Source organism: Botryllus schlosseri, chromosome 11 (assembly GCF_051294905.1).
Source record: "Botryllus schlosseri isolate E-star chromosome 11, Bs_hap1, whole genome shotgun sequence".
Lineage (NCBI taxonomy): Eukaryota > Metazoa > Chordata > Ascidiacea > Stolidobranchia > Styelidae > Botryllus > Botryllus schlosseri.
In genome coordinates this window covers 3,251,877-3,315,263 of record NC_137246.1, presented here as the reverse complement: position 1 = coordinate 3,315,263, position 63,387 = coordinate 3,251,877, and the positions used below count along the sequence as shown (strand labels likewise).

General features: G+C 40.2%; 1 protein-coding gene and 1 long non-coding RNA gene across 2 annotated transcripts; one reads left to right on the top strand and one right to left on the bottom strand.

Moving 5' to 3' along the window:
• Window positions 1-3,069: 3,069 nt before the first annotated feature.
• Window positions 3,070-15,509, top strand: LOC145450329 (ATP-dependent RNA helicase DDX1-like). Its single transcript, XM_080328841.1, has 14 exons — window positions 3,070-3,329; window positions 3,439-3,582; window positions 3,771-3,921; window positions 4,560-4,698; window positions 5,893-6,202; window positions 7,795-8,034; window positions 8,493-8,597; window positions 8,655-8,827; window positions 9,692-9,825; window positions 10,794-11,008; window positions 11,671-11,853; window positions 12,642-12,724; window positions 12,791-12,896; window positions 15,149-15,509. Exons 1-14 carry the CDS (start codon window positions 3,141-3,143, stop codon window positions 15,308-15,310), a joined length of 2,334 nt encoding a protein of 777 aa, XP_080184967.1. The 5' UTR covers window positions 3,070-3,140; the 3' UTR covers window positions 15,311-15,509.
• Window positions 15,510-34,456: 18,947 nt separating this feature from the next.
• On the bottom strand, window positions 34,457-35,609 carry LOC145450844 (uncharacterized). Its single transcript, XR_013918606.1, has 2 exons — window positions 34,791-35,609; window positions 34,457-34,693 (listed from the first exon to the last, which is right to left on the bottom strand). It is a non-coding gene; the product is annotated as an uncharacterized LOC145450844 (long non-coding RNA).
• Between the last annotated feature and the right edge of the window lie 27,778 nt (window positions 35,610-63,387).

Sequence of the window (63,387 nt, the reverse complement as noted above, 5' to 3'; positions counted from 1 at the left end):
CCCGAAATAGATTGCTCCGGAATTGATCAAAAAATGCCGTACCGAACCCTGCAGAATATATAGTAGCAATACATCGAATGATTACGCTACCGCTACATATTACTTATCGGATATTATCATTGCCAATTGTACACCCCGCTGAAATGTATCTACTATAATATAAATCGCATCTCATGCACCCCATTTTTACCCACGACGCTGGAGCCCCTCCCCCCAATATCATCTTCACTCTCGATTCAGCATTTCGGCGCGCTCTCCAACGTCCCCAGTGTTTGAGAATATTCTTCGTCAGCATCCATTCAAGCGTAACGGTTTACAGCAACAGCTGGGGCTCAAATGTTGAACATTGAATGAACATTGCAAACGCAGTTGCAGTTGCATTGCGTGCAGTTACAGTCAGCATGTCTTGTCGCGGGCGCGTTCATTGGTGTGCGTATTCCACTGTTTGGCGCGGTGTTTTCACGAATTTATCATCACCTTCGTTTGTTTTTGTCCTATAATAACAACATGAACATGATAGATAGTGAGATTTTTTGTATGGTTCCATACTGGTCGCACGATATTCCTGTCAAAAATATATTGTTTCCTTGGAGCTGTTTTTTGCCAACATTACATGCGCACTTTTACTTTGATTAGATACTGCGGTAATCTTGAACATCACTAATCACTCTACCAATACCGCATATTATAGGAATACTAGGATGTTTAGTATTTTTGTCCTTGATATTTCTGCAACTTATACACAGACTCGTGGTACACATGCACACGATCTGTGCATATGCACACCATGACTGCATTACAATTTGCATGTATACCCCACTGGGTGTTGGAAAGGAAGGCACATAAATAGATGTAAGGCTCTCAAGTATATTGAACCACACCTCAATGCTATACCAGAAATGCTAGCGGGAAGCCAAGTATACCCTCTTTACTAATCAGGTCTTTGGTGCAACCTATATACCAATATCAAGAAGCCAGAAGATCCACCATTACTTTACCTTGTTGGTATCAGCTAAAGGCTAAAACTGAAATAAATGTGCCAATCAAAACAAGAGATTGGATACATAAAAGACATTATATTAACGGAACTGAAGATGAGAAAAAGATCTTCAAACGATATGCCAACAAGGTAACAAAAATGAAAGAAAAGGCCAAAAGAGCATTCTACATGAACCGGTTCGAGCAGAGTTTCAAGGATCAAAAGCAAACCTGGAGACATTCGTGAAATTGTGAACGCTTCCAATAACAAAAAAGAAACACAATTGCAGAACATTGAAATAGCATGTGGTAATACGGTCATTAAAGATCCTGATGTTGTAGCAGAAAAGTTCAACCAGCACTTTTGCCAGATTGGTCCAGAGCTAGCATCTTCTATACCTCAAAGCCCGCATGATATCCTATCATTCATGAAGCCTCGCTCCATCAACTCCATCTTTATGGAGCCGACCGACGTAGGAGAGGTAGCAACGATATTATCTGGAATGAAGGACACAAAAGCAGTAGGACCTGACTCAATACCAATCTACTTCATAAAACTAGTATTTAATATTATAGGAGATACAATTTGTACGTTGTTCAATGGCTCCATGAACTTGGGTATTTTTCCTAGTGCTCTAAAAACTGCCAGGGTTATTCCAGTTCATAAAAAAGGCTGCAAAAATTCAATGTCTAATTACCGTCCCATATCTATTCTGTCAAACCTTTCCACTCTATATGAGAAATTGCTAGATTATAGACTCAAGAAATTTTTTGAATTGCAAGCGGTATTCACTCAATTCCAATTTGGCTTTAGATCGGGTCATAACAATAACCATGCCACCCTATCAATTGTGACAAATTACTACAAAATTATTAAAGATAAAAGAGTTGGCTGTAGTATCTTTATTGATCTTCGGAAAGCTTTTGATACTGTGAACCACGAGATACTGATACGAAAACTAGAGCATTAGAGGGATTGCCAAGTCCCTGCTCACGAACTACCTTGCAGACCGTAAGCAGTTTGTGAAATTGGGTCTGTCAAAATCGGTAGAAATGGATGTAGAGTGTGGAGTGCCTCAGGGCTCAGTTTTAGGACCGACCCTATTTTTGATCTACATCAATGATATTATTAACTGTTCCTCCTTTTATACTACACTGTTTGCCGATGATACCCATCTTTTTCTTTCATCCGATACTATAAGCAACCTACAAAGTTCTGTGCAGAGTGAACTTACAAAAGTCTCTCAATGGCTTGCGGCTAACAAACTAAGTTTAAATACCGATAAAACTGTGATCTGTGAATCTAAATAATAACTGTATCTCACTGTGTGACTCAGCAAAATATCTTGGAATCATCATTGACTCTATATTGTCATGGAAACCGCATATTGCTCATACCATAACACAGCTTTCTAGATGTGTAGGTGTAATGACAAAACTCGAGCACATAGTTCCTAGATCTGTGCTTAGGACAATTTACTTTTCGCTTTTTTACTCGTATCTACAGTATGGCATAATTGTATGGGGGAATGCTTGTACTTAACATTGTTCTAAAATTCGTACCCAGCAAAACCGAGCCATGCGTTTGATGGCTGGCTTGCCCCATCGAACAAGATTATCCCAGTACTACCGCAAATACAAAATTCTAAAATTTGACGATATTTTTACATTTGAAGTAGCTAAATTTATGCATCAATATTTTTCAAATGAATTGCCTCCTGTGTTTAATGATTTCTTCGTCCTTGCTCAAACTGTTCACTCACACAATACCAGATTTTCTTCCCAGGGCAACATCTATTTTCATCGACCCACCAGTAACCTCACAAAGAAATCGATCGACTATGCCAGTCCTGTCATATGGAATGCTATACCCTCATCAATACGGGACCTCCCATACCACTCCTTCAAAAAGGAATTATTCAGTCACCTCGTCTCCCATTACTAATGATCCGCTTTTCTCACACCAAATTTGTAGTTTCTTTAGTATTTTATTTTTATGCTGAGCTGAATTGATTGATCCCAACCAACGCATCCAAATTTATGACACAATATCTGTATTTGTTAATGCAGGGTGTGATCAGACTAGTTTACCCTACCCAGAGTCACATCGGTCACACCCTGTCCTATACCGTTAAGTTCATTTATTGTTGTTTCATGTGCCAATGATGTTTTCTTTACGGTTGGACAAATCAATAAATCTCTCTCTCTCTCTCTCCCTGTTATCTGTAGTGACAGTTCTACCGGTATTTAAAACACTTGGAAGTATGACTGCATTTGAGGAGCTTGGCGTTATGCCCGAAATTGGAAAGGCCGTCGATGAAATGGGATGGATGCTTCCAACTGATATCCAGGTCCGTATAGATACGTTTTCAAATGTTTCTATATATAATTTATTCAATATGAAAGAGATATATAATAATTATATCTCTTGGCATTACTAAGATTTTACAATCTTCACAGGCAGAGTCAATTCCACTTATTCTTGGAGGGGGAGATGTGCTGATGGCTGCTGAGACCGGCTCGGGAAAGACTGGTGCCTTCAGTATTCCTGTCATTCAGATTGTTCACGAGTCCAAGTGCGAGACTGGCAATGGCTCTTCAAAGGTGTGATTATAGACAGAAGACAAACACTTTTGTTACTATAACACCAGATCTTTGCTTTCTAACTTGACTTATGAATGCCAACCATGTATACCCTTGATGATTTCTGATCCCTTTACAAATATGTATTATAGGATTTGCTCTTCCTACATTTTGATTGGGTGGAAAAAATATAATCTCTCTTATTACAGAGCGCATCGGGCAACCCGCTAGCGAATAAATGGCAAATGAACCCGCATGACCGTGGAAAATCTTTTGCCATAAGCTCCGACGGGCTGCTTTGCCAGTGTCGCGAGTTTAAAGAATGGCAAGGCTGTCGTTCGACCAGGGCTGTCACTGAAGGTGAGATAAACTTGGCTGGACTTTTGCTAGATTACTGGCCATTTCAACAAATCCCTTAGGACAGAGGCTGGCAAACTACGGCCCACGACACATGTAAGCCTCGAAAAAAATAGAAATCTGGATGAAATCTTGTAAAAGTATCGGTTGCTAAACACCCCAGAAAGTCAAAGCAGAAATGATGAAATTCGCAGTACGGTTTTTGATTGGTAAATCCAGCAAGTTTATTATTTTCATTGCTGTACTTGAAAAAAACGATTAGTGCGTCTGCTGGGTACATTCGTCATTACCTCATCGACAAGTTAGGTTACAACTCATTCATAAGGAATTCAAAACAGTCTAGAAACCAAAAACTTCAAGATGAATACTGGATTACAGTAAAGAGTTGGCTCGATCACTATTCAAACAGAATGTTGCGTTTTTGGCCTATAATCCCAATTTTATTGTAGTACGGCCCATAAATTCAGATGTCGAATGCTGCCCTTGATCTACAATGTTTAGTTGCTTACCCACCCCTGCCTTATCAATATCGACCATAATTATTTGAAATCTAACACTAGACTGCTAAGGCTTCGATTTTTGGCCCGTATCGGCGTATTCTTATTCGTATATTCATATACTCATCATTATGACATGCTCAGGAAAATATTACTACGAAGTAACTTGCAAAGACGAAGGACTGTGCCGGATGGGATGGTCCACACTGGACGCGGACTTGAATCTGGGTACAGACAAGTACGGTTTTGGATTTGGTGGAACGGGAAAAAAATCTTTCAACCGGTAAGACTAATCCTCTCGACTAGGGCTGGGGGCAATGATTCGAGTACTCCAATCTGGATCGACTATCAATAGTACTGATTAGAGTCGAACAGTGTGAGATGACTTTTTCAAGTACTGAAATTATACGCTCCTTGCTGCTGAGAGTTAATTTATCCCGATGTTAATTTTCAGGGTTGTAACCAAGTCGCAAGGCTACGAGTCACAAGTCAATCTCACCTTTATAGATTTGACTCGGTCAAGTCGAGTCATTTCCAATCCATCACCGAGTCAAGTCTGAGTCCAAGTCATTGTGTTGACTGCTCAGTTTCCAGTTACAGTCTTGTTAAACCCACTTTTTAAAACTCTGTTTGGTGATATCGAACTGGTTCGCATATATAACATACTAATTTTCCTCACTTTTAGCAGTTTCTGGTTGCATTTTCAAGTACCAGTACCAATAGACGAAATCCCAATAGTGTGGTTACTTTACTATTCTTCAAAATTACAATGAAATGTCGGTCTTCTGTGAGTCTCGAGTTCTAACTTGGTTCGAGTCATGTGCAATGACTCAAGTCCAAGTCAAGTCAGTACACAGACAGACTGACTCGAGTCGAGTCGTTTCCGTATTTTGAGAAAATGACTCGAGTCATTTCAACCGTGCGCTGCACACCAACTTTTGCTCAATTCCTACCGGTAGAAGCGATTTTCTTGCAGTAGAAAGCTTTAAATTGGATGCACACCAAATTTGGCTCAATTCCAACCACTAGAAGCGAAGTTATTGCAGTAGAAAATTTTCAACTCCATGATTTTATAATAAAAATTGAAGAGTTAGCCACTGTAAATAATATTTTATTTTAATCCAAATTTTTCTACTGCAATAACTTTGCTTCTAGTGGTTGGAATTGAGCCAAATTTGGTGTGCATCATCTCTACTGACAGCCTGACAATTTTATGGGGTTGACAAAAAAAATTTGAAAATTCATTTTTGTTTTTTAATGATAAATTCAAAGCTTTCTACTGCAGTAGAATCGCTTCTACTGATTGGAATTGAGCCAAAGGTGGCGTGTAGCGTTGTATTCACCAACCTAACAATTTAATAAAGTAGCCAGTGAAATCTGAAGAACGAGTTTTTTTAACAGCTCTAATGTACACGTTTTGCCCAACCCTACTCTCAACGTGCTCTAGAAATGCAATCGTTCCTATTTGCAATCACAGCCAGTTTGACACTTACGGGGAACCGTTCACAATGCACGATGTCATCGGCTGTTACATCGACGTCACGCAAGGCATGATAAAGTTCTCTAAAAACGGAACGGACCTCGGACACGCTTTTGATATTCCCGGCCACTTGAGACAACATCCGTTCTATGCAACGTGCGTCGTCAAAAACGCTGAACTCCTGTTCAATTTCGGCGATTCTCCGTTCAAATACCCTCCTACCGCGGGATATGTCGGATTGTCCAAGGCGGCTCAAACTCAATCCATACCGTCACGTAAATCTGGTTCTGCCGGCGCTTCAAGACAAGTAAGCCTCTCTCTATTTTGTGTTCTTTTCAGCCTTCCACTGTGTCACTTCATAAACTTACAATTGGATAGTATATCCATATTGAAATGAATCCGAATATTTTCGGCTGACACTCGTCATGGGTATTCTTCGGCAACTAGTAGAGAATTGGAAAAACATTTTATGTCAACAATCTTATCACTAGAACGATTTTATGTTACTTGAAAAAACGGAAGATTTTGACCTAAAAAATTCAAACTTATACGTTTTTTGACCTTAAAAATCTTGAATTTGACCAAATGTATGTAAATTAGGTGTCTTCCCACATAATGTTAGAATTGTACTACTTATCTTCATTTCTGGTTGGAACAGTCATTCCTTACGAAGTAGTTTGGCTTGAAAAAAAAATTTCGCCTAAAAACTGACCAATTTTTACATGAAAAAACTTTGTTTTAACAAAATATGGCCCTATGAAGAATTCCAATACCGTAAACTTTGGACTGAAGGGTAACTTTGTACACTAAGCAGTAAAAGATTTAAACGTTTATTGATAAAAAAGGGTTGCCGCTGGATGTCCAATTCTTTTTCATGAGGCAACAGTACCACAAGTAGTCTCAATAAAAGGTGGATTCATTTCACTACCAGATAAACTTGACCCAATATTGATGAATTAAGTAGGCTACAAGCTGTAAAATGTCAAATGTTTAGTTCACCGACACTGCAAAATCTACCATACAAACGAAATGCAGGTTGCAAAAAAGTTTTAACTTTTTAAACAATTTTGACATTTTTGACCTAATTTTGACTTTTTTTGACGTGTCAGAAAAAATCTCCCTACTTATCACCAAATATGACGTCACATGCATGAAATATTGAATAATGTTTGCAAAGAGAGTGCTTAAGCTCAGGGGACTATTTTTAGATAGTACACGAACTCCTGTAGGCACACGCATGCAGACTATGAAGAGGCTCTTGGAGATTCGGAACTTAAATATACAACTGAATAATATATTCATATTGAGTTAAAACCAAATATTTTCGGCTCAGACTTTGACAAATTTATAATTCTAGTGTAATATATGAAATGTTTCTTCTCTCTTATTCTAATCTCATTTTCGGAATACTTCCCTTCTCTAATTTTAATTCTAATCTAGTTTCTGGTTTTCCTGAAAATACTACTACAGGAGAACTCTATAGGGTGAAACGAGCCAAGCTTGCTACAGACATCTGCTAAACTGGACTTCATTCAATGATCAGGTTTTCACGAGTTCAATAATTCTAATCTAATTTGGAAATACACTGTGTACTATAATTTCAATCTAATTTTGAAAAATCAAACGTGTAGTTGTAATTCTAATGTTGGTATAAATGGGAAAAGCTAAAATTTTTTTAGTTGTCCCAATCTGCATTTTATGTCAACAAGTATTTGTCAGACGAGTTTCGGCCGAAAATATTTGGGTGTATTTCAATATGAATATGTATTATTCAGTTGTAGGCCTATAGGCCCACCTTATTGGTTATTGTTGTAAAATTTGTGTTTCAGTAGCATTACAGATTAAAGTACAGGTTCATCTTACCAGACTGTAGTTACTGATGAATAATTTTGCTTTCAGAATAAAAGAAAAGCCAACAATGCTCCTTACGCAATCATAATCGAGCCGTCGCGAGAGCTCGCCGAACAGACCTACAATAACGTGGTGAGCTTTAAAAAACACGTGAAAAATCCCGGCATCTCCGAAGTGCTAATCATCGGCGGTGTGAGTCCGAGCGATCAACTCAAGTGTATCGAAAACGGAGTCGACATCGTCGTCGCCACGCCCGGACGGATCGATGACTTTATTTCTTCTGGTAAGGTGAGATGTGTAAACCAAACGTATTTGTTGTCGTTAACGAATGGTGCTTTTTTTAAGTTCTCGAGTATGTCTCGATACTTGCACTACGTCTTCATGGGGTTTTGAAACATACTTAGAACAGTTTTTAGATTTTTATGCAAAAACTGGGCGTAGAATACATGCTTTTTTATTTACTTGGATATCGCTACTTCTGCTTGAGCTACAACGCCTGTGAACTGTAAGAAATTTCGGTTGACAACCTAACAATTACATGGGGTGAACAGAAAATCTTGAATTTTTTATTTATTTATTTTTATATAATAAATAGAAACTTTCTTCTCCTGTAGCAATGCGGCTACTGGCTGGAATTGCACCAAATTTGGTGTATAGGCGTAAATTCGGTAACCTAACAATTTTATCAAGTAGCCAGTACAATTTGAGAAAAATAGTCATTTTTGAACACCCCTATCATTTTTCAGCTCAGCCTGGACCAAGTCAGGTTCATGGTTCTCGACGAATGCGACGGCTTACTGTCGGCCGGTAACGAGGCAATGATAAAAAGAATGCACTCCAAAATGTCGCAGGTTTGTCAGGGACTCTCAATTCTACGATTGTTCAATAACGCAAACACCAAATGCCAGGTTACGGCCGACGGCAAAAGGTTACAAGTCATCGTGTGCTCCGCTACGTTACACAGCTTCGACGTGAAGAAATTGGCGGAGAAAATCATGCGTTTTCCGACGTGGGTCGATCTCAAAGGAGAGGACTCGGTGCCGGAAACCGTGCATCATGTTGTTGTTCCTGTCAATCCAAAGTAAAGCTCGATTATAATTAGGGCTGGGCAAAGTCGAGTAACAGAGTGTTTTGATTCTGAATCAAGATACTGTAGTCAAGTGTTGGAGTATCACTCATTGATTATGGTGTCACAATACTATGAATGATGCAGAGAGTGTAAATAGCAAATTGGCCTCGATGCCAACTCGTGGAAGCAAAGTTATTGGAGAAGAAAGTTTGGGATTTAAAAATTTAGTATTTACGGGGCTATAATTAATGATGGGACAGTTTCCGGTCGTAAATACTGTTTTTTAATCCGAAAAGTTATTGCAGAAGAAAATTTTTGATTTGAAAAAATAGTAGTTACAGTGCTATCATTAATAATGGGAGAGTTTCCGGCCGTAAATACTATATTTTTTATCCAAAAAGTTGTTAATGTAGAAAATTTTGGATTTGAAAAAATAGTATTTACAGTGCTATAATTAATGATGGGATAATTTCCTACCGTAAATACTTTTTTCAAATCCAAAATTTTCCATTCCAATTCTTGTTGGAATTGAACCAAATTTGTTTTCCCACATTTTTCAACAAAAATTCTTTTTATTTGTAATAAATTGAAAATTTTCTGCTGTCGCAGCAATGCTTCTATAGGTCGGAATTGTGCCGTGTTGTTTTAGGCACCCTAACAATTTTATCAAGTAGCCAGTAAAATTTGGAAAAAAATTTCTACAAAGTCCTGACGTGTAATTTCAGTACCAGTACGCTAAAATATCATCTCTCACTGCTCGACTAGAATCATTAGAATTGATACTCATTTCAGATTCGAGTACTCGAATCATTGAGCCCACTCCCGATAGCAATCCATAATGATGCCGCATGTGAACTGATCGTGCCTGTAATTTAGAAAAGACAGAAGCTATGAAATGCTGAGACCGGAAGCGAGAATACCGACGGACGGCGTGCATCAGCGCGACAGAGTGGGACAGCGAGACAAGCCTTCCGACGAAAAATTTTCGGAGGCGGTGAAGATTTTGAAAGGTTACGTGATAATTCGATTACGATGCGCTAAGTCGATGGGAGGGGGGTACAAACTTTTTGAAATTTGGTTCAATTCCAACCCGATGAAGTGAATGTTATTGGAGTTGAAAATTTTGGATATGAATCGAATAGCTTAGATTTAACAGGTTGGAAATTAGCCAAATTTGGTGTACAGCGTTTTTTAGGCAACCTAACAATTTTTTAGTTATTTTTAAAGGGGACTAGCAAGTCAAAAACCTAACTTTCAGATGGCTAACCCCATCACCATGAAATTTTCGCAGTCGCTAGAAGTCGCTATGCTATATGCAAAAAAACAAAAAAATTTGTTCCACCCTGCTGATTGTTGATTTGAGAGAGAAAAAATGCGCCAACACGGGGAATGCAAAATCTCAAACTTTTGAAGCCCTTTTTCCAATCTAACGCCTTCTTTTGTGTTATGCTAAAATTTGAAGGAATATGTGCAACCCCTCTTGGAGAAATTTCATTTTAAAATTTAAAATTTCAGGTCATTTTTTCAAAAAGTTTGCTGTGAAGCTATGTAATTCAGAGCAAGGTAGAACTAGACCAAACGACTCTTAGCATAACATAGGTCTCGATGTTAGCTTTTCAGAAAACCCCGAGTGAATACTATATGACATTACGTCATACAGATTTTTGGTTTACCATGAAGCTGTTAAACAAAATTTTACAATTGAGAAAAACTTTATTCAACATTTTACCAGCAATAAAAGATACTAAACCGGTGCTGACGAAGTTTTTAGTTATGTTTTGGGTAAGATAAGGCCATGAGGTAAGAGTTTAGGAACTATGGTGATATTTCAAGCCAAGAAAAAAAAATTGAAAATTTTGATATTTTTTCTACTCTTAGACTTGCTAGTCCCCTTAACAACCCTACTGTGCATTCTCTTCTATTTGCTTTATCATCGTGAGTACTACCAACTTGGATTGTGTTACCTCTTTCATTTCAGGCGAATATTGCATCAAAGCGATCAAAAAACATAACATGGACCAATGCATCATCTTTTGCCGCACCAAGCTCGATTGCGATAACATGGAGCGGTATTTTACGATGCAAAACGGCGGCCCCAAAGCGAAGGGTCATCTGTACTCTTGCGTGTGTCTCCACAGCGACCGGAGGCCCCCGGAAAGGAGGGAGAATCTCGAAAAGTTCAAAAAAGGAGAGGTTAGGACTCGTGTTATCTTGTGTTGTCGCTGCGTTTTTCACCTTCTCCAATCGGGCTTCTGAGCACACATTTGGTCGGGAATTTACATTGAGTTTATATTATGCCAGGGTTTTGACGACTCAAGTCGCACTGTACTTGACTTGTTTTAGAGAATGACTCGACTCTACTTCAGTCACTTTGTGTGTTGACTCTATTTGTACTCTAGTCATTTCTGACGACTCGAGACTCATACGGCCAATACAGGCATTTCATTGTGACTAATATTAAACTTGACCAATTTGCACCGTCGGGGTTTTCCGAAAAATTTTGCTTCACTTTTCAAAACTGTAAAACACGACCTTAATGGGATACGAAACCAACGTAAGTAAGATATCAATGGATTCAGAATTTCAACGCCTAACCAACTACGCAACGAAGCGAGACTAGAGCAGTTCGACCGAGCGTTGTATATAATCAAGAAGCCGAGACAACCTCATTGTGAAAATGTACATATTTTGGTTACTTCCTTCTGGAGCCCACAGCGTATACCTAGTGCGAATAAGTACATGCTGTTCACTGCAAATAACATCTTTCAAACAAGCCATGAGTGACCGTTACTATCAAAACACTGTAAACTACGGTATCGCACCTGTCATAAACAAGCCTCGCTTTCTCCGAACAGGTACGGCACTTGATCTGCACTGACGTCGCCGCCCGTGGTTTAGACGTCAAAGGAATTCCGTTTGTGATCAACGTCACTCTTCCCGACGAGAAACAAAATTACGTTCATCGCATCGGCAGAGTGGGCAGAGCGGAAAGAATGGGGCTCGCGATATCTCTCGTATCTGTAGAGCACAGGGAAAAGGTGATTGTGAACGGTGCCCTTGTTCGAAAATTTTGTACAATGTAGATCAGGCCTGAGCATTTTATGGCTCGCGAATAGTTCCTTTGACTTTAAAACATAAAACCTACTTCTGGATGTAATGCGTGGACTGTATGAACTTAACCAAACATGTGTTCCTTTTGTTGCCTGTTTATTTATATACCTTGATCACTTCGGTTGTTCAAAAATAGCTTCATTCTTCAAATTTTACTGTCAACCCCGTGAAATTGTTAAGTTGTCTTAAAATATGATGTATAACAAATTTGTCTCTATTCCAACCAGCGGACGAGAATTCACAAAATTTTGGATTTAAAAGAGGTAGTATTTACTGTGAGAAATTCATTAATTATGAATGGTAGAACTATCCACCGTAAATACTATTACTACAAATCCAAAATTTTGAACACCGAAAGTTGGAATTGATTTAAATTTGATGTCTAACAGTAAGATTTGAAAAAAAAGAGTTATTTATGAGCAACCATAGCGATCAAGTAGCCTACGTATGTCGTATGCATAATCCAGATTCAAAACACAGCCAATATAACAAAGTTTGTCGCAACAAATAAAGTCACATTTACCATACAGTATATTTCAGTTTTTCATTCAGTTTAAACTGCTTGCAATCTAGAAATAAAATTTATTCGCCCCAGAATATAGTTTAATCTTTCGGCTCAGCCCGCCTACATATATTCTCTGCTCTCTCATTTGGCCTGTCGGGATAAATAATAGCCCACCGCTTATGAAGAAGTAAGATTAATTTGTTATTACAGGTATGGTATCACAGCAATTGCAACAACAGAGGTAAAGGATGTTATAACACAAATCTAACTGATAGGGGCGGGTGCTGTATCTGGTGAGATATTCCTAGCGTATTGTAGACGAAACATACACACATTTGCTTATCTGCATTTCGCTGTAGGTATGACGAGGGCTCTCTGCTCGCGGACGTGGAAGAGCATCTGAAAATCACTATCGATCAAGTCTCGCCCGATCTTGAGATCCCGGTGAACGAGTTTGATGGAAAGGTGAGCCTGATTATGGTGTAGAATTTTATATTTTAGTTCTCTGTTTTCAGATCTTGCATTCACACTTTCCTATGGATTTGATATTCTGGCCGTTCATTGGTATTCTGTTTTGGTGTAGTGCTAAGGTCTAGGCCAGTAGTTCTCAACCGGGGGTCCGTGAAGCGGCTGAATTTACAACATGGTTGATAACGTAAGAAAAATAACGGGGCAGTTTCGCTTCATTACTAGTGAAACTCCAGAACTCACATCAACAGATTGACCGTCTGAGATAAATATTCTGCTGTGCAGACTCATTTCAATTACGAAATTGCCAATAAAGCCATATATAAGTTGGGTTAGCAGAGTTATTTGAGTTTTTAGATGATAATTCTTGAATTATCCACCAATCAAGGATAATCCCAGAATTATCAAAGAAAAACTATAGTAACTCCGCTTCTACGGGTTGGAATTGAGTCAAATTTGTTTTGCGTCGTGTTTGAAGACAGCTCAACAATTTCATGGGGTTTTTAGTAAATTCAAAATTTTTAAACTAAGAAATCCGCGATTACCGGTTGGAATGAATTCGAATTTAAGGTAACCTGACGGTTTAGTCACCCAGTCAGCAAGATTTAGGAAAAAAAGTTTTTTTGAACAGCCTTCTAAATCCATGTCTGTATTATTCCAGTTCACCATCTACGCAGCAACTCATTTGTTGAACGAACCCTTTGAAGTTATGTAATCACAACATTTATAACAATAGGTGGTCAAAGTAGCAGGGCTGTAATGACTCGTCGCATTTTTTTCAAATGTGTAAAATGACCCGACTCAATTTTTGTATTGACTCGACTTGTACTCAGGTCATTGTGCATGACTCGACACTAGGACCCCAATACAGACATTTCATTGCAACTTCCTAAAATAGTTTAGTTACCATGTTATTGGTATTTCGTCTATCAGTCCAGAGTCAGGTCTCCTGATACTTGGAAAATAGGGCCAGATAGAGGAAAATAACTATATTCTGAAGGCAAGCAATTTTATATCACTCGATCAGAGTTGAAAAGAGTGGGTTGAACCGGATTGAACTGAAACTGAACTGTGGACATAATGGCTTGGACTAGGATTCGAGTCAAAACGCTATGACTCGGACTCAACTCTAACTGACTTGGACTTGGTGGTGAAGTGAAAATGATGCGACTTGACTCAAGTCAAAACTATAAAATTGAGATTGACTTGTGACTAGGAACTTTGTGACTTGGTTACAACCCTGCAAAATGGCCACCCGATTAGAAGTAATACCGTAAACTTTTACTCAATTGCGAGGAAAAGCAGCTATTTTCAGAGCAGGCCATTACTATTTCAAGTAAAAATAGAATATACGACGGGTATGAGAAGTACTCGATTAGTATTTGGAAGTGGATGGACAAGGCGTGGCGAGCTTTGTTTGTCAATCGATGGCGTCTGTGTTCAAAATTACAGGATGCATCTGCACTTTCCATGCAAACTTACTAATGGCGATGTAAATAGGTGCAATTCCCGAAATTTCAATCTGCAGCCGTCACGCAGGGCTTGTATGACCCAGCTGTCACGCCGAATTTGCTCATGTAAATGATGCGAATATACCCGTAGTCCGCTTTCCAATTGAAAAAATATCAAAATAAGAAAGTAGGTTCGTTTTATAACTTGCAGTAAAAATGGAAATAGTCTGAAACTTCACCACACGATTAGGAGGTGAAAATGAACCCAACCCACTTTTAGTTCTTCAAAATAAGTATAAGAACTTCGTTACTGACCAGATCTGTTTGAAGCGGGGTTGTAATCAAGTCGCAAGGTTCCGAGTCACAAGTCAATCTTACTTTCATAGTTTTGACTCGACTCGAGTCAAGTCGCGTCATTTTCAATTCACCACTGAGTCAAGTCCAAGTCAGTATGAAGAGGGTCGAGTCCCAGTCACGGTGTTTTGACTCGATTCCTGGTCCAAGTCATTAAGTTCAGTTTCAGTTCAACCCCCTTTTTTCAACTCTAGTCGAGTGATATAGAATGGGTCCTAGTCTCGAGTCATATGACTAGGTTCGGGTCATGCACAATGACTCTAGTACAAGTTGAGTCAATACAAAAATTGAGTCGAGTAAGTCATTTTATGCATTTGAATAAATGACTCGAGTCACCAAAGAATCTCGAGTCGAGTCATCACTCGAGTCATTACAACCCTAGTTTGAAGTATATTGATTTTGTATCAAGTGGGTACCATATTTTGATCATTATGTTTTCTCTAGGTTGTTTATGGAAAGAAGCGTACAACCCACAACCAGTCATCATACAAAGGCCATGCCGACTCTTTGGCGCCTGCCGTGAAAGACTTGCAAGCTCTGGAAAAAGCTGCTCAGACTTCATTCCTTCAGTTGGCGATGGATAATTTCTCATCGAGACATACTTGATAGATGATAATGTGATTTATCAATGTGCTGGTCTGTACTCGATTGCTGCTAACTGATGTTTTTGAATTTGGAATCTAGATTGGTGGTGCAATATTCTGATTGGATATAGTCGACTTCTCTCCGGTAATATTGTCGTAGTAGTTTCAATGTATCTTGTCAGAATGTTATTGTGAAAGTAAAACTCTTTTCTCACTGAAAATTGCTGGAGTGTTTTTCAACACAAAGAAATGGAACATCAGCTTCGTAGGTGACTAGATCGTGTTATTGATGAAAAGACAAGGTATCCCTACTCGTTCTTTCATATATTTCACCACTGAGTTAGCTCTATAAGTCGGTTGTATGTTGAGACTGCTTAGTATCAAGTGAAGATTAATTGGATTGGCAGCGGGACTTTGCAGCAGGCGTAAATTTCAATTTGATCCAGCTACGGATAGCACTGTTCAAGCTCTGTCTCCAGTAAATAATGACTTAGTGATACTATCATACGAGTCAGTACCATCGGTTGCAGCCATGATCGTTCGACTGCTCTGCTGTCAAGCAGTGGTGGCCGGGGCCCCCTATAAGTATGTAATCGCAGCTTATGGGGGCTCCATCCAGTGTTACCACCTTAATATTGGTACATCATGTGGAAAACGGGATTATGTCATGTGTATATGACGGTTGCCCGACATTTGACCCCATGCTCATGAGTCACCATGCGCATGAGTCCCTATGCTCAGCCGTCGTCATGACTAAAAGTCGCCGTGTGTAAGTGTCGCATGCCCATGTGTGCCTACGCTCAGAAGTCTCCATGCTGATGTGTCCCCATGCTACTGTGTCTCTAACTCTACGCTCACGCGCCGCCATTACAAAAAGTTGCCATGCGTAACTGTCGCATACTCAAGTGTCGCTTGCTTTTATGTCGCATGCGCATTTGTCCACGGACCGTATATGACACTGTGGCACGGCTTTGAAGCAGCCCAAAATGTTGAATTGATCTAGCACCTGAGCCCTATGCTTTTATCACACATTGTCAAATTATAAAAGAAGCGAACCAGTTACCTATAGCTCATGCCTTCAAGTTGAAGATGTATGGCTTGTAACGCGAAATAATAGAATAGAGACACAACTTCTGCAGGCTCAATAGACATATGCCCACACTAATCTGGAAAGCTATCGGCTCACATTAGTAATGAGCCAGCACACCACGTCAAGGTTTGAGCCAGGCGCTGGATTAGGTCACAACTATTATTGCATGGTTGCAAGGATAGACTATATCAAAACTAAGTACCTCTACCGCATGCAGAGACTTGATGATTCGGAATATGGGACTTGTATAACAAATGCAGAGATTTGATGATTGTCAAAAGAGGGGACCTTCGACCAGGGGGGAAGGCCGGGCGACCGCCCACCTCGCCGTTTGAGTGATTTTTATTCAAGTATGTACATAAATAATCAATAATTTCATAAACAAAATCTTTCCCCTTCATCGGGTCATCTCGTCTCAGCCGTCACCGAAGTTTGATTTGTAGTCGATGTCTATTTGTAGTCGCGGTCTTAGTAGGAACCGCCGGTAGCTGGCGCTAGTTTGCGTGTGTTTCTGTAGTCATTGGTGTATGGTTTGGGTTGTGTGTTGAATATTCGGGGCGGAGTGGTGGAGGGTTAGATGGGTTGGGGAAGGGTTTAGGGGGTGGGGTAGAGTGGGATTGTATGGGAGGTTAGGATGATTGGGATATGTTGTGGGTGAGTTGGTTGGGTTTTGTGGGTCCATAAATACGATACGATTTATCTCGTCTTATCGGAGCGTTCAGTGGGCTCACTTAAATTTTTCGGTATATTTTGCTTCTTATATCGTTGATGCGTTGGTCAATATTTTGGGCGCATTCATTTTGGATGTCAAGTGCATTTTTCCATTCCCGCACAAGGGTTTTCACGTTCATAAATGCTTTTATAATGGTCGGAGCTTGCGGTCCGTCGTATACGTTGCGCATGATCTCGTCGGGTGTAGCATCGATAGTCGTTTGCAAGTCGTTCTCGAGATCCTGTATTACAAGAGAGAACAGTTTTTTGTAAGTTGCATGTTGCACACTCGGCGAAGGTATGGCGCAGAGTATCTTCGGCGTGTTGGCAGAATTTGCATTTGTTTTTCAAGTAGGCGTCTTTTCTTCGTATCCAACCCGCGTCGGTTTTTCTGGAGCCTGTAAAGTCTCAGTGTTAATGCGATACGAGATCTCACGTTGCTTGTTGTCAATGTGATCTTTGATATTGGGTTGGTATAGCCATATCTGTTTCCAGTCCGAAATGCGGGTTCCTCCTTGCTGCGTCTTCTTTTCAACAAGGATCTGGTACATTTCTTTCTGGCTTAGTTCTTGTACATCTTGTGATTAGCTTTTGATTACGTCGAAGATTTCCTTTTCCTTCTTCCATTCCTTCGTCAAGGTGTTTATGTGAGGGTAGAGGTTGTTGTCAGGACCGTAACTGCCGCACCCAAACCCCCCAATTAGCATAAATTATAGAGTATTTTTTGAAAATTTGTGCAGCTTTTTCAATAAAATTTCGCGCTAGGCGCGATTTCTGGTTGCCAGCTTGATTATTGGGTACTCTTCACCCACGAAAAAATACGCAATATTTATAAAAATGGGCATATCGGCGTTGGCCATTACCGTGCCACGTCACACCGAGATATAAAGTTTTGGGTCATATAACATGCGACTCCAAGAGGTGTGCCAGAACGATCGGAAGCGAGAAAACCTTAGCCGAAAAGTACTGCGCTTATGCCGATACATATAAGTTTAGTTATCCATAGGCGCCTAAATGACTGGCGCCGAATGTTCCTGTCTTGGAAATCTGAATCTCACAAGACAAATACCATCCCGCACGGAAAAATGATATGCCAGTGAAGAAATACCAATTCAAAATCGTGTGTGTGCTATAGTTTAGTACGTTTATGCGATTCTACATTTTTTGATATTGCGGAGGTCACGAAATAACATCATGTAAGGAAGTCATACCACCGGGTCCGCCCGCCCGAAGATGTTTAATTATTATTTACGGGCCTTACAGTTTCCAAGACACCTCACTCAGCTCTACCAGTAAATCTGATTACGCGAGCAGAGAGGACAAGAAATTGATAGCAATATATATGCAATTCTCGATCTTATTGACCGATTTTATTGTGGATCATGGAAAATTTTCGCGCATGGCGCGTGCTCACTAAATAGTACTACTAATTACGTGGTAAAAGCGAACAACGTGATGGACGGGCGAGAGTCGGTTTATCACCGTATGGGAGCCCAAGACCCAAGTTCTTTTGGGGCCTTATGAAGTGCTGTTTCGTTCCTTCCTTCAGGTATACGCCCGGATATGTTTAATTATTATTATTGAGTATATTATAGTCCTATATAGCTTTTGAAACCCACCTCATTCCGCTCCACCGGTAAATCTTAATACGTGAGCAGAGACAGGATAAAAATTGATAGCAATATATATGCAATTCTCGATCATATTGACCGATTCAATCATTAATTATACAAAGTTTTCGCGCTTCGCGCGGATAGACTAGTCAATGTTACTCACACTTAAACTAGATGATAAGTAGCCGAAATTGCGTCGAGCCTGAGGGGGGTCTGGGGGACGGAGCCCCCAAGAAGTCCGGTTTATCACCCTATGGGGGCCCAAGACCAACGTTTTGGGGGGCTGACGAAGTGCTGTTACGGCCCTGGTTGTTGTAAAAATTGCAATTTATATCGCTCACCTTCGTTGTCAGATTGTATATCGCTTCAGCGTGGGCCAGATATCAATCGGGCTCTCAAGTCGGCTTAGTTGTTGTAGCCTTTTTGCTCTCTTTGCTTGTGTTGCAGATTCAATATATCTGGCATATCAATCCCTCCTTCTGGCTTGGGTCTGACCAGTTGCATCCCGCTTTTTTGTTCGGGTTTCTCAGGGCTCCACAGTAGGCCGAAGACGAGGCGTTCAAGTTGCTTGAGATTGTCGTTTGGAATCTGCTTGTTGGCATATGTATAGTATACGTTATTTTGCTAATTATGTATGCTTTAGTGGCCTTTATTTTACCAATCCAAGAAAGCCGTTTTGATTTATTATGCCTTACGCTTTTCACGACTCCTTGCCAGAGTCTGTCGAAGTTCATTTGCAGTTCGCTTTCTCCGTGGTATAAGCTCAGTATCCTAATTACTGGCTTTAGCATATGTGCTTTGTGCGTGCGTAGTCTTTTGCAGTCTGATACGTGATTTTCCGTTCAGCGTAGGATTTCCGTCTTGTCTGTGTTGATATCTTGACCTGTCACTCTATGCAAACTTTGATATTCGTTAAGGACTGTGGTAGTCAGTTGTTCTTAGATACAGCGTGACGTCATCAGCAAAATGGTCTAATTTTTGCTCTATCCCACCGATTCGGATACCTTTGATGTCGTCATTAGTGCATAATTTGTGGGCTAGCGCAGTGGTTCCCAACTGGGGAGGAAATACCCCCTTCGGGGGAATTTTGTAATTTCTAGGGAGCTATTCCACTTTAGAATTGTAACGGATTTCCCAAATTGTTCATGTCCGAACAATCATGTAGTCAACCAGTTATATTCGAACGTATGCTCCTTATGGCTGTTTTTGTTTGCTGAAAGTATGTTCAAATGCTGTTTGAAATCTCTTTTTCACATACAAGTCCCCCCCCCCCTTTTTTTTAAAACTAGTTCAGATGTGCTGCAGTTCGCAAGACAAGTTTGTAGGCCAGCGACGGCCTCTTAATCAAATATAAGCGAGCAAATGTCGAGCCGAATCTATCGCAACAAAGCCTCTAGTGCAGTGGTTCTCAACCGGGGGTCCGCGGACCCCTGGGGGTCCGTGAAGCATTTTCAGGGGGTCCGCGAAGCCTCTATAAGTTTGCAACATGATTGATTACCTAATTTTTTAAGCTACGAAGTTCATGAGGCAGATTGGCTTCGTACCTGCTAAACCTTCAGGACTTCCATAAACAGAATGGTCGTCTCAAATGAAATATTCACGCTAGTGGTTCTTAACCGGGGGTTCGCGAGACCTCTAAATTTGCAAAATGACTTATTACCAATTTGTAACTTTTTTAAAATTAGGGAAATGACGAGGCAGTTTCGCTTCAAAACTACTAAGGCTTCAGGACTCACATAAATAGAATGACACTATATGATATGAATTATCCGACCATGCAAACTAACTTTTATTATCAATAGCATAGGCCTACTTATGCAAGCATATTGTAGTTTAGAGATGTTTTGTTTAGGTTTGGTGAAAATTATTTTTTCCTAAAAAGGGGTTAGATCCACATCATGGAATCCATTTTCTCCTGTGTTATAGCCTACATATGTGGCAGCCCTGCTCTATAATACTGCCCCTTATATCAGTTGTATAATAATTGCGTCGTGGTTTCACTTGCTCTTTTGTATCCAGCCGCTTCGGCGGTAGGACACTTGATAAAGTCTCTCCAGCAGTTGCTGAATCGTGTGTGATTACCTCAGGTCTTTTACACATATAACCACTATATATTCCAGAATATCTTGAAGATGAGCTGCAGACAGAAACGACTAGTATGGACGTGATAACTTCATTGAAATCTATTTCTCAATTTGGGTGTCAAATAATATGTTTCGATGACACACGAAGGTGTCGTCAGAAGAGTCAGGTGGCAATGTTACATTCGCCTCCACCTTTACCATTTTGGAAATGGATTTTCGGCACTTGTTCATATCACATCGAAATGCGTGAATTTTCAAGACACGACCACATAATTTAAGAAATGCAGCTGCAGAATACACTTCGGAATAATAAAATTCCAGCCAATTTCTACATATAGTATGATTTTATTGTCAGGAACGGTCATTATGTCGCTGTTTATCACAAGCCTATAGTTGATACATGCAAATGACAGATGCCAGTGGCAAGAGAATTGAGCTAAATTTGAACTAAAACTTAGGGGGTCCGCGGGGTCCGTGACGGTTCAAAAGGGGTCCGCGAAGACAAAAAGGTTGAGAACCACTGCTCTTGTGAAACGTAATTTTCCATATATAATGCGCAAAATTTTCCTGATTTTTTTTTGTCCTATTGCGTATTATGTATGGGTACAAAAAGCCTTGAAAATAATCTCTCTCGGAATACAACTTGAAATCACACCTTTCTTTATGTTTGTTTTAATCGCGCATCACATTCAGCCATCATGCCCCGTAATTCGTATTATCAGTGTTACGCGCTGCCAATTAGCGAGAAGCGTGTTACCAATTAGCGTCTGCGCTGCACAACGACAAGCGATCTCCTGCTGAGTTGGTTTGCCGTTTGTGCGCAATTAGGTCATTGATTGCTGCTCGCGCACGACGCAATTCTCGCTAATTTATCGCGCCAACGACATGCCTGAACAATGGCATATAGGCAGGCCGTGTTATTTTTGGCATATGCCAAAACTGCCAAAAATAGCTTATTTTTGGCATTTTTCAATTTTTATATTTGGCAGTTTTGGCATCGACCTCTAAATAGATATTTTCAGACTCAAATAAGTCATAAAAACGCTTTATTTGGGTCAGTTTATCAATAGAGACCAAAAAATGTGCAGCATCCACTTATAATCAGTACCAACAAACATTAGATAGAAGAAAAAACCTAGCGATTACATAGGTTAATAATATCAAACGAAACCACAAAATGGGCAGTATCCATTCGGAATCGGTGCCAATAGGCAAAAAGAATGAGAAGCCTAACAAACACGCTCAACAACTGATTGTTACAGCTTTTGAATAGACTTAAATTGTTTGCACTGTAACAGTGCTTCCAAACTCAGGTCAGCAAAGTTTCTCCTGAATTAATTTTTCGCCCATCGAATCTGGGAAATATCGGCTTCAACAGTAGCCGTTGAGGGAAAGAATGTTGCCAGTCCTCCACAAAAGGTTTTCAGAGCTTCAAAATTTCGGAGGGCAGAACCGCCTTCCAAGAATCATGAAAACAAATCACTGCGCTAGTGCCATCGATCTCATCGCGAAAAGAATTTTCTTCCCGATACTTTTCCAGGAGTTCCCTGCAGACAACACATGTGTTGTCCCTCAACACATTCTATTTTGTAGCGCGACCATCCCATCTCCATCAGTCTACCGATATATTTTAGGAGGACTTTTTGTCACGTCAGATGGCTTTAATATTACCAACTCACATGGAAGAGTCCTGGGAAGGTTAGCTTGTTTAAGAACATTAACGCAACAAGACTGTCTGGCAAAACGAGGCTGCAGCTCAGAAATAGCCGGACTGTTTGTTGTGGCACTATGTTCAACTCGATCACAATGCAAAAATCGTGGTTGAATTTGGGGGTTCCAGATCCATGAGCAGAATACAATTTATATTTTAGTAATCAATACAGCAGCAGCTTTCCATTGATACCCGTTGTATCAAATTTAGCGCTCGGCAAGCCGGATAAAAATGGCCATAAAATTGCCTTTGGACCAATGGAAAGTACGACGTAAACCAAATGCAGTCAGCCGTTCAATCTCGCTGTGCAAACACCATTTAGGACACCATGCTTTCTCCCCTAATTGGTGGGCTGGACCCATAGAGTAAGAAACCTGCCCTTCACACACGCTCTTCTCGCTTGTAATGCGGTCCTGTTAACACAACACCATCAAAGAAATACACTATTAGCAGGCCGTGTTATTTTTGGCATATGCCAAAAATTAGTTATTTTTGGCATTTTCAAATTTTTATTTTTGGCAGTTTTGGCATCTGGCTCCTGAAATGCCAAAAATAACACGGCCTGCATATAGGCTACAACACGCCATGTGCGCAAGATAAAATCGCAGGCCTAAACACTAAAGTCGCATCTCCAACAGGCCTGGTGCGCACGACATAATAGTTGAAATTAATAGTTTGAAAATTTTCTGTTCAACCCATGAAAGTGTTAGGCTGTCTATAGAAACGATGCTCACCAAATTTGGTTCATTTCCAACCAGTGGAAGCGGAGTTATTGCCATCGAAAAAATTTGGATTTTAATAAAATAGTATTTACGGTGACCGATTCTTTGTTTATTTATTATAGTTGTGCTCACCGTAAATACTATTTTATTAAATTCCAAATTTTTCGGGAGCAATAACTCCGCTTCCACTGGCTGGAATTGAACCAAATTTGGTGAGCATCGTTTCTATAGACAGCCTAACACTTTCATGGGGTGAACAGTAAATTTTCAAATTTTTTAATATTTATTTTTATATAATAAATAGAAACTTTCTTCACCTGTAGCAAAGCGGTTACTGGCTGGAATTGAACCAAATTTTGTGTGTAGGCTTAGATTAGGTAACCTAACAATTTTATCAAGTAGCCAGTACGATTTGAGAAAAAAAGTCATTTTTGAAGAGCCCTAGGCCTGAGCAATCGCATCTGTAATAGGCCTCGTGCGCAAGATGTCGCCGGCCTGAACTATCGTGTCGCGGGTCTCACAGGCTTTGGCTGTTACCTACTATCGTTTTTGGAGACAATGGCGTGAAGTGTATATAATGATTAGGGATCGACGATGGTTATGTCATGAGTGTTCAACAGTGAAATCGAAAAACAGAATGACATGGAGTACTAAAACAATACTGTTTATGTACTGCGAATGCAGGGTGTGTACTATACATGGGTACAGGCTTTTTCCCAGAATTTACACGCCATTTTCAGGATGCATATTATACATGGGGACGTACTATATTCGGAAAATTACGGTATTTATCTTATATTTTCAAGTCAACATTTTCAGACAGTTACCAAATATTCCAACGTCATCGATTCAAGTCAAAGAGATCGCTAGCCTTGCTTTATTTTCAGTGAACACTCAGCTACCCGATCGAGAAAAGACATTTTAAACTTGGTGCAATGTTGCCGAAACGTGTTAGATGTCCTAAATTTCAACGAGCTCCAGCAGGGAATCTGATCAAGGGTATGTTATATATCAAGGCTGTAACCAAGTCACGAGGCTCCGAGTCACAAGTCAATCTCACTTTCATAGTTTTGACTTGAGTCAAGTCGAGTCATTTTCAATTCACCATTGAGTCAGGTCCTAGTCCAAGTCACCGACCAAAGGGTCAAGTCCGAGTCATGGTATTACGACTCGAGTCCGAGTCCAAGTCACACTCAAGGCAACACTGTTTGGTGATATTGAATGATTTGTATTTATGATATACCTAATTTTCCTCACTTTGAGCAGTTTCTTGTCGCATTGTCAAGTACCAGGACCAATATAGACGAAATTCCAATAGGGTGGTCACTTTATTGTTCTTCGAAAGTACAATGAAAGGTCGGTCTTGGCCGTCTTATAGTCTTGAGTCATATGGCTTGGTATGAGTCATGCAAAATGACTCGAGTCCAAGTCGAGTCAATACCCAGATTGTCTCGAGTCGAGTCGTTTCCGTATTTTGAGAAAATGACTTGAGTCATCAGAAAATGGTGACTCGAGTCTGGTCAACCCTGCTTTATATGAAAGTACTGCAGCAATTATAGCTTAATGTCTCTGGTGATCTGTATTAGAAGTGTTGCTAACCAAATATCCTGGGATTCGGCTATACTTGAATACTTAACTCGAGAAGCCTGTTGCCTTGTGGTGGAGTTCTTCGTAGCAGATATATGCTCAATACAATGATTTATTCAGACGTTTGCAGTAGTTGCGTAGAGAGTCTCATAATCAATAATAGTCCTAAACACGTGTTACCTACACTGATATAGAGTCTCAAGACAACACAACAAGAAGTAGTTTCTTATGCGAGACATATCGGAATATCATGGACGAGTGATCGGGATAGCTGCAGTACCAATATTATTGGCCAAATGCATACGCAAGCTTGAGGGAAAAAATCGCTAGACCGGTCAATTTATGCATTCTGATTTTTCACAGCAGTTATATTAGCGATTGGTGCATGGTAAGCCGAAAACACAAATGAAAGTGTGGGCGTGGGGGTCTGTTAATGTCAAGCCTTCCAGAATTTGTCCGATTGGGACCAAGACTATTGTTTTTGGAGGTCTGCAAAGTGTTGTTACAGCACTGCTAGAAACAAACTCTCTCTCGGTACCGCCCGTCATATTCCTAAGGGAGGAATTGTGGCTTAAATTTCGGCCAAGGGGGGCACGAGATGAAAAAGGTTGGGAACCACTGGGCTAGCGGATCCGCGCTAATCGCGTATAGTGTCATACTTAAGGGACATCCTTGTCTAATACCCCTTGTACAATTTACATTGGCTGCTTCGAGGCCGTTAACCTCGAAGGTCGCAATAGGATTATCAAGCGTTCCTCCCGTGACGGGCAATTTGCCAAGCACTTTGAAAAGCATTTGGTGGTCGACCTTATCAAAGGCTTTCCTTGCATCTACAGTCATTATGTAACCTTCCAAGGGCTTTTCTTGGTGATAATTAACAATTGCAATCACGTTGTGATGTATCGCGTCCATTTGTCTCCCGGGAATTCCCGCTTCCTGTGACTTGTTAATGTGGCTCGAGATTTCCTCAACCATGCAGTTTGTTGTTGAGAATTTTCGCCATCACTTTGTGGTCCGTGCTTAGCAGCGAGATGGGTCGCCAGTTCGCTAAATTCTTTTCGTCTTTTCCCTTGTGAATCAAGATAATTTTAGCGCGTTTCCAGCTATGCGGTATGTTTCCGAATACTAGCGCGTTGTTTATAATTTCTGTTAATCTCGTACCAATGCTTTGCCACATAGCGAGGTAGAGTTCCACTGTTGGGCCGTCGAAGCCCGGTGACCTCTCTCTGTTCATTGCTTTCAGTATCTGTAATATTTCACTAGATTGTATTAGCGATATTTGTTCATTGTCTCTCCCGTGCATGCCGTCGTGCTGATACGATGATAGATATTCGTCTTGATCTGACGGATTAATGCCATCATGTCGGGTCCACAATTCTGTGTAAAATTGCTCAATCTGGTGAGCAATAATATTACGGTCAGTCGTCAACGTTCCATCTCTGAGCTGGAGTTCTTTAAGCTCGGTCTTGCGCCGTCTGACCTTCAATTGTTGCCAAAATTGTCTCATCGTGCTAGGTTCACCTTTGCAATGGTCAATTTTGGTCAGCATTTGCAATTTTCCTTTTACCCTCTGATACGTTATCTGGGGGTCACAGGTTTTATATTTGTCTATTAACTCTATTTCATGTCGCTTGCTTACGTTGGCAATTCTTGGCAATCTTTTAGTCTGTCCCACCATTGTTGAATTCCTTGGCAGTGTTGAATGTTATTTTCCTCTATGCTTATGAGATTAGATATTATATCTCGGAAGCAGGGCATGGTATGGTAGCCTATGGTATGGAAGTATGGTATGGTATGGATAGATATTTTGGTATGGAATATGGAACAATGCAAGTATGGTACGGAATGGAAGATTTTAATCTATGGTATGGAACGACATTTCCATACTTCCATACTTTGGTGTTTTATACATTTTATCGTGATCTGTGCAAGCTTCATGAAGCATACGTTGTTCGTTGTTCACTGAATACGATCGCTTTTGTTATGTGTGAACGTGAACAATTGAACTCTGTGTGGGAACAAATACGCGCTTGTGCAACGGTTTTATGAGCACTTGGAATGACATGATTTTGTGATGTAATAATGACAATAGTAATGTTGATCCGATATTCTCTCGAGTCAAGACACGTCGTCTCCGAGCATAGTCTATCATGTGACGCAATAATTGGTAATGTAGGCTACTCCAACTACCTCATTCCTTGAGTGACGACACGGAGCCTACGATATTCGTAGGCCCCGGACGACAGCTTACAAGCAATCATGATTCAACGAAGTAAATGCTCAATGTGATTGATAATTACATTTCTTCCGAAACATTGTCCCCACATCTATACTATTTACATACCGAGATATGTTATTGGTCATATTTCAAACGATCTCGCATTAGGATTATAGATCAGGGAGTGGGGTAGATGTAAGTTTGGAATTCTTGCCACGCTAACCCCAACCAAATACTGTACTAACAATGACGCAGATCGCCTGCAGCTGGGATATTTTATGGGTGCGCCTATATAATAAATTATTTTGCGAGTATTTACTTCTCATGCCAATGTACCGGAAATGAGATGATATCCTTATGGAACAGGGGCGGGCAACTTCTCCAGTCGGCGGGCCGGAATGCTGAATGGATAAATTATTCGCCCGTGTATGCAAGGAATAAATCGCATTTAAAGAATGTATTTTATCGACAGCAATGTCACTTCAAAGCCATTTCTCGCCGATAATGACTATACAAGGTTGATTTGTGAATAGCATTGTCATACAGGCGCCGCCGTGTCTGCTTCTTTCTGATCAAATAACTCACGGTGCAATCCTTAATTAAGATTTCAAATCGTTTGATAAGCCCGGTACCCAAAATTTACCAAGAATCAATTCATTAGGGTTCAGCACATCGTAAATGCCGATAATGCGAGTCTTCTCGCTTCGACGAACTTACGCGTAAGCTCCACTCTCGCATGCTGCACAGTGCGCACACCTATATAATAACATACAGTCATTAAAATTTGAAGTTTAGGCAAGTAGGGGGAATCTTGGCAGACTGGGGCCGCGGGCCACATTATTATGTAAGACAGGAAACTGTCAGCGGGCCGGAAAAAATCTTGTTGCGGGCAGCATCCGGCCCGCGGACCGTATGTTGCCAGTCCCTTTTATGGACAGTACTAGATAACAATCTGCTCACTATCTCATTTTGCTCGCGGAAGCTGTAGAGTAGACGTACACGGCACCTCACCACCGTGAACTAAACCTCACCAAAACAGACTGTAAAACTATTACCAGTAATTAGATTCGCATTAGATTCGCTAGTTTAAGCAATATTGACATCCGAAATATCAATAATATAGGTGCTATAAAAGGTACTATATAACTATACTTATGATATTGAAGTATTTGAAAGTATGGAATATGTATCAAGTATGGTATGGAACAATGTTGGTATGGTATGGAAAATTGCAAGTATGGTATGGAGAGAGTAAGGCAAGTATGGAGTATGGAAGATTCTCGTTCCATACCATGCCATACCATGCTTTGCTCGGAAGTCGGTACACGTCATCTCGCAAAATGTCATTATTACACTTCCAATTTTTTCTTCCCGATAGAGTGCTTGGTTCTATTGCAAGTGTTATTGTCGGACTTATGTGGTCAGCCACGTGGTTATTTTCATGGCCTGCGTTCTGGACATGGTCCATGAGTTCACGAGTTGCGTCGAACCAATCGAGTCTCCTCGCGTTTTTCCAGTGACGTAAGTGAAGTGGATGAATACTTCGGCACTAGCATGTTTATTGTTTACTCCTAAACACGTCAATCAGTTCCGCGTCGTTAGTTAGCTTTTCAAAGTGCCTCTCGGCGCTTCCAACATGGACGTTAGTAGTATATAGGATCGGTCGCGAATCGCCATTGGTTCTTATGGGCGGGGTGGCATGGTGCCGAGAAACCGGGGGTGACATGGTGACCCTTATGTCTTATGGCGGGGGTGGCATGGTGCCATTGTGTATTATGGCGGGGGTGGCATGGTTACCTTTTCGGGTATAGGCTGCGGCGGCATGGTGCCGAGAAACCGGGGGTGGCATGCGGCTATTTCGTCTTATGGCGGGGGTGGCATGGTGCTATTGTGTCTTATGGCGGGGGTGGCATGGTTACCTTTTCGGGTATAGGCTGCGGCGGCATGGTGCCGTGAAACTCGTGGTGACATGGTGACCCTTATAACTATAGGCTGCGGCCGCATGGTGCCACTGTGTCTTATGGGTGCGGCGACATGGTTACCTTTTCGGGTATAGGCTGCGGCATGCTAACGTGAAACTCGTGGTGACATGCTAATGTTTTTTGGTATACGTGCAGCGACATGCTAACGACGATAAATGTGTCTGTCATGTATTCTTACGGGCTCAGTGATGAGTCGCCATGTGTTCTTATGGGTGCGGTCGTGATTCGTACTTTCAGGCATCTCTCGCGCGGTGTTGAATAGTCACCAACAATAACCGCACAAACGGAAACGTGGCTTGCAAGAGGATTAAGCAGTGCGTGCGACCTATATTTAGAATGACCTGCGTGCGGAATTGTTTCACGGTCAACCGCGCACTATCGTATCGATTATTACACTAATCCAGTCAGCACTATTACATTCAGGAGTATTCAGTATTCAGCAGTGACACAAAAAGCAACCAGCAAATAACCACACTCGTAAATTAACACTTCAAAAAGTGTAAAATAGATTGCAAATCCCGCGATCGCTAACAAGATAATGTCTCGGGTATAACCATTTTAGTGACTTGGTGTTAAAGACATACCGATCGCTCACAAGGTAATATTTCGGTACTTAGTTTATCACAGAGCCGTCGCAGACGGTGATTCGAAAACCAACAATTTGACACTTTCTGGTGGTCGCTATATGTTTTGACACTTCGAACAGTGGCTGACTTTAGTTGCGCGATAAGAATTATGAGAATATTCAACCAATGTATCAATTTGCCAACTCGAAATGAAACTTACTACACAAACCGAGTTGATTCGTATCTGAATGTGTTAATTCGGTACCATTCTAATTATTTTGAGAAATCTTTTCGTGATCTTTTGATTCGACCATAACCCGAATATTACTGACGCCGACTTTCAGCTACATCGAATTATTCGCACATTCCACGCCGCTGTTTTCACACTTATAGAATCAATACCAACTCTCTACAAGAATCAAGAATCACAAGTATGTGTATTATACAGTTATTGTCTTTATTAACTTGAAATCAAACTCTTAACAAAAACACACATCTTATCACTCGTCAACTCTATCATGAAAATCATCGAGTCCTTATCATCAAAAATGTTATAGCGCGGCGTCGGAATCCATTCGCGGGTGTACTAAAGTTAAATCCAGATAATCCAAAATGAAATATTTGGACTTTGACAAACATGACTATTGACTACCAACTTTGATCCAGCCACATTTCAAGATTATACTTTGAAACAAGTAATGTAACATTACAACTCTATTCACGATCCTGCTTTCCGTTTGTCAAAGAGATATTTTAACATCTTACCATACTCAAAAGAATTATTCACAACATTAACAATTGTTAAAAATCTAGTTTTCACTTACTTGATTATATCACTGCATTAATATTTTGGTAATTAATTGAACACAGAGTCAGAGTAGACGGTGATTCGAAAACCAACAATAACCGTGCAGACGGAAACATGGCTTGTTGCGAGGGGATTACGCAGTGTGCGTGCGACCTATATTTCGAATGACCTGCGCGCTGAATTGTTTCCGTGCAGTCGCACCATCTTACCATATTCAAAGAGTCAACCACGAAAACATTGTCAAGTAAATCCGTTTGTAACTTACCCGACCAACTCAAACAGTATCAGTATGAAAAACAGCCAAACATACACGAATCCATACAATCACTAAAACCTAAAATTCATAACAAGCTTGGTTGTATTCATATCCATACACATCTTTTTTTTTATTAAACTTGAAAAGTCGTTACTATTCTGTAAGATAGAGGAATTACTACGCGGTATATTCTGCAAGACAAACTAATTACTACTCGGTATATTTTGTAAGACAAAAGTAATTACTTTTCAGTGTCGGCGACTTGAGATTAACATAATATGTTTGAGTATACGAGATTTGAAAGTCCGTCCAACGTAGTTGAGAATTCATTTCTTACAATCGAACGATGGTGTTATATTCAAAGTTATCATGCTGGGAACATAAGGATTGACACATTGATTTGACATATGAGATTTTGTAATAGTTGATCATTACTTTATTATTAAATTATTTGCGTTAATTAGACCCGGCGTTGTGGTAAATGTTATGACAGCAACAAACTTTTCAGTACCAATGTTATCAACATATTAAGCTGTAAAACTATGTGTGTCTGAAATGTTCTTGATAGGAAAATTACTCCACCTTGGTAAAAATCACTCTGCGTATCGCGGATATCAGAAAATATTTCCAGTAACCAAGACTAAAGATGAAACGACAATATCGGTATTATTACATTCAACAATCAGTGGAATTATTAAAATCTATCGTTTGCGGTAAACAGCACTAAAGATGTAATAATTCCAGTATTCATACATTAAACCTCCGATACAAAATGCTTTATTATCCCGATTCCCAACGGGTAATTGAACGACTAAGTGTAGAATCAGTATATCACAGTATCGTTACTATTGAATCCAACGATTTATTGTCGGGATTTGTGACAGAGAATTGAAACATATGCACTTTACAGAGTGTGAAAATATCACTTTGAGTATCGAGTACCGTTCGAAGCTAGCGATCAATTCTTAATCATTTCAGTAACTCCCCATTGTGCGTGCTAAATGTAAAATATCGCGAGGTTATACACTCTAAGACTTTGATTATTGCAAAAGTAAATTGTGATATGTTTGTTAGATGCATCCAATTCAGTTAGAAATGTCTGGTGCACAACAATCGTAATATCAAAAAAAAAGTACTTGCTACACTGTTATTTGCTAAACGTGTTTTGCATTGTTGTTCATTTGTAGTATTGATTGAAATTGTTCTTGAACCCTCAAATAATAATTCCCGACATGAAACCAAGCCGCTGAAAGTCGTTACCATCACGAAGATACAATGTGTACGATGTTTGTCAAATGTGTCCTACCTGGCCAACAGAAAACAATTTTCACTCACTCGAAATGAAACCAATGTGATGGTCTCCATTCGATATTTTGTTTGTGTCAAATACTTTGCAATGAACACATTTGCGTGGTTGAGCTTTACATCATCAAGCTGTTATTTGTAAATCAAGATTTCAGTAAACTTGTAAATGTATCGTTTAACTAACCGACATTTAGTGATTGAGGAACATACCACTTCGAAATACTGCGTTGATCTCAATTCCCTTTGTCGTGATAACCGAAGTACATTTGTTTCGAATTCGTAACAGCCGACTTTTCTATGACACGATAAATTTTGACAAGTTACGCTTAGAAGATTGGTTGCATATCGCGAAAAATAACATACTGCTCATATTGATACTGTTATTCGGTATTTTCACGCGAGTCGATTTTCAAATGAGTAAAATTTATTACATGAGTTTCTCCGCTTAATGTAAATGAAAACTCAGTCGTCTTTTAACATCACAAAGACATTGATAAAAAGTAAGCAATCAAACACAACACTTTGTACGACACTAATTATTGCTCCACACATCTCATTTCATACTAAGTGTATACGAAAGATATTCATGTTACACGAAAATATTCGCTCATGCTACAAACCTGTACAATGATTGGTGGTGTAAGGCCAGCACAATTGTGGTATCCATACGAGTTTAGTTAACACAATTTACGACACCGAGGTCGCCCCATCTTTCGTAAGACAACAAACCAAGGCTTCAGGATATGTCCATGTCATAACAATAAATCAGCTACTCCAACAACAGAGTACATATGTTTTCTAGCACGGTGCTTACATCTTACACACAAATCAACCCACTTTGCTAACGAAAAGTGCTGAGTCATCACAACAATACAACTAAAACATACTATCATACAAAATGGCCGTTATAGTTTGCACACCAACGATACATCGTACAAGTAGCAAGTCTCGAGAATCCAGTCATTCAAAAAACGTGAAAGTATTTCTACGCCAAGTCGTTATGTTGACGAAAGCGTATATTGTAATATCATGATCAATTTGCATTCGTTGGTCACAAAATGTCACTACTCTAAATAATTATTTTTCACTCAAAACCTACTTGTCACCATTCGTTTCATCAAGCACGAGTTCAAGAAACCTGCTACGACATGAATTGTTATTTTTATGTTGTGTAAATAGGTAATAATTAATTTTAGTAACACTATATCAACATCATCGAGTTGCGCGAATAGATTTACATGTGGTGGTGTGGTTTTAATCGAAGTATACAGCACGGTCTAATGTAGAGTCATCTCTACTGTACAGCAACTCGGTAATCGAAATGCATTAAAATTTAAACAACGATCTTGTTTCGTCGCACCAAAAATATGTTTACTATCGCGATACTCTGCACAGGTCGTGTAAATCCTTTTCACACTCGTAATAGTATACCAACAGCTACCGGTGACAACGTTTAACAATACCAACGACACTAAAAAAAAAAAAAACGATACCTACCCAAATAAAATTACCATTTTCACCTGGAGGTCGGTCGTTACCCGAGTAGAAATACCATTGTCCTTTGGAGATTTATCGTTTACCCAGTGTAACAAACCCCTTATCCTTTGGAAATCTATTTTTTCTCTGGGTAACAAACCTTTTTCACTTGGAAATATATTTTTTCTCTGGGTAACAAACCTTTTTCACTTGGAAATATATTTTTTCTCTGGTTAACAAACCTTTTTCACTTGGAAATATATTTTTTCTCTGGGTAACAAACCTTTTTCACTTGGAAATATATTTTTTCTCTGGGTAACAAACCTTTTTCACTTGGAAATATATTTTTTCCCCGGGTAACAAACCTTTTTCCCTGAGCAACAAACCATTTTCACTTGGTGGTCCATCGTTTACCCGAGTAAAAATATCATTTTCTTAGGAGACCCAGCGTTTACCCAGTGTAACAATACATTTTCACTTGGAAAAATACTTTTACCTAGAGTAACTAATCATTTTCTCCTGGGTAACAAACCTTTTTCGTCTGGAAACTATCATTTACCTGAGTACCAATACAGTTTTCACTTGGAAATCTACCTTCTCCCTGGGTAACAATATCATTTTCGTTTTGAAAACTGACAACCACACCGGACAATTTGATATTTTTGTATATTGTTACAACGGGCAGCGACAAAATATACACCAACAACGACTCCGATACATTTGTGTAATCGCATACTCACTTGTTCTGGTGCATCCCATCAAAATCGACGGTTAGCCACACACACACACACACACACACAATAACAATGCGCTATCTCGATATGACTGCGATGTCCCGGTTCGTGCTTTAGATTTTCCAGAATCAATCCGTCTAAAGTTGTAATCCTGCGACTTTGTTAACTGATTGATACACGGATAACAATCTTCGGAAAATGTAGGAACGCATGCTACCCATCGTGCGCGCGATTCTCGGTTACTTGTGATTAATTTCCTTGCTCACACTATACAGATTATACATACACGTGAATGGTTGGATCAATTCCGTCATTTGTTATTTATTGAAAACTCGATAAAGTGTATGTGTTTATATATCAACAAGGTTGGGAATATCCACTGTTGTAGTCATCTTGTTCTAGTGGAATATATAATCCCAGTAGAGTTCGATTTAACAATTTTCCGCGGGTTATGAAATCTTCATCTGTTCCTCGTAATTTCGTCATTGGGAGTTGTAGTGTCACGAACGCTTTATTCAAGTCGTCAAGCAGCTGATCCCAATCTGTAAAATATTAAATCACATAAGAGGATTCATAACACGAGAGGATTCATAGCGCTTTAAACTCTAACGGTGTTACTATAACAACTATAGACCTCACCCTTGGAACACACTTTTAAATCTTTATGTTGTCTCGAAACGCGTTGTTCGTATAATTCATGCGATATCTCTTGATTCATATACAGCTCCACGAAGTGTACATGATCGCGGCGTTGTACAAGTGTCTTTTCGTGTAACCGAGTCAGGCCTGCTTGTTCCAGAACAGATATTATGTAATCACTAGCCATCTGTAAAACAAGACACAGATTTCAGGAAATATTATTACTAAAACGTTTTAGTTACAAGTTGACATTCCGAAAACACCCACAGATTGTAAACAAAGTTTCACCTAAAACTATCAGTGTTCACCACAAGATTATGTTCACAATGACCAAGGGAATCACGTTTGCAAAAATCATCGGTTGTAGCATCGCTACTTTCAGAGTCAGAACGAGATCGTTTCAAACTGTTTGCGATTCGATGTTGATCAAGGAAAAATTGGAATTTTCGATGTCGCTTGCGGGTTCTCAAGTAGGCTTGTCTCTCTTCGTAACCGAAAAGCGGTATCCACGAACAATTTTTTCCCAAGACCACATAATTTGTCAGCTTTGCTCTGTTGAATAGGATGTGGTTATCACTCGGCGTCTTTCGATCAGAAAATTGTAGTTGAAGTAGCGCTTCTATGCAGACACTTCGGACGCGGATCCATTTCTCGTCTAGTTCCTGCCGGCGCGCCTTGGATCGATCGGGTATCGTGCGGTCTTGTGAGTTGTCGTCGGTACCGTGAATCGAGAGCTGTGTTAATTCCTGCTCCAGTTCAAGCGTCTCTTTGTGCAAACTATTTAAATCTAATTCTGACATTACTGACTCGATATATGAAATAGCGTTATCCATCTGGAAAAACAAATGACACGTTACCACACACAAGTAAATCAAACATATAAACAAGTGATAAACAAATGAATCAAAATAAAATCAAACACACACACAGAATATACAAATAAAATAACACACAAAATATACAATTACACATTTAATGGTAGGGTTGACACACCATCCTCAAGTACCCGACGTTTGGCGTAGAAATAGGAAAATGTTTTACGCTGTTGTTTGTACGTATAGACACCCCCATCTCTACACCGAAACCCCTTGTTCACTCCCCCGACAGATTGCCTAGATGTCAAGACACCCAGAAAAGTTTCGAAATCGACTGGGTTGGATTTCTGGAGACCTTTGGAAGCCAGTTTTTTATTTGGGCCATCGCAAAAGTAATTTTTGGATTGGAGCCCACAAAAGGATGTACCACCTTCATACTCCACTTTCATCAAACCCGGTTGACGAAGGTAATACGCATACGTGTCTTTACAACACTGTTTCGATCGGTCAAAAGAAACCGGGTCAGTCAGAAACTCAGTTCGGTGCTCATCGCAAAAATAGCGTGGAAACCAGTTCTCGTATTCCACATAAAATTCATCTCTTTTCTCGGGGATAAGGATATCATCGAATGAGGCTGAATGCGATAGATAGAGGGAGTCTGTGTCCATCATTAATAGCATGAAGCACTCGTCACGGAAATATTTACACAAGCAGTCATAAAAAAACGACAACATCTTGAGCTTAGCATTGTTATACACCCAGAATCCCACTTGAATACAGTTACCCCACTTGATCGTTTTAGGTCGCTTCGTTATTTCAAATAGATCAGCGTTCAATTCGTCACATTTCACAAAAAAACGATCCTTCACATTGGCGCCCAATTCGCTTTTATCACAGTAGGAGGTTCGTTTGAATTTACGTGGGTTCATCAAGACGCGGCCATAGCTGCTATTTCCGGCTAATTTTTGCGTTAGGGCAATGATCTCTAGGCTAGGGTCGCGGTCTCCAGCTCGTCGACAGTCTGAGACATTTTTCGCAAAGTTGTCAAAACAGGTCTTTTTTGTGAATTCGACCGCCTCATGAATTTTGGATATAACCAACCCGTGCTCTACATACCACTTGATCAAGTCGGAGGTCAACAAGATTTTCTTGCCCCAGTATGAAGCAACTAACATGCGCGTGGGTTTGGTGAGCAATTTACGATCAATGGCAAACTGTTTCATGTGACCTGACAAATGCTCGCGAGACACCATCGTATTTTTGAATATCGGACATAGTTCAACAAACTTCCTTTGCAAATGTTTTGGTGTAAAAATATCAACTGATAAACATCCGAAGAATGTACCAGTCATTACCATCTCCATCAATTTTTGTGCGGTGACAGACTTGGTTCGAGTCAATTGTGGTTGAATACCATTAAGATATCGCACAATATCAGGATTTTCCTGTTTCTCCGTGCGCCAGTCGCATTCCCATTTACATATGACTTGGTAATTGAGGCTTTTGTAATAATCATGAACACGTTTAGTCCGTTCTCGACGTTCCAAATCATCACAGCCAAATCTGCACTGATGTGCATGGAAATGACATCCAAGAAAAGACAAGATTACCCCTTGACCAGCAGAATTACGATAGAACCCATCAGCAGGATAATTACGAGCTCCTACGCGGATTTCAGACCCATTAAAAGCATGGTGGACATGTACATTATTAATATACGAATACCAGTTTAACCATTGAGCTGCTGTCTCCCCCCATTTCGGTGCGGTCTTTACAGGTTTGAATTTAGTACACTCAGCATCGAGTGGTTGCCAATGTACCGGGAAACCGGTTGGACTAGGTTCACTCAAAGCAAAAAGGTATAACGAGTTGCTGTCCAGCCCTGTTACATGTTGGGTAATCTGAGCGTTTTCCTTATAAAAAAATTCTTTGATTCGAGTTTCACCCTGTTTTTGATATCGATGGAAAATGACCGATGGTCCACCCACTAAATTGGCTCTGAATAGCGAAACCAGATCCTGGTGTTTATCGTTGAACAAGGTGAAATCACGCGGAATGCTATTAAAAAGATGTCTTGATACAACCCCAGGTAGGGAGACAGCTTCCTTGAATATATCCACACTGAACTGACTTTTGAAAGATTGAAATTGTTTTTCTTACCCCTCAATGAAGTAGTGAGTATCGATTGCATTGTACCATTTGAGATAATCACGTAAAGTAGTCATTTTGTTGTCGTTCCAAACCTTCAAACAGTTTTCATATTCAGCTGTGGATATATTACGACCTTTTAGCGAGCTGTAAAACTCATCGTGGCTAGGAAGACTCGGATAATCTAACTTTTCCAAACTAGTCAGAAACTCGTACGGAAAATGACCCTTAGCGGCGCTACATTTGAAGGCTTTCAAATAAGCATCGTACGAGAACCCGGGTGCCAAGTAATTTACAATGTCCAAAAATTTGAGTCTGTTGGTTGTCAACGAGAGGAAGTTGTTACCGCGCTTCAATACACTCAGATTTTCATCAACGAGTAAACCCATCAAGTACTCTTTGAGACAGTTCAAGTCATACCGACCACCATTGAACGACAAAACAGGGATTTGTTTTAAATATCGCGTAAACTCCTCTTGTAAACGTTCAAGAGGTATTTTTTTCTCGGAAGGATCGAGTGCTTTCATTTCGGTAATTTTAGTTTCGAGCATGTCCAAATAGTGTTGATATTCCATCTGTAACAACCTAAATGACTCACTTTGAATATCATGAAAATGATCAACCATTTCCGCACACAAGTCGTTTGGGTCACCGTTCGAGACAATTACATACGGTTCCAAGAACCCTTTCACATTAGAAGATATGCTAACAGAAATGGGAATATGTTTGCACTCCCATGAAGTTTTGGAGGAATCTGGAATATCACACTTCTCAAACATACTCTCGATATCAAACGCGATACGGTATTTGAAATAACGAAGCTGATGAGGAACAAACACCCCTTCTAGATCAAGTTTTTCAAATATGTTCAGAGGAGGTGTATACACGCCACCGGGAAACACTTCATCAGGTTCCGTTGTACATTTGTGTCTGGTCAATTCATACTGCTCATAAAAAAATCTTTGACAAACATCACATCGATAGCTCTCCATATATCGCCTCATGTCAGTAATTAAACAGAAATGTCGATCTTCTAAATGTAAGTACACAGGTTTCGCTTCAGACGTACTACGACGGAGAGCGCTGGCTTTACCCTCGGTCTTGGTGTATACGAATATGGCAACATTAAACAAGTCCTCGATATTGTCCAACATGTCAAGAGTCACACCAGATTCTACATTGATACCATATACCGAAGTGAATTGTTGGGCCATTGCTTTTGTATCTTTTCCTAGCGAGTGAGCGATACAGCGAAAAGCACACAGATTGTCATTGAACCGATGTCGATTTTTTTGATGGGTAAATGCCATGATACATCTCGCCCTCGCAAGCCACATCGGTAGCTTAATACCAGCACAACCAATCAGTAAACGACGCGTAGGGTATACATAGAACTGTGGATTGATCAGGCTCAACGATTGACCAGCTTGGAAAACACCTACCCACATACTGTTCAAGTCGCGAATATTATACACACGGCTACTGTTCACTACATACGATTTCACCGTGTGATAGTTCTGAGATGTAATTTCTTGCTGTTGGTCGTCGATCTCTGGTGGCTCATTCTCATCCTCGTGATTTCCCCGTCGCCGACTCATCTGTAACATTGTATTCGATTTTAATTTCACACTCCTGCTAATTAGCGAGATAGTAATACCTACTTATCTTTTTCTTTGAAATCTTGATTACTTTTCATCTGGTAAACAAAGAAACAACCCCCCCTTAAATTATATTCACCTCATTGTGGTAGTAAAACAGAGCTTACCGATGCAATATGACCCGAGATTGTACTTGACTGTATCTGCTTCGACGAAACAAAAAACATCAGGTTAGCACAAACTTTAGTTTTGAATTAGATCAGTGTATACTTACACGTGTATTGATAATATATCCACGAGTGCAGATTTCGCCTCGTCTCGCCACAACGATCAGGTGGAGAAGACCGATTTGACTGCTTCAGGATTAATCTAGTGTTCACGATTTCAGATCGTTTGTAAGCCTATTATCTGTAATTTCAAACACAAACACATGAACATTTACATGCAAAAAATCAAGGCAATACATTGAATCACAAATCATATTTCAAGGTATTTCTAATTGGTAAGAGTTGGTTCAGGTATTGTTCAGTTGCATCGTTCAATTGATTCTGAATCTGTTCAAAATCACTGCGTTCAATAGCCGATGCCAATAGTTTTTTTATTTCAACAAGGATTTTCCGGATGGAAGGCTTCTTCTTTTCCGTAAGGGAATCAATGAAACCTAGAATAATCCCTAGGTGTGGTCTGATCACATCAAGAGTCTTGAGATGATCTCGAATTTTATTGGCAGTGTACAGACATATTTTCTCTTCGGGTCGTCTCACCCTCGATTGTTTTCTATCTCCACCGCCTTTTACGAGTTTTTGTTTCGATTTAGAGAGGCGTATCTTTTTACATGGAGGTGGACTGGTTTGTGGTGAGGTCGCGGGTACATCTCGCTTTCTAGAGTTTGATGGTTTCTCGGTCTGGGTCTGTGGTTTTGGTAGATCAGAAAATATCCTTCGAGAGTTTGTCGGTTTTTCACTCGGCGCCGCGGATCGAATTCTAGATTTTGGAAAAGGCTTACGAGGAGTTGGCTGTTTCTCAATCGGTAACACAACTGAAGTCGTCGGCTCATCCTGAAGGGTTAAGTTCGAAGCCGAGGTTGTCGGTTTGTCAACTGCGACTCCTGATTCCAACCATGCCTGTAGTGTGATGTCGCGGTGAGGTGGTTGGTTTTCAACTGTGGAATCACACTCAACGACCTCTATCGTTGGAGCAAGGAGGTCTTCGGGTAGGAGATCGACCTTCCAAAAAACCCGCATCCTCTTCAAATCGCTGCTCAAAAGAAATCACTTCATTCCCGAGGTTATTAAATCTGTTCAACTGAGCCCGAGCCATGATCAACACTAAATCGAGGTATACTGATTGCCGGTTGATGTTCAGAATAAGCAAGTGGGATTTACCAGCTGAATGACCACCTATTTATTCAAAAAACGACTTCCTACCACCACCTTCTTCCTTTTCGACGTCGTGTTACTCTGTTTATTATAACAACCTTATTTCCAAATTCCAAAATGCATGATCACTTAATCACCAGGAATTATTTTACAGTTTTTGCAATAACCACCCAATATGGACTCAACTCATACCCGAATGATTATAGAAAATTACCTGCGTCACCATCACAATCTACATGTACCCGCTTTGGGAGAGAGAAATAGAACAGTTGGTTCACGACATCGTTGATGTATACATATCGGATCAAATTGCTGCGAGCATCGAAAAATGTGATTTCACGTCACTAAACAACTCGATTCTGGGATACGGCGTGGACTGGAATGGTGTAATGTGCATTATAGCGGTCGCAGCTATGAAAAGTGATGTTCACACTATCTCGGCGTACACAGATTCGACATCGAAATTCTTGAATACACACTTTATCTCGCTGACAAATGATTGGTTATGGTGAATTTCAAACTACACAATCATAAACTATCACTGTGATTCCATTTTACAGAATTCCACAAAGGATTATTTCAGACCGAGCTTGTTCAGACGATTTATCCGACTTCTAAACCGAGCAACTAACCGTTTGTGGTCGCAGATTGACCAGTTAACCCGAATTCTAGAGCTACAAGAATGATATGTATATGTGTCTACTGTTTCTCAATACACAATGTTTGATGCATATTTTGGTGTCGCCCCCCCCCCCCCCCCCCCGAATACTGAATATAGACCACACTTTTCGTGTCGCTGCTGAATACTGAATACTACTGACTGTTTTAGCACTAACTGGACTAGTGTAATAATCGATACGATAGTAGCACACGACTGCACGGAAACAATTCAGCGCGCAGGTCATTCGAAATATAGGTCGCACGCACACTGCGTAATCCCCTCGCAACAAGCCATGTTTCCGTCTGCACGGTTATTGTTGGTTTTCGAATCACCGTCTACTCTGACTCTGTGTTCAATTAATTACCAAAATATTAATGCAGTGATATAATCAAGTAAGTGAAAACTAGATTTTTAACAATTGTTAATGTTGTGAATAATTCTTTTGAGTATGGTAAGATGTTAAAATATCTCTTTGACAAACGGAAAGCAGGATCGTGAATAGAGTTGTAATGTTACATTACTTGTTTCAAAGTATAATCTTGAAATGTGGCTGGATCAAAGTTGGTAGTCAATAGTCATGTTTGTCAAAGTCCAAATATTTCATTTTGGATTATCTGGATTTAACTTTAGTACACCCGCGAATGGATTCCGACGCCGCGCTATAACATTTTTGATGATAAGGACTCGATGATTTTCATGATAGAGTTGACGAGTGATAAGATGCGTTTTTTTGTTAAGAGTTTGATTTCAAGTTAATAAAGACAATAACTGTATAATACACATACTTGTGATTCTTGATTCTTGTAGAGAGTTGGTATTGATTCTATAAGTGTGAAAACAGCGGCGTGGAATGTGCGAATAATTCGATGTAGCTGAAAGTCGGCGTCAGTAATATTCGGGTTATGGTCGAATCAAAAGATCACGAAAAGATTTCTCAAAATAATTAGAATGGTACCGAATTAACACATTCAGATACGAATCAACTCGGTTTGTGTAGTAAGTTTCATTTCGAGTTGGCAAATTGATACATTGGTTGAATATTCTCATAATTCTTATCGCGCAACTAAAGTCAGCCACTGTTCGAAGTGTCAAAACATATAGCGACCACCAGAAAGTGTCAAATTGTTGGTTTTCGAATCACCGTCTGCGACGGCTCTGTGATAAACTAAGTACCGATATATTACCTTGTGAGCGATCGGTATGTCTTTAACACCAAGTCACTAAAATGGTTATACCCGAGACATTATCTTGTTAGCGATCGCGGGATTTGCAATCTATTTTACACTTTTTGAAGTGTTAATTTACGAGTGTGGTTATTTGCTGGTTGCTTTTTGTGTCACTGCTGAATACTGAATACTCCTGAATGTAATAGTGCTGACTGGATTAGTGTAATAATCGATACGATAGTGCGCGGTTGACCGTGAAACAATTCCGCACGCAGGTCATTCTAAATATAGGTCGCACGCACTGCTTAATCCTCTTGCAAGCCACGTTTCCGTTTGTGCGGTTATTGTTGGTGACTATTCAACACCGCGCGAGAGATGCCTGAAAGTACGAATCACGACCGCACCCATAAGAACACATGGCGACTCATCACTGAGCCCGTAAGAATACATGACAGACACATTTATCGTCGTTAGCATGTCGCTGCACGTATACCAAAAAACATTAGCATGTCACCACGAGTTTCACGTTAGCATGCCGCAGCCTATACCCGAAAAGGTAACCATGTCGCCGCACCCATAAGACACAGTGGCACCATGCGGCCGCAGCCTATAGTTATAAGGGTCACCATGTCACCACGAGTTTCACGGCACCATGCCGCCGCAGCCTATACCCGAAAAGGTAACCATGCCACCCCCGCCATAAGACACAATAGCACCATGCCACCCCCGCCATAAGACGAAATAGCCGCATGCCACCCCCGGTTTCTCGGCAGCATGCCGCCGCAGCCTATACCCGAAAAGGTAACCATGCCACCCCCGCCATAAGACACAATGGCACCATGCCACCCCCGCCATAAGACATAAGGGTCACCATGTCACCCCCGGTTTCTCGGCACCATGCCACCCCGCCCATAAGAACCAATGGCGATTCGCGACCGATCCTATATACTACTGACGTTCTGTTTAATTCGAGTGTCTTTTTTTTTCAATAATTAGGTTGAAATCACCACCCATGATAACCGGGACTTCAATTTCATGGATTTCTGATTCTAGTTTGATTAAAAAATCGTCACATAACTTTCTCGCATCTGCGGATTGTGCAGTAAATATTTATTATAGCTATAGGGCAGGGGTTCTCAACTTCCCTTGTATGACGGGCCGCATTTTAACAGCAAAAGACGCTGCGGGCCGCAGAACAATATTACTATGTATTTGTGGGCTACTATTAAATTTGAGCTACTGTAGCCTATTTACCAGTCGTATACGGGCATTTAGTAAATTTTTATGCATTATAAAGTATTAATGGACGGCGTTCGTAAGTTTGCAGCTGCCGCTTGTTGTGAGAATATCTAGGCCTATCTTCTAGTGGCGCAAGTAAATCTTTTCATGGAGCGTGTTTTACATTCGTTGCCACGTCGGTATATGCAACTTCAAACGCTACCACCAGAGAACCGACCTCTCAGTTTCAATGCGTGAGCGTGCAAGTATAAATTACGGTAAATTTTGCGTTACAGAGGCCATTATCGCATTGAGCTCTGAGTGATACGAGAAGAAGTCTGGCGTTCGGGGCAATTTCTGAGCAAACCAATCACCCCTTATCATTTCCTTCCATGCCAGGGGCTCTGCACCAATAGTTACAGAATCCGGATTTGTCAAGTTGATATTTTTCGCTGGTCACCTCCTCACGTTTGCCCAGCCAGCCCCTCCTCACGTTTCCTCTGCATATATTATGCAAAGTTGATGGATTCGTCCGAGGCTGCAGTCTACACAGCAACGTGTTTCAGAACATGCGATAAAAGATCGACTGGCATTGATGTTACTCGTTTAGTCACGATTGAATCATATGCGACTGTATCTTAGAAATTTGTCAGGTGACGTTGTCCTTGCTGCTAAGGTCCGGAAACAGCAAATATTCACACATAATGTTAAGGTTTTATTGAAATCACACCTCTATAGCAGCTTTCTTGGTTTAGCCATATTCCAAGCAAATTTGAACGATGCGTCTGTAACGTAGTCGGCAATCTCAACAACCGTTCGCAGTGAGTCAAACACTTTAAGTTTAGGCCTACTAAATAGCGGGATTCTCTTGAATACGAGTCCAGCCGAATACCGATTCAAAACAATAACAATCTGAAGTCGAGCATATATCAAGAAACGCCCCATTAAAGCAGTGGTTCTCAAACTATTTTAGACACGCCCCTTTTTACAGGGAAATATTTCGAGCCCCCTAACGTCATATAACAAATGCAACCTTATGCTAGCAATACAAACGGCTAGTTTGATGGCATGGAAGGTTATGGCTGTTGATGAGAGAATTCTCAAATATGTAACCAGACTATACAGCGAAATAACAATGAATTAGGGATCAATTGCGCGCAGCGCGAACATTTTTTTGAGTCGACCTCAGTTTCGCGCCCCCCTTCAGATGCTTTCACGCCCCAAGGGGGCGTGCGCCCCAGTTTGAGAACCACTGCATTCAAGAATGAGTAATCAAACGAAACAGAGACGGTGCGATAGTAGTGCTAAGTATTTGAATTAATTTGTAACAATACGGTGTCAGTAGTACTTTTAGTACGTTTATGATGAAAGATGTCGCGGGCCACAAAATAAACGTCTGCGGGCCGCATGCGGCCCGCGGGCCGCGGGTTGAGAACCCCTGCTATAGGGCATTTGTCAGTTTGAATGCAGAGGCATTGGGCACGGTTTCGATCATGTTATGGTGGCGTAAAATTTTACCTTCGTGATGTTCCTTGGTCATTATTGCGGTACCAGTATATTGTCTCACTTCGTTTTTTGTGTTGAAGTAGATAATAAATCGGATATCGGCTGCCCAGTTACGTATATCCACATTATCGATCTTATGCGTTTCCTGAATCAATAATACATCCGAATTTGATGTCTGTATATATTGTTTCAAATCCACCACTGCTGTCAGGTACCCGGCAACAGCAATGGCAATAACTTTCTGAAAGGGAAATTGTGAGCACCTTCAATGATTACTGATATTCACCCTCGATGTCCAGGACAGACATGGGGTAATCGCGATTAGTAATCGTAATCGATTACGACGATTACAGTATTTTGAAGTAATCGTAATCGCAATCGATTACATTCGAAAAAAATCCGAAGTAATCGTAATCGTAATCGACATCGACTACTTCCCATATCTAATCGATTTTTTTGTGAAAGATCGATTACTTTTTGTTTGTACAAGGACTATGACATAAACTGAATATTCGTGAACAAGAATGAGATAATATACCACTGTAGCGATAGCGCAAACGTCTGTTTTCAAACGCCACTGACTCATTATTACGTCAGAAGTATTAGCTCCGCTCGTCATTGCGTAAGAAGTATCCATATCCACACATCGTAAACAGACATGCGATGGACATTGTAGTGTGATTGTAAGAACACCTCTCGTGGTGTATATCAGGTTATCAATACACTACAGAAGCCGCTACCTCGCAGCAGGATATTGATCACCACTCTGCCTATAGTTTCAAATAGTAACCTATGTATTGATGTTTGGTTGTGCTTAGTTAAACGCAGTTTACCATTGCTGCTTGGCGAGCAGGAGGCCTACGTACGCACGTGCAGTCGTGCACCTGGCGAAGATTCGGAATTTTGTACTCTTCGAATAAAACACTGCAGTTTCCACAACGAAGCATTACAAATAAACAGCTACTGATATTCATAACCGAGCCGTGCTTAGCCGTTTCTCGTAACAGCAGCTCGCTGTATATGTATTAAGTTGAAGGCAGAATTTTTATGTTAACTATATCTTATTCTCATATAACTACTTGAAACGGGCGTCAATCGTTATTTCACAGTTCGTTACTTAGCATTTGGACCTGCCGCCATAACCACCCGCTTATATAGCCTGACATGTTAGCGTGGGTTGTAGCTAGAATCAGCAATTCAGCCAAAACAGCAATTCCCCTGTTCAACCGTTGGTCAATTTTCAAAACTGAATTTCGTCAATAATATTGGTAATTGCATTATATTACTATTCATTTATAACCTCTCTGAGCCCCGAGTGTCAGATTTACCTGTAAAGCTGGGGCACGTAATTCATATTCATAGCATCTGGTATGTTGTTATAATTACTGTATGTTGTTAATTCGCGACCTCCAGCCGTTGTATAATCAGAAGATATCATTGTACTCGCCCAAACGTAGCAGACTAAAAGAATATCTTTTGTGAGACGCACACACAAATTGTCATGGCTTCATTCCTTTGTGGATGCGCCGGGTGACATTTGCATTGTGGGCCTAGATTGGAAGGACAGGAGTTATTAGTCACGCCCACGCAGCGCGGCTATTGACAATGGACGAATACCCCAAGTTTCGGCCAAGGTATTTCTTTGGTATCACATCCCGTGAAGTTGCGTGTTGGCCGAAACTGCGTATGTCTTTTGGTGTGTTGTGGGATCGTGGCGCAGTAATGACCGGCTCCGAAATGCCTGTTCCCATAAAATAGCCTATGTATGTTTTTTCTTGAGGGGAAGAGGTATGCATTTCAAACCCAGCTATCTACTGGAGCAGGGGTCACCAACTGTTTTGAAACAAAAAGCTACTTCTTGTGTAGTGTGTACTGATTATTGCGACGACCGACGGGTTACCACGTACTCCCCTTACCAAGAACAAAAAACGATCACTCGCAGGGACTCAAACCAGCTCCTCCAAGCTCAGTTGCGTAGCTGCAGTGCGCGCAGAAGCGCTAATCTCCGCGTTGAGACTCGGGAATATTAACTATATAGATTCCTGTTGAGCCGCCGCGTGGGCGAAGACAAGCAATGCCCCGAGCGACTGCGTTCGTATGTTCCTTGGAGTCGACCGACCCATGTTCAACTGCTGCTCATATGAAACTAGCTTCAACTTTCAAATCTCTCATTTGGATATTTGCTACGGCGCACTGGTGGCCCTACGAATGGGGGGCCCTAGGCGAGACTTACCAAGGGCCCCGCTATAAGTATCTATCCGTGACTTATGGGGGGCTTCGCCCCCCAGATCCCCTTTCGCATCTGTTATTATTATTCATCTATCAAGGTTTGGCCAGGTGCTGGATTCGGCCATTTCTATTTTTTCATGTGTGCAAGGATAGACTACATCAAAACTAAGTAATTCTACCGGATGCAGAGACGTGATGATTATCGAGATATGGTACTTTTCTAAAAATGCAGAGATTTGATGATGATTGACAAATCTGTACGGAAGCCTATTCTTGCTTTACACGGATTTCAATGTTTATTCGTTACTATACTTGAAAAAAGCGCATAATCGAAATAGGAGAGCCCTTCGACCAGCCCCCCCGGCGACCGCCCACCGCAAAAGCCACCACCACTACAGCGACCGCGGGCGACTCATTTGGTCCGCGTTGGTGACCCCTGTACTAGAGACATTTGAATCGCAAAGCTCGAAGAACATTTTCAAGAATTAATTAAATTCACGAAAATCCTCTATAATTTATGTTGGTTTACGAAATACTTTTGAGTCCCCTTTGAGCACGCTCCCCATCCTATTAAGGAATTTGGGGTGCTGCAGGTAAAGACCTGGCAATAATGCAAATCGTTGGATGCGATAAATCATCCACTATAAAGTTGGGCAATTGGTATATTATGACGTAATAAGCAAATGACGCATGATGTATGAAGAAAGTTGATATCTCATTAAGCCTTTTCATCGCAATCCTTGTATTGTGTTCCAATATATCATTTAAGATTATAGTCCTAAGCAAAGCAAATGTAATCGTGAGTAATCGTGATTACTTTTTCAATGTAATCGTAATCGTAATCGACTACTTCTTGATTTTGCTGTAATCATAATCGTAATCGTAATCGCGTGATTCCGAAGTAATCGTAATCGCAATCGATTACATTCATAGAGTAATCACCCCATGTCTGGTCCAGGAATAGCTAAATTTGAATATTTTTTTATCCAACATCACCAATTTTCATATTTATTGTTCAAAAATACTGCGCGAAAGGAGAGGTGAGGCACGGACGGGTGGTGCCTCGCCTGCGACAATGGAATTCATTATAAACAGCTCGCAGAATTCGTAATAACTATGCATGGTATGGTAGGCCTATCTATCAAATGCTAATGTTGCACCGATTCTGAAAATCCGAATATTACCTATCTTAGAGCACTGTAACCCCTCAAAATCTCCAAGGAATGTGAAATTCGACTTTATTACAGAAAATGGCAGTGCAGAGAAACAATAGCCAGGTGAGGCAGAATCGAATCTACCTCACTCACTATTCGCTAAAAATAGGACGCTCGCTGCACAATGAAACGGCCGCGCTATCGATTTCCGAAACCGACAATGTTGTATGAATTGAATGGTAGCGACGGCCAATACGTAATGCGGAGCAAATACATTCCCCTTCTGATGTAGATGTTATGTATTTTCCATCCATGGCTCCGTTAAATCGCGGTGTGTGATAGCTACTTACATATAGCCTGCGTTGTTGTTTGTGGTATTTATGTTGTTGTCGACTGCAGTAGCAGGGATATCTAGATATCCCATATCCCTGTGCATTAGTCATTTACAACAGGTCGATATTCTATATTTGATTCCATCAGGGATATATTGATATCCCTGAATTCCATATCTGCCAACTTGTAGCACGGTTCACTTCTAGATTTTTGTAAGACACCGGTTACATGCAACAGATGGCGAGGAGTAGCCCATATAGATATATATCCTATATACCGCGTCTAAGGATGGCTAATGTGACAAAGGAGGACGCCAACTCAATCAGGTTTTACATATTTGAGAATCCTAATCCATGGGAATCGGCATCCCAATTAAAATCATGAATCTAACGCTGGTTTTCCACAGTCTGAATGATGTATTCAACCAAGTTTGATGTTAGTGAGAGACATATTTAGTGTTGCTAATATTGTCCATTTCAATCTTGTAAAAAGGGAGATTGGACGAGCAAACGGCAATAGACCTTAAATAAAATATTTTTATGTTTTTTGCTTAATCTATTTCGTTGAGCAATCTGTATTAAATAACTGAATATTTCACTAAAGTAAAAACTTTAAACATGCATTGTAGAATGTAGAATCGCGACGGCTATAACAGGGTGCAGTGAAAACGCTCTCGCTTCATCGCTTCTCTTGCTGCTGCGGTTGTTGTTCACATATTTGTGTATTTTTATGAGTATTTTTTCGTGTGGGAGGGTCAGTGCCTCATCAATCACCAGCCATGAACCTCACTGCACTGGGCTCCCCGTCAATTCTCCATATAGCTCCAGCCCCGCTGAAAATGCGTGACTCCGGATCCTAAGCCAAGGTTCATTGGAAGCGTACTTATAGGCAACTAGACGCTGAACGGCAGGGTTGTAATGACGCTAGTCGCGATTTTTCCAATGCGTAAAATGACTCGACTCGAGCCAATTTTTGTATTGACTCGGGCTGTACTCGAGTCATTGTGCATAGGGTTAGTTCGGATCAGAGTTGGATCAATTGTAATTTGTAATTGTAATTGAATGTAATTAATTACATATTTCAATGTAATTGTAATGTAATTGTAATTGAAGCATTTTTATTTTGTGTAATTGTAATTGTAATTTGACAAAAATTTTGATCAATTACAATTTCAATTACATTAAATTGCTATTGAGACCTGACAAGCACAACATAAAATAATTGACTTATAATGCATTCTCTTTAAATGTCGACAAGGAATTTGGTGGATCCATTCGCGGAAGCCCTTGACTGCGCCCTTCCGGGCGAAGTTTTTATTTTTATTTTTACCGCTATGCTGACCTCGGCTGCCATTGTATACAATTTTTAGATTACTAACCAACGGATAGATTCGCAACACGTGACTCACGATTGAATACGCCGAGAAGCGAACTGCTGAGCCGGCTAAAAGCAGCAGAATTGATAGTCCCATAGCTGGCGATCCAAGCGTCGAAATTTGATATGTATGGTCCTAATCGAAAGCTAGTGTCGCACTGATTCCGCAATAAAAGTATATTTCCAGGCAATGGCACCATCCCAAAATAGTCGTGAAAGTCTGGGAATCGGCATTGCTCTGAACAATCGCTGGGCGTAATTGGTAATTGTTGTGGTCATGCTGCTGCAGCGCTCTCACTTTTCAGAACAGTCGGCTATTTTGGAGCAGTTACATTGCCCTGACGAGATTTTATTTTGTATTTTCGCAATTAGTACATCAATAGCTTACGATAAAGACCAGATGCATCAAATTTGGACGCATGGATCGCCAGCTCTAGGACTACAAAGTTTGCTGCTTTTAGCCGGCTCTGCAGTACGTTTGTCGGTGCATTCATCCGTGACTCACATCATGCGCAATTGCGCATCTATCCGTGGGTTGGCAATCTACAATACGATTTCAGATCACGATGCTGTATCGTTACTTCGTCTGGCTAACTAACCAGACCACTGGATATTATATAACGTCTTATCTGACAAAGCACGGTTTTGTTTTTACTCCTCATCCTATTCCTAATTCCTACGTCCCCTCGATAAAAATAATATTATTTATTTAATTATATACTATACACGCAAATCCAACACGTGCATATATTATAATACTTTTTCAACGACATACTTCACCCTATACTTAATCCTAACCCATAGGATATTAGGTAAATAACATTTACATTTCCAATTACGTGAGCTATAATTACCGAGCATACAAAACACGCTTATATTACGTCACAATGAAATCTTACATAGCATTTTATGTACGCACATAAACGCATTTATTACAACACAATCTGAACTAGACTTGAATTGTTGTTAAATACGACGCTACGGTTGTCAAGGAGCACGGTTGAATTTATGATTATTCAATCACATGTTCAACAGCAGCAATTGTAATTGTAATTGTAATGTAATTGAAGCATGCAAGGAGTAATTGTAATTGTAATTGTAATTTGATATTTTTAGCATGGAGTAATTGAAATTGTAATGTAATTGAAACATGCATGAAAGTAATTGTAATTGTAATTGTAATTGAACTGAAATAATGTAATTGATCCAACTCTGGTTCGGATATCAATAATTTTCACTATCCGGATAATGGATATATCCGTATATAAGGAATTTATCTAACCGGTTAACCGGATGTTAACTGCTAAGTGAGAAAATCGATTTCGCGAGGTCTGCATAAAAAATGGATCGCAAAATCATTACACAGTGTTATTGTAGATCTATAGTACACGCGCAGTACGAGCGAATACGAGAAAAATCACGCAAATTTAATGTTCATTGCTTCTGCAACGCTCTCCTTATAAAGCACAATGCATTAATCGTGGCATCCTGTAGCCGGGACCAGAGTATTGTAACGAAGAGTCCACATCCATTGAATGCGCTTTCTGCTTCCACAGAAGTGGGCTGAATGGTAATGTAGCGCTTCGTAGAGAGTCAAAAAAGGCTGACAGGTCGTTTACCGGAAGCTTCAAAGACTTCACATTCCTTTTTGACCATTCTTCTGTTTAGGTTTGGAGTACTGGAAGGACGAGTAGCTGATACTGGAAATGATTCCGAGTTCCGACATGATATCTCGCTCTAATTCCTTCTTGATAAATTCACGTGATCAGGCGCGTAGCCAGCCGAAAAATAAGGGGGTTGGACTTAGGAATAAAATGAGGGGTTTCGATTTTTTTCGAATTAAGTATGAGAGGAAATCAATTGCGCTTGCACGCACGCACATGTTTGCGAACATTCGTGATGTCACTCTTCAATCGGAATACGGCATATTGTCTCCAAGCCATCGAGAGGAGCCAACGCATATTAGGCGCGAGACGCGATGGTTAGGCCAGCGATGATATCTTTCATACCAGGCCTATTGCAGATGCGATTGTGTAGGCCAGCGAAAATATCGTGAGCACCAAGCCAACGCAGATGCGATTGAACAGGCTAGCGATAGTATAGTGTGCACAGGGCCTATAGCATAGGGTTGCCATACGTCCGGAATTTCCCGGACATGTCAGTAGTATATACGATCGGTCAACCGGTGCCTGGGGTTCTTATGGGCGGGGTGGTGACCTGCCTGAAAACCCGGGGTGATGACCCCACCCTTTTAGACCCCCCTTGCGGTGGTGACCTGCCATTGTTTCTTATGGGTGCGGCGGTGACTCGTACTTTCGGACATAGGCTGCGGTGATGATATACCTTGAAAACTCGTGTTGGTGACCCCACCCTTTTCGGTATAGGCTGCGGCGATGACCTGCCGTCTCGTATTCGAGGGAATTCCAGCGTTTACGGTGAGTGCGACAATGACATATCGTTATTCTTATGGACGCGGCGGTGACTCGTATTGAAAACTCGTGGTCGTGATTCGTACTTTCGGGTATACGTGCGGCGACATGCTAACGATGATAAATGTGTCTGTCGTGTATTCTTACGGGATCTGTGGTGACTCGCCATGTGTTCTTATGGATGCGGTCGTGATGCGCCATTGCGGCTTATGGACTAGGAAACCGGGGGTGGCGAACTAACGTTTTCGTCTTATGGCGGGGGTGGCGAGCTAACGTTTTCGTCTTATGGCGGGGGTGGTGAGCGGCTCTTATTTCTTATGGCGGGGGTCGTGAGCGGCTGGAAAACCGAGGGTGGTGAGCGGCTATTGTGTCTTGTGGTCGCACGGTAACCCTTTTCAGTATAGGGATCGGTCGCAAGCGGCTCTTATTTCTTATGGCGGGGGGTGGTGAGCGGCTATTTCGTACTTTCATGCATCTCTCTCGCGTGGTGTTGAATAGTCACCAACAATAACCACACAAACGGAAACGTGGCTTGTTGTGAGGATTGCCGGCGTAGACGGCGATTCGAATATCAACAATAACCGCGTTCGCATACTAACACTCTAAACAGGTGTGAAATATTTGTAAAAATCCTACGACCACTCACAAGATAACACATCAGAATAGTCATCTCTCGTGGTTTGGTGTTACAAAGGTAGGAATTATAAGTAATATTTTGGACGACAATGATATATCGTTATTCTTATGGACGCGGCGACATGATAACGTTACAGGTATAGGTTGTGGCGGTGATTCGCCATGTGTTCTTATGCGTGCGCTCGCACGTCGTACTTTCAAGTATAGGTATCTCTCGCATGTCGTATTGGAAACTCGTGTTGGCTCGCTCACGCGGTGAAATTTTAGTAATCAGTTTGTCACAGAACTTGATTTCGCTGGTAAGATTTAACAAGTAACGAATAACAGACCGCGGTAACTTGAATAGCGACAAATTGTCACTTATTTCCGCTCTAACCCTAATCCTTTGTGAAGTGAACGCTTATTCAAAAGGGTGTGATATAATTTTAAAATCCAACGACCACTCACCGGATAATGCTTCAGACATATAGCAATCCCTCATACCCGCTCACAAGGTAATATTTCAGTAATAAGTTTGTCACAGAGCCGTCGCAGACGGTGATTCGAAAACCAACAATTTGTCACTCGCCCGCGATCGCTATATGTTTCACGCCTCCAGAATAGTGGCTGACTCTAGTTGCGTGATAAGATCCATGAAAATATTCAAACAATGTGTTAGTTTATCAACTTGAAATGAAACTCACTACACAAATCAAGTCGATTCGTATCTGAATGTTTTAAATCGGTACAACTCTAATCCTTTGACAAATCCCTTAACGCGTTTTTGTTGAATCGAACGTAACCCGAATATTACTGACGCCGACTTTCAGCCGCATCGAATTATTCGCACATTCCGCGCCACTGTTTTCGCACTTATAGAATCAATACCAACTATAACTCTACAAGAATCAAGAATCACAAGTATGTGCATTACACAGTTATTGTCTTTATCAACACGAAATCAAACTCTTAACAAAAACACGCAACTAATCATTTGGCAACTCTAGCATTACCAAAAAATTCCAGTATTGTTGATTGAAAATCCTTGAGTCATTATTATCAAAAATGTTATAGTACCGCATCGGAATCCATTCGCGGGATGTACTAAAGGTAAATCCAGATAATCCAAAATGAAATATTTGGACTTTGACAAACATGACTACCAACTTTGATCCAGTCACATTTCAAGATCATACTTTGAAACAATCCTTGAAACTTACAACTCTATTCACGACTGAGTTTTCCGTTTATCAGTTTCAGTAAATACTATCGCGATATTTTAATGTGTTACTACACACAATAGAATCAATCAATGAAATAACACCTGTCGTAAATATTTTTAACTTGATAACCACTTGTGCATACCGCGATCGACTTGTGACGCGATGAGTTAAATCGTAAATCGGAATATTTCAATCTATTTGTCGAAACCTTGAACAAACTATCAGGTTATTTTTTGTTGTAATCGAGTGAACGGAAATAGTATTACGTCTCAACATTTTACCATCTCCCCATACACAAAAGAGTAAAATACAAAAAACCTTGTCAAGTCAATCCGTTTCTAACTCACCCAACCAAAACAAAAAGTATCCGCATGAAAAGTAGACAAGACTACGCCAGTAATCACTACAATCCAAAATCCGTAACAAGCTCGGTTGTATTCATATCCCTACGACGCGTCTTTTGTTTTTCAACTGTAAAAGTCGTTACTATTTTGCAAGACAAAGTAATTACTACTTGATATATTTTATAAACCAAAGTAAATACTACTCGGTGTGTGGTTTGAGATTAACATATTACATTTGAGTATACCAGATTTGAATGCCTGACCAACGTAGTTGAGAATTCATTTCTTACAATCAAACGCTGGTTTTACATTGAAAGGTATCATACTGTAAACATAAGGATTGACACATTGATTTGATATATGAGATTTTGTAACGCTCGACCACGACTTGATTATTAAATTATTCACGATAATTAGACCCGATGTTGTGGTAAAGGTTATTAGAAAATACCACTTTTGGCATCGAGTACCAGTCGAAGTGGGTGAACAATAATACCGAAAATGATAAATGCGTTTCGTGCTACTATTGATACAAGTTCATTTCTATCGAGTGAAATAAACGCCATCACAAAACTCAGAGCATGCAAAGGTCTTGATTGATATGAATTTCGATTTGTGTCTTATGATACCAGCAAGCATTTTAGAAATATTATGATTCGTTAAACCAAAGTCGTATGTCCGATTATTAATTGATTGGAAACTTGATCACGTACCTCGATCATTACAGAAGATTATAACGCCATTGTCCGACAATCTTTTACAAAAGGATCGAAACCAAGTAACCCAAAGTCGTTGCCGTCGCATAAACAATTTGTACGACGTTTGATAAATGTATCCTATAGTTAGGTGTACTGGAATTATTTGTTAAACACACTCTGGTAAAGAAATCGAAAAGATATCCTACACCTAAATCTGATAAAAAACCATTTTGCACTTTGTGTTCGTCAGTAGTATCCATTTGAATTTTTCCATTTCCTCTCGTCAAAGTAGATGTAATCATAGTCGCTAAAGAACTTACTTGGATGTGTTTGAATTCTAGACATAGTTCCAATTTACTCGACGCAAGACCGAAGAACAACCGTAGTTTACAACCGTGCACACATATCCAAAATATCGCACACTCCGCTATTCCTAAAGTACAAACACCCGATACAAAATATTAGCCTACTTGTTGTGTTGTTGCGGCATCATCTTCACAATATCACCCTCAATACAAATGATGTTTATGTGTAACATGCTATTGATTTGAATCACACCCACCTGACGGAGGAGGATTTACTCAATCTTCACAAAATGGATACTGACCAACATCACATCATCGGATTGTATCTGTTTTGCTGGATATGAGTTATGTTAGTTTAACAGTAAACAAATTTCACCCTCTTGGATTATGAACTCAATGCGTTAGCAGTCATTCAATATTTTGTTTGTGTCAACTAGTTACTTTGTATGTTACTCCACAACTCTTACAAAAGTACGAAGGATATTAACATCACACTAAGTAATTAACTTTACTCGATATTCTCGCATTACGAAATTAAAGAATGGTTGGTTAGACTCTACAAACTGTTTCGATATCACAAGACCTTTATTGTCTGAATGGGTGTTCATGTGTCTTAAGAACCAAATAGTTCAACACAGCACTAGTACCAACAGAAACATCAGAGTTGTTTACACAAAAGTTTGTATGCGTGCAGTATGCGAATACCATGTGTAAGTCCAGCACAATTGCGGTATCCATCCGGGTTTAGTTAACACAATTTACGACACCGAGGTCACCTCATCTTTCGTAAGACAACAAACCAACCAAGGTTTCAGGATATGTCCATGTCATAGCAATAAATCAGCTACTCCAACAACAGAGTACATATGTTTTCTAGTTACGGTGCTTACATCTTACACACAAATCAATCTACTTTGCTAACAAAAAGTGCTGGGTCATCAAGTGATTGCCCTAGCAACAAAACAGCTAAACGTACTATCATACAAAATGCCCGTTATAGTCACCAACGGTACATGGTACAAGTAACAAGTCTCGAGAATCCAGTTATTGAAAAAAACTTTAAAGTGTGTCTCCTGCATCAAGTCGTTATGTTGACGAAAGCGTATATTGTAGTATCATGATCGATTTGCATTCGTTGGTCACAAAATGTCACTACTCTAAATAATTATTTTTCACTCAAACACAAACGCATACTTGTCACCAATCGTTTTCATCAAGCACGAGTTCAAGAAACCTGCTACGACATGAATTCCGATTTAGTTTTACAAATATTTTATAATTGTTTTTAGTAACACTATATCAATGTCATCAAGTTGAGTGTTTACGATATTGGTGTGTAGGTGTGTGTCATACTTGGGGATCCGTATTACAATTGACTCGAATTAACTAAATATAAGAAGGGTTGAAATGTTTCAAATCGATTCATAAGTGGTCTTCGTTGTGGTTTTCGTCGGACATACAGCACGAACTAACTGTAGACTCCTCTCTGTTGTACAGCTACTCGGTAATCGAAATGCATTAACATGTAAACAACGATCTTGTTTCGTCACACCAAAAATATGTTCACTGTCGCGATACTCCGCACAAGACGTGCATAGCCTTTTCACTCTCGTAATAGTATACCAACGTCAAGCGATAACGTTTAACAAGACCAACGACACTGAACCCACGACGTTTACCTATGTAAAATTACCACTTTCACTTGCCAGTCCATCGTTTACCTGACTAAACATATTATTTTCCTTTGGAGATCTGACGTTTACCCAAAGTAAGAAACCATTTTCACTTGTAAATATATTTTTTCCTCGGCTAACAAACCTTTTTTCACTTGGAAATATATTTTTTTCCTGAGCAACAAACCTTTTTCACTTGGAAATATATTTTTTCTCTGGTTAACAAACCTTTTTCACTTGGAAATATATTTTTTCTCTGGTTAACAAACCTTTTTCACTTGGAAATATATTTTTTCTCTGGTTAACAAACCTTTTCCTCTGAGCAACAAACCATTTTCACTTGGTGGTCCGTCGTTTAGCCGAGTAAAAATATCATTTTCCTTTGGAGATCTGGCGTTTACCCAGTGTAACAATGCATTTTCACTTGGAAAAATACTTTTACCTAGAGTAACTAATCATTTTCTCCTGGGCAACAAGCCCTTTTCGTCTGGAAACTATCATTTAACTGAGTACCAATACCGTTTTCCCTTGGAAATACATTTTTTCCCTGGGTAACAATACCATTTTCGTTTTGAAAACTGACAACCACACCGGCCAATTTGATATTTTTGTATATTGTTACAACGAACAGTGACGGAAATATACACAGACTACCGGTTTCAGAGTATACCCATCGGTCGTATCACATCAATATCATCGGTTAACCACATACAATATGCTCTTGTACACCGAAATGCACGCTTTGGAAAATTGGACAATAGGCTTCGATAGTTCTGTGATGTCCGGGTTCGTGCTTTGGATTTTCCAGAGTCAAAATGTCTGAATAAAACACCTCCTCGACGATGGTTGGTATGTGGATAACGGTGTTCGGAAAACGGTTGGATTTATGTCGCCCATCGCGATAACAATTCCTGGTCGAGTTTTCTCCCACATGTTTACTATATTGTGTCTTTATTGGTCAATGTATGTCTCGACATTCAGTTTGAAATCGGAAATGATAAAGTATGTAACCGGATCCGGATATCAACTCTGAATCGATAAACCAATGAACAATATTCAAAGTAAACATGTTACACCCTGTGTTTCCACGAAAAAATACCATCCAGACATACGTCGCGCTTGTTTGCCCACACCAGTATACGCGCAAATGGAGGTGTGTGACATTGCATGCAATGTGTTGGTATACAAACATCGATCCACAGACATTATCATAGCCGGTAGTTTTGATGTAGATCGAATGTCATCACACCCGATAACAATGTCATACCAATAAGCCACATTGCAATGACTCTGAGTCAATCTGAAGCATGACATACAGACACACAAACATGGAACCTTGACATGGGTTATTCGCACGGCGGTGAAATTGAACTGTACAGTACATACCAATATTGTGATCACAGTCAAATATGCGAACCGTGTACAATCATATACCCAGGTTTTTGTTGGATATGTACAAATCCGATAAATCGATACATTTCTTTTCCCTGGACATCAATAATACAATCGCCATTCAAATGCATCGCTCGAATGTGAGGTTCGTCTGGTGTAAAATCCATGTCAAATAACACCAAAGTGTGCCTTCCGTGTTTTATTATTTCCACCGTCGCATCTTGTCTGTGTCGTAACACTATGGTGCAGGGACTTGAAAAACGGTACTTTGTAAAACGGATTGACATGACCAACTGAATCGACGTCAATAGCCTTGTGACGACACCGTTTCAAAATGCTCCGATATGACGAGACCAACCCCGATCTCTTGTGGTGACGACCGTTTCGAAATGTTGCCGGACGAGCTAGACCCTTACGAAAGTGTGTTTTATGATTGCGTGTGAAATCGCGAGGTAGTGTTCTATTGTGGTGTACGATTGCAGTCTTCATTCCACAGAAACACACCTTAATGAATCACAGTATCAGTCCGAGATTTGCAGAATCACTGTTCGCGATATTTATCTGGAGTCGTTATGTGGGAGTAGCGACATCCATGCATCGTGACTGAATGACTGATCGCAATCATTTCGAGCACCCATACTTCGATAGTTCACATAGGTCAAACGCTGCAGTCTCAGCAGAACATTTCTGTGTCGACAACACGACGGATATTGACCGATGTATCCAGTTACTAGCGATCTGGGTGATCTGTCCGGAGATAGGGCCATGACTATCTTGTAATGTTACAACACGATAACACCATCGAGTAAATCAGTGAACGGTGTCGAAATATCGATGTAATAGCGCGGACTCAGAGTCATTGCAATGTGGCTTATTGGTATGACATTGTTATCGGGTGTGATGACATTCGATCTACATCAAAACTACCGGCTATGATAATGTCCGTGGATCGATGTTTGTATACCAACACATTGCATGCAATGTCACACACCTCCATTTGCGCGTATACTGGTGTGGGCAAACAAGCGCGACGTATGTCTGGATGGTATTTTTTCGTGGAAACACAGGGTGTAACATGTTTACTTTGAATATTGTTCATTGGTTTATCGATTCAGAGTTGATATCCGGATCCGGTTACATACTTTATCATTTCCGATTTCAAACTGAATGTCGAGACATACATTGACCAATAAAGACACAATATAGTAAACATGTGGGAGAAAACTCGACCAGGAATTGTTATCGCGATGGGCGACATAAATCCAACCGTTTTCCGAACACCGTTATCCACATACCAACCATCGTCGAGGAGGTGTTTTATTCAGACATTTTGACTCTGGAAAATCCAAAGCACGAACCCGGACATCACAGAACTATCGAAGCCTATTGTCCAATTTTCCAAAGCGTGCATTTCGGTGTACAAGAGCATATTGTATGTGGTTAACCGATGATATTGATGTGATACGACCGATGGGTATACTCTGAAACCGGTAGTCTGTGTATATTTCCGTCACTGTTCGTTGTAACAATATACAAAAATATCAAATTGGCCGGTGTGGTTGTCAGTTTTCAAAACGAAAATGGTATTGTTACCCAGGGAAAAAATGTATTTCCAAGGGAAAACGGTATTGGTACTCAGTTAAATGATAGTTTCCAGACGAAAAGGGCTTGTTGCCCAGGAGAAAATGATTAGTTACTCTAGGTAAAAGTATTTTTCCAAGTGAAAATGCATTGTTACACTGGGTAAACGCCAGATCTCCAAAGGAAAATGATATTTTTACTCGGCTAAACGACGGACCACCAAGTGAAAATGGTTTGTTGCTCAGAGGAAAAGGTTTGTTAACCAGAGAAAAAATATATTTCCAAGTGAAAAAGGTTTGTTAACCAGAGAAAAAATATATTTCCAAGTGAAAAAGGTTTGTTAACCAGAGAAAAAATATATTTCCAAGTGAAAAAGGTTTGTTGCTCAGGAAAAAAATATATTTCCAAGTGAAAAAAGGTTTGTTAGCCGAGGAAAAAATATATTTACAAGTGAAAATGGTTTCTTACTTTGGGTAAACGTCAGATCTCCAAAGGAAAATAATATGTTTAGTCAGGTAAACGATGGACTGGCAAGTGAAAGTGGTAATTTTACATAGGTAAACGTCGTGGGTTCAGTGTCGTTGGTCTTGTTAAACGTTATCGCTTGACGTTGGTATACTATTACGAGAGTGAAAAGGCTATGCACGTCTTGTGCGGAGTATCGCGACAGTGAACATATTTTTGGTGTGACGAAACAAGATCGTTGTTTACATGTTAATGCATTTCGATTACCGAGTAGCTGTACAACAGAGAGGAGTCTACAGTTAGTTCGTGCTGTATGTCCGACGAAAACCACAACGAAGACCACTTATGAATCGATTTGAAACATTTCAACCCTTCTTATATTTAGTTAATTCGAGTCAATTGTAATACGGATCCCCAAGTATGACACACACCTACACACCAATATCGTAAACACTCAACTTGATGACATTGATATAGTGTTACTAAAAACAATTATAAAATATTTGTAAAACTAAATCGGAATTCATGTCGTAGCAGGTTTCTTGAACTCGTGCTTGATGAAAACGATTGGTGACAAGTATGCGTTTGTGTTTGAGTGAAAAATAATTATTTAGAGTAGTGACATTTTGTGACCAACGAATGCAAATCGATCATGATACTACAATATACGCTTTCGTCAACATAACGACTTGATGCAGGAGACACACTTTAAAGTTTTTTTCAATAACTGGATTCTCGAGACTTGTTACTTGTACCATGTACCGTTGGTGACTATAACGGGCATTTTGTATGATAGTACGTTTAGCTGTTTTGTTGCTAGGGCAATCACTTGATGACCCAGCACTTTTTGTTAGCAAAGTAGATTGATTTGTGTGTAAGATGTAAGCACCGTAACTAGAAAACATATGTACTCTGTTGTTGGAGTAGCTGATTTATTGCTATGACATGGACATATCCTGAAACCTTGGTTGGTTTGTTGTCTTACGAAAGATGAGGTGACCTCGGTGTCGTAAATTGTGTTAACTAAACCCGGATGGATACCGCAATTGTGCTGGACTTACACATGGTATTCGCATACTGCACGCATACAAACTTTTGTGTAAACAACTCTGATGTTTCTGTTGGTACTAGTGCTGTGTTGAACTATTTGGTTCTTAAGACACATGAACACCCATTCAGACAATAAAGGTCTTGTGATATCGAAACAGTTTGTAGAGTCTAACCAACCATTCTTTAATTTCGTAATGCGAGAATATCGAGTAAAGTTAATTACTTAGTGTGATGTTAATATCCTTCGTACTTTTGTAAGAGTTGTGGAGTAACATACAAAGTAACTAGTTGACACAAACAAAATATTGAATGACTGCTAACGCATTGAGTTCATAATCCAAGAGGGTGAAATTTGTTTACTGTTAAACTAACATAACTCATATCCAGCAAAACAGATACAATCCGATGATGTGATGTTGGTCAGTATCCATTTTGTGAAGATTGAGTAAATCCTCCTCCGTCAGGTGGGTGTGATTCAAATCAATAGCATGTTACACATAAACATCATTTGTATTGAGGGTGATATTGTGAAGATGATGCCGCAACAACACAACAAGTAGGCTAATATTTTGTATCGGGTGTTTGTACTTTAGGAATAGCGGAGTGTGCGATATTTTGGATATGTGTGCACGGTTGTAAACTACGGTTGTTCTTCGGTCTTGCGTCGAGTAAATTGGAACTATGTCTAGAATTCAAACACATCCAAGTAAGTTCTTTAGCGACTATGATTACATCTACTTTGACGAGAGGAAATGGAAAAATTCAAATGGATACTACTGACGAACACAAAGTGCAAAATGGTTTTTTATCAGATTTAGGTGTAGGATATCTTTTCGATTTCTTTACCAGAGTGTGTTTAACAAATAATTCCAGTACACCTAACTATAGGATACATTTATCAAACGTCGTACAAATTGTTTATGCGACGGCAACGACTTTGGGTTACTTGGTTTCGATCCTTTTGTAAAAGATTGTCGGACAATGGCGTTATAATCTTCTGTAATGATCGAGGTACGTGATCAAGTTTCCAATCAATTAATAATCGGACATACGACTTTGGTTTAACGAATCATAATATTTCTAAAATGCTTGCTGGTATCATAAGACACAAATCGAAATTCATATCAATCAAGACCTTTGCATGCTCTGAGTTTTGTGATGGCGTTTATTTCACTCGATAGAAATGAACTTGTATCAATAGTAGCACGAAACGCATTTATCATTTTCGGTATTATTGTTCA

Bases quoted from the DNA above. Each gene is read 5' to 3' on its own strand.
- LOC145450329 (XM_080328841.1), top strand. From the start codon at position 3,141: ATGATGTTTTCTTTACGGTTGGACAAATCAATAAATCTCTCTCTCTCT. The intron at 3,330-3,438 runs GTCCGTATAGAT...CAATCTTCACAG, and splicing joins TGCTTCCAACTGATATCCAG to GCAGAGTCAATTCCACTTAT. The intron at 8,598-8,654 runs GTTTGTCAGGGA...ACCAAATGCCAG, and splicing joins TGCACTCCAAAATGTCGCAG to GTTACGGCCGACGGCAAAAG.